A 71,877-nucleotide genomic window follows, 5' to 3' on the forward strand; every position below is an offset into this window, starting at 1 on the left:
TGATGATTAGCTACTATGTAGCCAAACTGTTTATCAAGCTGTCCGGTAAAGCCATAAAGTTTTACATAAAGTTAAGGTAAGGTGTGGGCAGATATTGAGATGGAATTCGCTACGTGGTTTTCCATGGACTATGTAACTAGACATATTTAGTGAAGAAGCCTCAGCGAAAATCACGACTTGATGCAGTAAGGGTCAGAAACACGCCTTTGGATCTTCCAGCTGAATTATGGGGTGGGTAACTGCCCACTTATTCTCTCCATGCTGCGCGGTCTCCAACCACACCAACAACAAAAGGGCCCCTTACAGATGTGCAATGGGCTATAAAGGGCTGAGATATAAAGGAGCCACAGCCTGAACGTAAATAAGACGAGCAGGCCTCGCAACTGTGTGAGGTCATGATGTGTCCTGGATTTGAACTGAGAGTGCTGCGCGCAATGGACGAGGGCTTTTTTAGCTTATTCGCTTCAAGGCTCTCAGGCGCCTCATTCGCATTGCCCTGAATTTCTTAGACTCGTCTTTTCCCGTTGTTGCGTACAAGTTGGGGAGGTTACAAGGGCAAGTAGGGGACAAGTGGGAAGGCTGTTGTTCACGACGTCTTCATGTCTTTCGCTTTCACATGATACGCAAAACTGATCACAATCTGTGCACCTTTTTGCTCTTCCGAAGTAAATACACTATACCATCTTTTCTGGAAATGCAAGATGGTGTAAATCCTCATTTCCAAAATATTACCTTCATTTGCCTCGCATTACGGACGTTTATGTACACCAGAATAAACAAATTACGTTGTTGTAGGTGATTGTCAGTTCCTAATCTGGGTTGTGAACATTTACAAGTAACCATATACTCCGTGGCAAAAATATCCATACACAGAGCCAGCCAGCACACCTGTTAGCTATCACTACAACTATTTCTGAACAACTTGGGATTGAAAGTAGACAAGGAATTTCATTCGATTAGATTAGCGAGCAAAATAGATGAACACAAGGTAAATGGAAACGGCTAAAATTACTGCAAGAATATAACATGAACGTGGTAGCATAATAATCACGTCGGACTGTGGGTAATATGCTAGTCGATACAGGAATACACATCGAAAGCATCATGACCACCGCATCATGTTTCCAATATGACCGTAGTCCCATTGCCACTGTTTCATGCCTCCCCATTACCGCCGTCTCGTGGTCGCCGCCATGGCTTTCGTCTCATGCTTCCGCCATGACAGCCGTCTCGTGGCCGCCGCCATGGCTTTCGTCTCATGTCTCCGCCATGACCGCCGTCTCGTGGCCGTCGCCATGGCTTCCGTCTCATGTCTCCGCCATGACCGCCGTCTCGTGGCCGTCGCCATGGCTTCCGTCTCATGTCTCCGCCATGACAGCCGTCTCGTGGCCGTCGCCGTGGCTTCCGTCTCTTCTGTTTGTATGACATAACTGTGTGGTTTCGTACATCTGTGTTATTCTGTCCAGCACTAATTTATCGCTAAGTTTGTCTTGGCTCCGAGCGTGCTTATGAGCATGCGTGATACGATGTCAATGTTTTTGCATGTATTTGTTGCATGCAAGGGTCTTGTTCCATGAGAGGCATATGTGGCTCTTTGTTCAGAAAAATATGCCTACAATAACTTAAAAATGTCCGTGCAGGCATCAAAAGGACTATAGTGATTTACGAAGGATACTCAGCCTGAACGTAAATGGGACGCGCAGGCCTCATGATTGTGCACAGTCCATGGAGTGTCCTAGAGTTAAACTGAAAGTGTCCGCGCAATGCACGAGGATTTTTCAACTTATGTGCTTGAAGGTTCCCAGGCACCTCTTTCATTTTGAATTGCATTTCTTAGACTCACATTTTCCCTTTTACTCATGCAAGTTGTGGAAGCTACAAGGCGAAGTGGGAGACAAGTGGAAAGACTATTGTTTACGTAGTTCTTTTCCTTTTTTGCCTTTCACCTCTGTGACATTTTGCATTTTACCGTTATCTTTCACTTTTAAGCTGGCTTTTCATCTTTTCACTTCTAAGCATTGGACGTTTTGCTATTTGACTTGGTGATCCTTTGGCTTTTTGCCGTCTGATTTCTAGCCAATCGACTTTTCTCCCTTTTACCGTCATGCCTATTTGACGTTTTGCATTTGACTTTTATCTTTTTGACGATTTGTTAGTTGACTTTGTGTGCTTTGGACTTTTTTACTTTATGCACATAACTTTATTGCAGTTGGCCTTCTGTGCTCCGCCTTCTTGGCTTCCGAATTTGTGTCCGGTTACCCGCCGGCACGGCATCGCGCTAGTACGGTATGCCAGCGATGTGTCATAACTTACTCCGATAGTGGGAGAAAAGTGATCCTTGCTCCTCGATAGGTGTTGCTTGACGCGTGAGCCCTTGACGCCACCATGCGATCGTGGAACTCCGGGTCAGCGGTAGAATTTGCGGCGACAGCTTTACTTGCCGCAGCGCTTGGCACGAGCACTGTTCTCATGAGGGTAGAACCCTCCAACGTCAAACGACTGCTACTGGTCCCAGTGTACGCCAGCCAAGACCTAATAACGGGCGGAAAAGGCGAACCGAACCATTCCCACCTCTAGTAGGTGGTTTGATTTAAGTCATATCGCTCCGTCCTAGGTGTTTTAAAATCGCTCTTCTGATGCTGTAAACAAAATCAATAAACAAAGAAAACCGCGCGTCCCCTAGCCAATACCATGCTTACTCATTCGCCAGTCTCTTGTCATGCTGCGCAACTAGTCCGCCATATTTTCCCGGGAAGCGACCGCAAATCGTTCATCTTCCCCCATACACCCGATATCCATCTGGAAACCATCACAAACGCCGTTAGGCACCCGTCTGGACCCATACGGTCGGCTGCGCGCGCAGTTTGGGACAGGCCATCAGCCAGCTCTCGCAGGGATCGGCCACTCACAAGGCTGGACACAGCCAGCTCTCGCAGGGATCGGCCACTCACAAGGCTGGGCACAGCCAGCTCTCACAGGGATCGGCCACTCACAAGGCTGGACACAGCCAGCTCTCGCAGGGATCGGCCACTCACAAGGCTGGACACAGCCAGCTCTCGCAGGGATCGGCCACTCACAAGGCTGGGCACAGTCAGGTCTCGCAGGGATCGGCCACTCACAAGGCTGGACACAGGCGAATTTGACGTCAAAATTGTGCTTGGTCGGTCGACGTACTGGTTTGGACTGACCCACTTCAGGTCTGCGGTCATTTTCCCAAATTTTTCCAGAATGGGATTTTGTCCCCTCCCATTTTTCACGGCGAATGCATGTTGTTTACGTTTCAACTTTCATTATGTAATTTTTGGGTCATGCTTCGCACCAGATTCCAGTTTGACCACTTCATCCTGTTTTGTCCCCAGTTTTAGAGACGTGGTCACACTTATGTGTACCGGCATTTGTTTGCAATGATTTTGGATGCCCCCTCCCTTACCCCAACTCGCATACTGATAGGCCAGTGCCGAGGGCAGCGCACAATGCCCCCTTTCCCTTCCTGTCGGCCAATCGCGGGAATTACAATTACAACCATATCTATCGCCGGCGGTACTACATTGCACACCCGTCTCCTCGCACTCCTAAACATTGGACCCACTGGGCCGGGGTGCCGTCTGGCGTCGACAGCCCGAATGCGTTTTGAATGCGAATGAAGCCTCTCCGGAGTTACTGCGCCTGGACGCGGATTTTTTGTTGTAAAAACAGGACAATTTAGGCACCAAATGCACTTTGCTGGGCTCCGACTCCGATGATATAAAACAAAAATGTTTAATGAAAAATTTGATGATTCCCTTTAGCTAATGTAGGAAGTGAAGGGAAGAACTTGATACATGAGGTACTCAAAGAAGGAAATTGCCGCAACTACGGCTGTTTTTACACTTGCCCCGAAAAAATATGGCATGCCATCTTGGTTCCTCGAAAAGAAATCCCTTCACGACATGCCCTAGTTCCTGCTATACCCCTATTGCGAAGCTAAATGGATTGATCATAATGAAAAATCTGACTTAATGGGTAAAGAAAGTGCAACTAATTTTATTTGCTAAAACGAATAGGGCAAGCAAGGGAGCTGTTTTCTGTGGTGCCCACCATTCCTGTCAGAATGAGAGGAAGGCCATGCTTTGCGTCAGCAGCTGGGTGCGTCGTAAGCCATAATTCCATAGCGACATGGAGACATGTGATGGGTGTCGGTGAGAGGATCCATTCAGAGGTGTCATGGAGGCTTCCCCCCCCCCCCGCCCCGGCCCAGCTTCCTCGAAGGTTTTTCCAGAATTGCTTTCGAAGAGCGTGGCGTAGCTGCGCCCAACATTATTTTGTTAAGATAATCGAACAGCCGATACTTGGGTGTGCAAATTAGATATACCTTATAGTGTCATTGACCTATAGCAGGTCAAAATTAGGCCTTGGATACCAGCGAAGGAATTTACGGAAGAAAAGGATTCATCTATTCGGCTGCGACAACGGAGTGTTCAAACACAAAGTTGAAACTCACGTAACTTTGAGAACGGTTCTTGGACGATTCGATCACTTTAATTAGTGACGTGTCTGATAACATTGCCGTTGGGTCAGATAGCTTGAAGAACCATTTTTATGACTGGGGAAACTTGCCTTAAGTGGCAGTTTTCACACCTATTGGAATTTCTTGATCACAGGCACATAAATAGGCATCTGATTTTGATTTGATGGTGGGCAGAGTAGGCCGCTGACCTAAAATGGCCGTGATCAACCTTGGCTTTTAGAAACATACTGCCTAACGTAGCTCGTAACGCAGATGTCAAGTTTAAATGTCAAGCTAATTTTCGGGATTTTAGTCGTTTTGATCTCTTGAATGCTCCTGCCCTGACATGGTGAAGTGCTGTCTATGCTTATACAGGAATGTTGTCTGTGTTAAAACGGATTTAATGAGAAGACAGCACTTCTGACACCGATCTGGAGTTTGGACTTTTTACCTTATTTCACCCAAAGGTTATGACCCAAAGTCTTCAAAACTTGACATACACGAGTTCACATAGAACCATAGGTACCCTCTGAACTTTTTATGTCTCACTCTCTGGTTTTTGAAGTCTCTGGTCATCCATTTAACCCCCACCTCCACTCAAACGTGTTGCATTTAATCGGTCACCCGTTCGCCTGTTAAAAACGCCGTGGAGAGCAATTTTTCAGTATAGAGAAAACGAAGACGTGAAACAAATGCACAGGGTATGGGAAAGAACTAACTGCAGCTCTTTATATCACAAACTTTTCGTCCCACGGAGTTCCAGTAAGAAGCCGGGAACCGGCAAATGCCTATTTTTCTTAAACCGATCTCAATGCATGACGGCTATGCTAAGCTGTTTGCGAATTTGCACGCGGTCGCTAATCATCAGTGCACTTTTGCCCGCCAAATTTTTGAAAGAAGGGTATCCAAAACCATTTGATTCCAAAAGAGAAGGGCTGCATTCTATTTATATTTTGTTCTAACACACACAGTGATAGCAATCGACTGTCCGCGCCGAAAACGGTGTCATTCTCGTTCTTGGTACTGGGATTAAGTGTATGTAGCAAAAGTGGGCTGACCTTAATGAACCAGGACGTCACACCGCTGCATTTGCAGAACATAATTTCATACGGATAATGCTACAGTCATTACACTAAAAATGTACCTGTAAGGAAAAAACCGATATGTAACCTCCTCTTGCTCCAACTCTTTGTCTTTTGCGCTTACAAAATGAAGAGATGTTCCTTTTGTGAACTGTATGCTTTCAGGAACAGTGATTGTTCCAGCCGTCAGTTAATTAAGCGTGACGTCACACATTCTCCACGGTCCGGTCAAATGACAAAATGTCGCTGAGTTCTAAATGGGGCATTTTGCGCTTTTTGTTTGTTTGTTTGTTCGTTTGTTTGTTTGTTTCTTTGTTTGTTTTTTACTGCGGCAGCTTCATCGTTTCGTGGGCACTTGCCCTTGTTGTGCTTGAATGCGCATATTAATGTTGCGGTGAAGACCTGCACCATACGCAAAAACATTTGAAAACCGAAACACTGCAAATTTCCACGATGCCCGCGAATTCCGTAGAAATGGGCAATGAGCGGGTAAATCAATACCACTCAAGGCCATTAACAATTCGCCGCTGATGTTTCGATTAACACAGCACTGACGTTTGGCACGTCTGGCATGACATCACTGCGCAAAATGTTTACAGCATAGCGGCAGCTCCCACCCGAAAATAAACCTATTTAAGCATCCATATTGAACAACGCATCTGTCAACGCATACGTGCAAGGCATGGAGTTGGTGCGCACGGCTCCCCTCCAGGGCGGCAAAACTCAATGTTTGTCTGTTATTGAACACCACGCTTTCCATGCAAGACACGCTGCTGCAGTACAGGGTGTATTTTCATGAGCAGCTGGCGCCAAGCATGAACTACACACTCTCCCCGAAGGCTTCCAGCATTGACATGCCATCCGTGAGGCATTGACTACGAAGGAGCTCGAATCAGTCCCGTTTTCAGGCCAGCCTTTAACTGCACAACAACACTAGACTACCATTGTGTTATGTTGATCAACGCGGGACATCAGCTATGTCCGCGCGAAAGATGACTGCTTCGGCCGAACTGCCGCACACCTTTGACGCAGGACAGTGTGCCCCTGAAGGCCACGCGGGGAACAAAACTACGCTTATGTAGTCTGATGCTCTGCATGACTTCATTTCAGATTCCGAGAAGATACCCGTAAGCAGCAATTTTACAAGAATGTGACCATATATACATGCATGTATATATATATATATATATATATATATATATATATATCACATGGTTTCGACAACGTATCACAAAACAGCACTTTCATGTAAGCTGTGGGAAGCGCTCCGCAATCGCGTAACAAGGCCACATGTTAAAAGTCATCAGTCATTGACTGACACCCATGTAAAACGAGACAAATGCAACACAGGAAACCGTTAGGCACTGTACAGTTAACGGCGCCAGATGGCCATCCGCTGGCGCTGGCCGTCGCGGAGGAGGTCCGTGTACCCGATCTCCGCCATGCCGAGGCGGGAGCACATCCAGTCGGAATAGTTTATCAGCCGGTAGCCCTTGACCTGGTCGGTGATCTCGTGCTGCTGCCCTTGCAGCTCGCTGCCCTTGGCCTCGGAGGCCACGCAGTGCTGCCTGTAGTGCAGGCGGCGCGCCACGAGCGCCTCCGTGTGCGCCAGGAACGTGGCGATTGGCACGGCGGCGATCTGCTGGGCCAGCCGCTGCCGAAAGTGGCGGTACAGAATCATGTCCAGCTCCAGGAACTTCTCCAGCGCCGCGCGGTCGGCGCCACTCAGCGGGGTACGCAGCGAGTCGAAGCGCGCGTTCTTGGTGAAGTAGGTGACGTCGTCGATCGACCAGCACATCAGCTGGCGCAGCAGCACCAGCGACTCGTCCATCATCTCGGCTATCATCACCAGGTCGAAGGCCTTGTCCAGGTCGTCGAGCATGGCCTGCACGAGGCGCGGCTCGCTGACGATGGCTGGGTCGTATCCGAGGTCAAACGCCATCTGGTTGCCGCCGAAGCGCCTGTGGCGGGGGCGCGTAGGTCAGCAAGGCTGGCAGTGGCAGGGTAACGTGGCGAACAGCACGCATGTCGAGAGAGGCAACGACGGTCACAATGTGTAGACGAAACAAACAAAGGATAAACAAGGAATGAAATTATACTTAACCACTTGTATTATCTTATACCGTAGATTACGTTGCATTGAGCCTGTAGCCGTGAGTGTCCTTTAACTCAGTATAACGTCAGGGTCGACGCTTCCTGTCATAATAACCGCGTCTCGTCTGTTTTGGGAACGAGCAGTGCCGCAGCTGGAGTTGGGCCAAAGCTCCACGGGCCAAACATGGCAGCTGGACGGGCATGCCAGTGCTATTTTAGTTCCCACTGCCCGCCAGATCCACAGGATAGGGAACGGGGCCCTGACGATCAAAACAGCGAAGCAAGAACGGAACCTCTGTTTACCCCCCTCCGCTTCAGATTCATTTCTGAGCAATTTCCAAGTGCTAGGCTCACCATTGAAAACAAGAACATCCTGTGCTGGGCCTACCCCAATCCCGAACTGCCCTCGTGCCCTCTCACCCTTATGACCTCTCACCCATAGCCGATTCTCCCCAGGGCCTGCTTCCTCTCCAGCGGCAGGGCGATGAATTGTCTCAGCGTCATATTCCAGTGTTGCGCAATCGAGAAGTGGTAGTAGTCGAAGGCCGACTCGAACTGTGCCACGGGATCGCGCAGAATCGTGACCCACGCAGCGTGATCTTGCATCACGCGGCGCGTCTCGGCCACGTGCAGCCGCGTGTGGTGCGCGAACACGTCAAACTTGTCAGAGCGGGGCCAAAGCCAATCCGGAATGAGGCGGCTGTTGAACGGCGTCTGCAGGCACAGAGGTCATCGGTCAGTTGGGTCGCATGAGCCAATAAGGTCACCGGGCAAGATGGCTAGATTGTTCAAGGTGGTCCCAGGTCAGATGGGTCACAGGTGCCACAGATCAGTCAGGAGTCACGGGTCAAATGGGTCACAGGGGATACGGATCAGATGGGTCACAGAGATCCCAGGTTGGATTGGTCACAAGACCCAGGGTCAGTTCGGTCGCGTAGGTGACGGGCCGTTTGACCTGTGATCCGTGATATCCGTGACGCTAGCACGTTCGTAGTAGCTATACAGCTTGTGCAAGCTACAGCTTGTGCCATCACCAATGATGGAACTGTAACATACTGGCTCCTAGGGGTAACAACAACGAAGTCGCACATCTGGGAAGCCAGAGGCAAGGAGTTCGATTCCCTGCGATGTTCGTCCTTCTTGCCAGGATGAGACGCAGGCAAGAGCACGTCGTGAAGCAAAAATCACACATGATGGCTGCTCATGTCAACCACGTCGCTTGTTGAGATTTGCCCCCATGTCCGAGCCTGACTCCCTTACCCACACCGATGCTCGTCCATCGGACTTGGTATCCTTGTTTCTGCATACATTTATTGTCTGCTGAAATTTTGTAGAATGCGCTTGTACTGAGCTCGTTTATTTCGGTTCATCAAATCTATATCAATGTGTGGTATTCTCAGAGCGTGTCAGAAGTCGAATGTTCCGAGGTCCACACTGTTACTCTGCACCGATACAACGATATACCCCCGTGACCTCGTCCCATGTGACTGGAGGGTGGTGTTTAACTCCGCCAGTATTGACAACAAGTGGGTGACACATCCTCAAAATATGCCAGCGGGGCATGACCGACACGCCCTCTTTACCGGCAGAGAGACCCACAATCGACTAGTGCCACCTATTCCCGAAACACCCCGTGCTTTTACCGCTGGCTGAGCCGCGGCTCGGAGATCGGACAGACTGGACTCAGACCCGTGTTACAGCCGAGGCTCAGACCCGTGTTACAGCCGAGGCTCAGACCCGTGTTACAGCCGAGGCTCAGACCCATGTCAGAACCAGGCTCAGTCCCGTGTCACAGCCTGGGCTCAGACCCGTGTCGCGGCTGGGCGCAGACCTGTGTTACAGCTGGGGCTCAGACTTGCGTTACAGCCTAGGCTCAGACCCGTGTTACAGCCGAGGCTCAGACCCATGTCAGAACCAGGCCCAGTGCCGTGTCACAGCCTGGGCTCAGACCCGTGTCACAGCCGGGCTCAGACTTGTGTTATGGCCGGGCTCAGACTCATGTCAGAACCAGGCTCAGACCCGTGTCACAGCCGAGGCTCAGACTCGCGTCAGATCCAGGCACAGACCGTGTCACAGCCGGGGCTCAGACCCGTGTCAGAGCCTAGGTTCAGACCCGTGTTACAGCCGAGGTTCAGACCGATGTCAGAACCAGGCTCAGACCCGTGTCACAGCCGAGGCTCAGACCCGTGTCACGACCGGGGCTCAGACCCGTGTCACGGCCGGGGCTCTGGCATGTGTCAGAGCCGGGCTCAGACCCGTGTCACAACCGGGCTCAGACCCGTGTTATGGCCGGGCTCATACCAGCTCTCAGACCTGCGGCTCAGACCCCAATAATTGCCGAAGTTTTCGAGCGCAGCGACGTTCTTAACCTACTGGTCCGGCCGTCCCCGTATCTGTATGATCGCCTTCCTTACGCAGCCTTTCTGTTCGCCACACTTCGAGCACCATTTGTAAGTGGGCGAAGTTCACTTCTGTGTCAATGAAGAACTGTGCATGAACTGTTTGGATACGTGTTCTAGCCACATTGGGCGTGTTTTTTCGTACATGGTAGACACCTAACGCACACAGCACAAAGTTTCTGCATCATAGAAAAACACAATTGTAGGCTTTATCTTAATGTTCGGTTACGCTTACAACCCTCCAAGGTCTGTGCAATCCTTATCCTTTCTGTTTATTACCAAGACGGTTCAGAAGATTGTTGAAAAACAAGTGTACCTCTAAGCATCGCTTAACCATCTCTTTCGTCCGAAAGTAAACGCTTTTCGATAGCTTCAGTTCACCGAAATTCCCTTCCCTAAGATATCAGACAAAAATGTACCGGCTGTGACTGAGGAAAACTTTCTTTCATTATTGTATTTACTTCAGTAAACACCCTGATGTGGTTGACCGGTCCGAGTAACTTACAGCATGGCAGGCATGGCTGCATCATCATCAGCTAGTCCGAACACTACCTATCAGCATGTAAATGGTGATGTTTACAAACTCATCAAATATCCGACAGGTTTCCGTCCCTCGATAGATTAACCGGGATCTTCTACAGGGCTCGTCTCTGGAATCTCTGCTCTTCCTTGGCCGTGTTTATGATCTCAGCCCGTACAACGACAGTGCTCGCACTGTATGTAACGCCGACGACTCGGAATCTAGCTTCTGGTCAGCAATCGCGATATGTTGAACTATTCATTCAGCCCTAGAAATTATATTTGCTCAACATTGCCACCTATGCTAGGCACCTCCACACCTTAACTGCATTCGGTGAGTACCAACGCAAACATCGAGATGCAGCAATAGTTGAAGTATCTGAAAAAAGGGCTAAGCGTAGTAATCAACCAGAAATGCGACATAATGAGCAATTACAATGCATCCATGAGGCAGTTACGACAGTTGGTGTTGCCAGGGCTGGCACCACCCGTCACGGTTTCTACACGAACTGGCGGAAATAGCCTTGGTGGCAGCCAACAGACCCACAGTTGCCGTTACAAAACTCAGGACAGTTGTCATCCAAGGAAATCCGTAGTTATCAACGATGACGCCCCCACACAATGGCCCGACGGCTATTCCCATTGAGGAGCCCATTTGGTAGACGCTGGCAACTAATGCCTTCGTACCAAGGCTGTCCTCTAGGCCATTTTCAATACTTGAGTCCAAAATGGTCTTAAAGCAAGGAGCTAATGCACCGCCGGAAAAGACCTCCAGGGCTGATAAACCCAGACCCGTTATCCACCAAGCAGGCTTTAAAGATAACAAAGTGGAGGGAGCGATCGTCATGATTCCCAGGCTGGCAAGAAGCAGGCATGGAAACATCACCACAAAAGGGTTCCGCACACGGTCGGCCAGCCAGCCCCAGAAAAAGTTTACGATGGCATACAGCATCGTACTGACGAGATAGAACAAGCCAACGTGCGATGGTGAAACACCGAGCACATCATTGGCGTAAGGAGCGAGGGTAGAATCCACTGTGCTCACATTTCCAGCATATATAAACACGGTCATCAAGCACACCCAGTTGCCCGTCGACCCGGCCAGCAGTCGCAGAGATATCAGCAAATGTGTCTGAGATTCACTGGTGGTCTGCTCGATGGTCGGCATCAGGCGCTGGCTGACGGCCGCCATCAGCAGCATGATGACGCCAAGCGTGTAGAAGGGTGTGCCGAAGCCACCGAGGGCGAACAAGCCACCCCAGATGGCCGGCGTCAAGGCTACGCCGATGGTTAGAGCAGAGTTCAGCAGCGCCACGACCCTGTTCACCTTGTCGGAGAACTGGCTGCTGACGATGGTAAGGCCACAGATGGAAATAGATGTCGAACCCACCGCTCCCACCAGTCTCACCAAGAAGCAAGCCGCCACGAAGGTAAACGTGTCCTTGATATAGCTTAGAGTGCCGAAGGCGATGGTGGAAATGCCAGCTATTGCGATGCCAGAGTTGTAGAGCCAGTTGATGCCCAGGAGGGGCACCAACCGACCAACGAACGGGCTCAAGATCACATTTGCCAGCGCGAAGAAGCCGAATAGGCAACTGATGACCGTTTGAGACACGCCCCTTGAAGCAGCCTCTACAGGAAAGAACGGGATCATGACAGCTACTAGCGACCCGCCCAGGATTTTCACTAAGAGTAGACAGGCAAGCAGTTTCTTCTGAGCAGTGGTCATCGCGCTATCCTTAGATGCGTGGTGGACAGCGCTGCTTTCGTCTTCATCGCCAGGAGGTACGCTCATGTTGTCTTGACACGGCATTGACTTGTAATTGGGATGTTTTTGCGACTCAGATGCTGACCCAGCTTCTTGCGACAGTAACGCGTCGGTCTCCATGCTGTCTGCCTTTCGGTGATAACTCACTGCTACTGCAGACAACGACTCAAAGTCATTGGCGCCGACCAATTCAGCACCGTGAGGCCACTGCTTCCCCGGCCGCCGCCGTCCCGGGTCAGGAGGTGCACCACCTCGCGCCACTCCACTGTGTGTCACCGCCTTGTCCCGCGTCTGCCCATCCAAGCCGCATCACTCCGTGGCGACACTGCGCCGCAGCCACCACTGCGCCGAAATCGCCTTGGTCCGTTCGGCATACCACGAAACCGGACGGCATGCTTTGCCTTGTGAAGCCGCTGGCGGGCCGGGGCCAGTTCATGCACGGTGGCACGGCTGTTCAGGACGCTACCGCTCCGCCGTCGAGCGGCGGATCTTCTGCGGGAATGGTGAGTTGCTGTTACGGTTTCCAAATGATACCAGTCCACTCTACCCTGAGTCGAGCAGCGGAAGTCAGGGGAAAGTCATTTTGGCACGCTCTTCGTTTATGAAACGGGCCAGTCCAGCGCTGTTGTATTGAGGCGCTCATCACGCGGGGCCGGCCGCGCCCGTCGTAGGTTGCTGATAAACACGTGTGCACAGTGTTACATGTGTTTATCTTCGTCACAAGCACACACACACAAGGTGAGTGACTTTGTGTGTGGGTCTGGGTCAGAATAGTTGGGGTTCTTAGGTCCTGACCTTCGGGTCGAATGAAGTCAAACATGGTTAAACTCCAGATTGGTGTTCGAAGTGCCCCAGACCATCTCATGCAACCACCTTGACCCTATATACATGTTTTAAGCAAAAGATCAAGGACACTCATCTAAGGTCAGTGACCTACTTTGATCTTCAGAACTTCGATCTTTTCTCTTTACATGTCTGCTTTTGATATTTTCCGTTTAAAAATTGTCGACGATTACTCTAGGCAGTATGTTCCTAAAAATTTAAATAAAACTGGCCTCAGTCATTTTAGGTCCATTCCATACCTTGACCTATAAAAAGTTCGTGGGAGATGTATAATGCGGTTCCTGTCATCAATAAGTTCAACATTACCACCACAAACTGTTCTATGCCGGGAGCTTTATAGCAAAAAAACGGGTTGGTTTCGACCTTAATCTGGCCTTTATACTTGACTCTAAGTCAATAGAACTCGTTCATCAATTGTTGTGTTGCTTAAGAAACTATCTCAGAAATGCATGGCTTTATCTGACCCTTCGCTGTTGCATCAGATTGAACGGTTCCCTGGAGTTTGTCTTCGCTGAATCAATGACTTTACTTTGACGTGCTGAAGATGAGCGACCTTACAGCATGCATCTCAATTTTTAGGTTACGTGATCCGCTATTTAATTGTCTAAGGCTATGCAGAATTTGGCGGGACTACGCCACACCGCTCGGAAATCATTCCGGAAAAGACACCGGGGGGGGGGGGGGATTGACCCCCCCACTCGAACGCGTGCTAATCTCGATAGCTTTCGTTCCGCACGGCATGTTTATATTTGTTTAGGATGCCAGTAATAGTGTAGGCATACTTTTATTTTGTATTTTCGCTCTTCACATGTTGGGAGGCGCTGGAACAGAAAGCGTCAAAGCGCTTGATGCGACGCCACCGTACTGGACGAGGCGCTGCCTAAAGAGTGTGGGCGGCGTCGTGGACGAGACGAGAGCGTGCGCCGTCCAAATAGGTAGTGGTCACCCTGGAGGTCAGGAGAAGGAACGAATCGTCGTGAAGCTTAGATGTAGCCGAGGCCGTCCCAGTGCTCGGGTCGGTGCCAGTCTGGCAGCAAATTGGTCTGATACGCTTTGAAATGGGCATGGACATGACTTTAATGAATGACTGAAATGAATGGTACGAATTGTTATTTTAGCGCAGTGAGAACTCGTGCAGACGTGCTAATAGTAACGCCAAGACGCTAGAAGGTAAGAGGATGGTATCCAGCCCGTGTGTTTTCCAGGGATGACCGGGGGAGGGGTTGGTATCCAACCCGTGTGTGTGTGTGTGTGTGACAGGGATGGCCGGCGTTATGTGGGCGTCGGCAAACGTGCGTGCTTGGAGTGAATGCGGTGAGGTGCCGAATGCATAAAATCTGTGGGGATGTGATAATGACGAGGGGATCCCAGGGTTCACATCCAGAGGGCCCCTTCTCAGTGTAATTTACTGGTTGCGTGGTATCCCTGCCAATTTTGGCGACGTCGCACGGAATTAGAACGGTTGGGTAAGCTCAACGCATCTGGTTCCGTTTCTACTCCGTCTAGATATGATTACAAACTAAAGGGCGAGGTGGGGTAGTGTGGTTAAGTGCGCACAACTGTGTGCGAAAAGACAGCCGTGCATGGTGCCTGGCCGGTCCTTCTATCCCACCGATTCACCGGCCACCAGTTTCATCCTAGCTCTGTGGCTCACGTGCGTGCGTCGCTTACTGGTGTACCGCAGTCCCAGCTTGTCGAATCGAACGCTTAACATTATCCGGCTCATGGACTGACCAATTGGGTCCTCATACAAATTTCGCCAGTGGGAAGTAGCTTGCACAAAGGCGTCAGCAGGAAGGCACCCTAGCAAGGACGCATAGCGGCAGCCAGCGACGTAACCAAACAGCAGCAGCCGGGCGGCCGTGCATGCACCAAGCCCCATCCCACCCCCGTACATAATATGAAATATCCCCTTAGATCCTGAAGCATTGCGTTCACGCTGGCATAGGATGTATCGCCTATTAATCGTAATGAAATTATTCGGATGCTCCAAAATGCCTTGGCTGGCTACGCTGGCCTGGCGTACCTGTATCAGCGTTAGCGCCCTACTTGTGGCTTCTGACACGGCGAGGGCTTCGCTCACCGTCGCTGCGATTCAAGAACATTTTAAAGGGGATGTTCCACAGTTATAACGGGTTTTGAACTGAAGTAAAGTAACCATATTGAAGACCTTTCAGCGTAGATCACAGTCCTGTCCTTCTTAAGACCTAAGGCCCTCTAGTTTCTGGGATACACGCCCGCGAATTGGTGTTTTTTCTCGGTGAGTATTTGAAGGTCACCTTAGCATTTACGACGTGATAATAACGTCATTCAAATTCTGTCATTTCCTAAGCCATGCGGTGATCGAGGCCTAGAAAAATATATTGGTCGAATCGTCCATAGCTGGCGTTCGCGAGCACGATTTCCAGACATAACGACTGTCAATTGGCTGCCAATCAAGGTCGCGCAACATACGATGGCATAATTAAACAATGACGTATCCAGGAGCATATTTTCTTAGGAGCGAAATGCTGTCGTGTAGAGAAGACTGTTGCGCTTAAAGTGTGCTTGACGTTATAAGTGATTTTGTTTCATCATATCTGATGCCTAGTTCAATATATGCAAAGGTGAAGCATTCCCACTACGTGACAGCAAGATGGTGAGTTGTTACACCCATCAGTGTTTCTTGGTATTTGGAGGCAGCATGGCGCGGTATAATTCAGTTCCCGGAAGCTAAGTTTCAAACTTGTCCAGTTCATATGTCATGTTGTACCCTTTACCTAGCCTGATCGCCACGTCGTTATCAAAGGTGTGGCCGGTGAACGCGTGGCAAACTGGGGCTTCGTGGCGCACCCTTGAACCTGTGTGTGTCAAATAAATTTATGTTTGGTGGTTCTGTGAATGAAAACTGGTCATAAAAGGATTTTCTCGTAATTTCAATTTAGTTAACTCGATGTCACGATCACCTTCAGTGGAAGTTTCACATTCGACGACATTGAGGCAAATGAATATGTGATGGAAATGTCTAATCGTGACTACGGGGATGCTTTTAAGTGAAAAAGACTCGTCTGAATCGGAAATAGCTCAGAAAAGTTTGTGCCGCCGTCCTGGGCCTCTGGGCGAACCGGAGAATGTTGTGTCCCGGTACCCTGAGTCTCTGGGCGAACCGGAGCAAAGTTTGTCCTCCCGCCCTGAGTCTCTGGGCGAACCGGAGCAAAGTTTGTCCTCCCTCCCTGAGTCTCTGGGCGAACCGGAGCAAAGTTTGTCCTCCCGCCCTGAGTCTCTGGGCGAACCGGAGCAAAGTTTGTCCTCCCTCCCTGAGCCTCTGGGCGAACCGGAGCAAAGCTTGTCCTGCCGTCCTGAACCCCTGGGTGAACCGGAGCAAGGTTTGTCCTCCCGTCATGAGCCTCTGGGCGAACCGGAGCAAAGCTTGTCCTGCCGTCCTGAACCTCTGAGTGAACCGGAGCAAAGTTTGTCCTCCCGTCCTGAGCCTCTGGGCGAACCGGATCGAGATCCAGTGCCTGACAAGCCTGATTAGTGGGACCGTCTTTGAGCGATTGAAGCACGTATTTGCTGCTTGGGGAAGTAGTTTTCATATTCGGTCTCTTGGCAGAATTAGCAAGAGCGTTTCACTCATCGCATAACAGTCCGCAAATGAATACGAACCCCAGCAAGCAGCTCCGTCAAGTAGATGCTGCGGTAGAGGCTTCCCCGCTCTCCCTCTCCCTGGCGCTGTCCAGCTACCTCTCAGTGCTGTTGGAGTTGACTGGAAGGTCAACAGCTCTATTTCGGACAGAGGGAAAGCAGAAGTCCGGCTTCTTCCCACTGATGTAGTAAGACGCACTCCCACCGTTGTCACGGCGCACGGAAGCTGTACGGAAACCACAGTGGCTTGATGTGAAGATGCAGTGCAGATTGGAGGAAAGCTTTGCTGCGGATCAGACCGAGGTTGGCGTGCGGATCAGACCGAGGTTGGCGTGCGGATTGGAAAGAGGGATCGCGCACAGATCGGAACGGATTCAAAATGATATGCTGACTGTTCTTACACGGAGTATCTCCAGAGGAGGCTTTCTCGTTGAGCTCCAGGGCGCCCAATGTCGGCACAATATACTCCACTGAATGCTGATCACATTGTTTCAGAGAACACCTTATGCAGTGTTCGTGCGCAGGTTCTAGTTCAGAATTCCTGCACGTAGCCGCGCCGTCACAGCGACCTTGACGCCGTCGCCAGTGCCACCTGACGGCCGTGATTGGAAGCGACATCCGCGGCGGAGACTCCGGTGCGCCGTGGCTGAGGGCTGGAGACCTGGTCACATCCCGGCGCCGCTCCGGTCGGCGGGGCGCCACGTTCGTACATTAACCCGGCATTGACCGTACTCCCAAGCGGCACACTATTGACTGGAGGGGGCAGAGTCGACTCTTACCTAGCTTATCGCAACAACGGTCGGATTCAAAAATTCGAAGTGCACTGGATAGCGCCGTGGCGTGCGGTCATACACCACCCAACAAAATTAAATTTAAGAGCGCATCAAGGTCACGGATCAAGGACAAATTCTTGACACACTCACTTGGGCATCTGGCCGCTCCCAAAGCGTATCCATTTGCAAACGTATATCATGGTATTCAATCATTGCACCTTGATCAAACGTACTATGTAGAAAAGTATCCAATGATACGCGCGCTATGCCAGACCTAGAGCAATGGTCACGCGCCATGCAAATGAGGACTGAAATCTTGGTCTATATCTCTCATTCTGTCCATTCATATCTGTCACATCTGAGCCATCCAAACGCTAACGCGAAGTGAAAAGAGCTTAGCCGCAATTATCGGCATCAGACGCGTGAGCAAGAGCGGCTAGTAGTTCGTAAGCCGCGTAAGGTCAAGGTCAGATGGATACCCTCGAGTGTGGATAGGTGGTTGGATCGATTTTCGCGCTGTTTTCGTCGGTTCAGTCCTGCCAACAGCACAACCTGATATCCTTTAACCCCGCCGCTAGTCACGTGGTCGTCGGTCGGCGTGTGAAACTGATAAACGGCTTCCGCCGCCCCGACACCACGGCGCTCCGGCAGACCAGAGCCCCGCCACCCGGCGCCACGGGGCCGGGCCTACCTGGGCACGGGCAACATGCGCTGCAATGCATTCCAGGCCATAACTCGGTCATTGTTACAGATAACTTCTTGAAGTTTGGTCAAGTCATCCTTCATAGCCGTGTCTAGGACACCTTTCATGATTTTATAATTCTGAGTCTCGGACCAAAGATGGTGAATGCATTGTTTTAAGTAATCCTCTTACGCCAATATTTTGAAGCGCAATAGTGAAAGAGCACAACGACGAGACATAGGAATAACAGCTCACACTTACCGCTGACAGATATTAATTTTTTCTGTCCAGCGGTTTGCCAGGGCACAGCGCCGGCCGGAGAACGCAATGGTCCGGAACAGCCAGCGCTGATGGACTTCGACTAACCCCGACCTCCCCCCCCCCCCCTCCCACCCCTCCCCCTCCCCCCTCCCGCATCAGGGTCGTGGCCGCGAAGACAAAACAACAGGAGGGCGTGAGCCAATCTTTGAGTCAAGAGTGATGCAAAAGTGTTTGTGTTCTTAGTATTCGATCCCTGAAGTTGTGTTCGTTGTCGTTTATGCTAAAAAGATCATTCAAAAATATGTGATATCAGTCTTTTGTGGCGGCACTGCTTTTTTGGTGGCCTGTGATTGGTCCACCGTTCACCATCCCGAGCGCAGTTGCTGATTGCGCTTGTTTCCATCGTGACAACTTTCGCGTGATAATGCATTCGTGTTTGGCCTTTTGGCGTTTCTGGTTTATCACACAACGAAATGCGCATCCCGAATGCGCACCCGGAAGTGTTGTACATCAGCTGCATCCCTAGCTAACAGCGAAGCCCTGTTCATGGTCTTATAACTATTTAGTGCGTTAAATGGTTTAATTAATCAATAGAAATTCCTGTGCCAGCAAGGCACCCAATGCCCGTCATCAGTCGCTATTGTCAGCCCAGTCATGCATGTCTCTCAGCATTTTTGGAAGCGTTGAATAGCCCGATTGTGGCTTTTTTAAACTTTTGGTACAAGCACCTTCTTTCCTGGGAATGGTAACGCCCGTCGTAATTCTTTTTGTTGCGCTATATTGTGCTTCATCTTTGCTCTTCACTATGTGTTGGCACGTAGTTTAATATGTTTACGAAAAAAATGGTATCACAAACACTGAAACCAAATTGAAATGTTGGAACATCGCATTTAGGTACAAAATGATGATCTTGAAAAGTGGATGAGCGGGCTTAATCTTAACTTTACAAGTTAATAAATTTTGGCCGGCCGGTGCAGCAGCACAATAGTTCTGGTAAAACTATCCTGAAAACTACCGTCCCAAGCGACAGAAGACGTCTGGAAAAGCCCGGGCCCGTTAGCTGATTCCGCAGTCCGCTGGTATGGCTGTCCGGCGAGGCGGACGACACGTCACACCTCCTTGCTGGTGGAGCCGGTCGGCCCATGCAGCTATGCTGCTGACCACAATTGCGCCGGCCTCCAGCACGAATATTTCGCTGGCGTTATCGATCGGCTCATTTTGGCAGAAGTAGGCATTCGCGTGGATCTACACATCTTGTGCCGCCCTCTGTGAATGTGTAGATGCAACTGGTACCAGGTGTAGGAGATGGTGGTGTGAGTCTCCATGTGCCAAGAGGCAGCAGGAAATCACAGTCACAATCACAGGCTTCTGCCTGATACAGATCGTTGTGAGTTGTGAGATCATATTCTGACAATAACCCACCTTCAGTATACTAGGGGATAGTGGTAAAGCAACGTTCTCAAAGAAACCTTGACTACAGGTGAGAGCCGCGCTCGGCGATTGCAAAGATAAGGTCTTGTAAAGCGTGTGCTGGCGGGGCCGGGTCGCAAAGCTTCGCTCGCAACGGGACACTTACGTAGCTGACGTAGTAGTTCCGCGGCTTGAACCTTGTCCATGATAACTTCACTCCAGTGTGCTTAAAGGACTGCGCGAGTTCCGCGGAAAATGAAGAAGTTTTTATGTAAATCTAAATGATTTACAGACTGCGTGACACAACATGACTTGAGCTGACAAACAGGACAACCTGGCATTGAGCCGCCTGTCCTCTTGATGGGCAGCACAAACGGCAGTGTGTTGGGGTGATGCTGAGTCGAGACATGGCGTGCAGGTGATTTACCATAGCCATGGTTTGCTGGCGCTGTTTATTATCCATTAGTCGTTATGGTGCATCACCATGTAGAGTTATTGACGCCACAGGATAAACGCGAAGTCGCCGCTGTTCCGAACATCCGATAATATCATCCGTGTCGAGTTAACCCCTAACCGCGCCACCCCCTTACACCGTCACCCGTCACCCATCATCCGTCACTTTCACAGCAACCACTTCCCAGTAGGTGAGGCAAATTATCACCGAGAGTCGGGACACGCCAACAAGTTCGTCAACATGTTTCAAACACAAGACTATCTGGACAAGGACCGACCTAACGACCGGACCACAAACCGCAACACGCAGCAAGGACTTTATTCCGATTCTTCCTGTCTCTCAGCTGATCCACGCTCTGCATCTGTATGCTGACATGTGCCTTAAACTTACGAAAACCGCTTTGACACCAACCAACACCCCAACAGCCGCTGTTGCCAAAGCCAACACGATAATCATGCAAGGAAATCCGTACATATCCACAATGATGCCCCCCGAAAGAGGACCGACTGCTATTCCCAATGAAAAGTCATTTGATACACACTGGCTATCAACGACAGTGTAGACAAGCTGTCCTCTAGACCTCGTTCAATACCGGAGTCCAGCATGATCTTAAAACATGGGGTTATTGCGCCTCCAATAAACATGAGCTCGAGCGTCATGCCTAGACCTGTAACCCACCAGGAAGGGTTCAAACCAAATGACGAAGAAGGAGCCACTAACAAGATTGCGAGGCTGGCGACAAGGAGACATGGTGACATCACCTTGTAACGATTTTGCACACGCTCAGCCAGCGATCCCCAGAAAAAGTTCATACCGGCATATAGCGTAGTGCTGACGATGTAGAAGAGACCAACCTGTGACGACGCAACACCGAGCACATCATTTGCATAGGGAGCGAGGGCAGAATCCACTGTACTTACATCTGCAGCAATTATGAACGCGGTGGCCATGCACACCCAGTTGCCCGTCGATCCCGGCCAGCAGTCGCAGAGAGCTCAGCAAATGTGTCTGAGATTCACTGGTGGTCTTCTCGATGGTCGGCATCAGGCGCTGGTTGACGGCCGCCATCAGCAGCATGATGACGCCAAGCGTGTAGAAGGGGATGCCGAAGCCACCGAGGGCGAACAAGCCGCCCCAGATCGCCGGCGTCAAGGCCATCCCGATCGTTAGAGCAGAGCCCAGCAGAGCCACGACCCTGTTCACCCTGCTGGGGAACTGGCTGCCGATTATGGTGAAGCTGCAGACGGCGGTGGCCGCTGAACCAGCCGCCTCCATCAGCCTCACCAAGAAGCAGGCCGCCACGAAGGCAGATGTGTCCGCGATGTAATTGAGCGTCCCGAAGACGATGGTGGCAAGACCGGAAGCTGCGACGCCAAAGTTGTAGAGCCATTTGATTCCCAATAATGGCGCCAGCCGACCAATGAAAGGACTCATGATCATTTTCGCCAGCGCGAAGGCGGTGAATAGGGAGCTTATGACCGTTTGAGACACACCTCTTGACGCGGCTTCAACAGGGAAGAATGGGATCATGATGGCTACCAGCGAGCCGTTCAGGATCCTCACCATCACCAGGCAGGCCAGTAGTTTCTTCTGAGCAGTTGTCATACGATCGTCCCTTGCCACATGTTGATTAATACTGACTCCGTGGTTGCCGTCAGATGGCGCATCTGTGTCTTCTGCATGTTGGGTAGACTCGTACTCGGTATAGCTGTCAGATCCAGAGGCCGATCCGGTCTTCGGCCCTAATAATGAATCCGTCTCCATCTTGCCTAGCTCTCAATTTCAGGCAGACTTTGCTATCCCGTTGCAAACCATTGCAGGATATAATCAGTGCAGACGAGCGCTCAACGTCGCACACACGGCGCCCGCACTGACGCTTCCTGATGACCTACCGCCAATCCTGGTAACATCACCGCTCCGCCCGACGACCCACGTCCGTCTGGCCGTCGTCTTCTCGCCCGTCTGCGGATTTGGCGAGATAGCCGCACTTTGTCCGATCCGCACTCGCGCTGCGTTTTCAGTGCCCGTAGCAGGATCCTGGAGACCCTGGTGCGCACGAACCATTGGCGGACCTCGGACTACACAAGCATATCTCATTGGACCAATCGGGAAGCTGGTCTGTGCGGTGAGGTTCACCGCCGGAGCTAGGTGCACTCACGCCAAGCGGGTGCTTCATAACCTTGGCAGTCCGGAGTTTGCGCTGGTTCTTGAATGCTTGTGCTTAGGTAGCTTGCAGTACACAAATTTTCAATGCTGACCGCGTTTCGACTCGCAAAATTTAGCATATCTGACTTGGTCTGGCTCATAAATTCAAGAGTGCAAGCAGACCCAAAAAACGCAAACGTAACTTTAAGAATACAAGCCTCACATAACACCACGAAGCATGGCCATGAACACATGATGCGGCAAAGGCGCAGTCCTCGTTGGGGTTGAGCATTAACTGTTTGTTGTCCTGTCACATTTATGATCCAGCATTGTGGAAATCGCTTTGATACCTATCAACAGCCCAACAGATGCCGTCGCAAAAGCTAGCACGGTTGTCATCCAAGGAAAACCGTAGGCATCCACGATAATGCCTCCGGAAATCGGTCCAATCGCTATGCCCATCGAAAACATCATTTGGTACACTCCGGCAACAAAGGACTGTGTACCAAATCCGAACTCGAGCCCGTTCTGGACGCTACAGTCAAGCATGAGCTTAAAACATGGGGTTAATGCACCACCAATAAACATGTCTTCAATGGTCATACCTAGACCTGTTATCCACCAAGCCGGCTCTAAACCCAATAACGGAGAAGGGGCCACCAACAAAATTCCAAAGCTCGCAACAAGGAGGCATGGTGACATCATCTTGTAACGGTTCCGCATTCCCTCAGCCAGCCATCCCCAGAGGAAATTAATGATGGCGTACATCGTAGTGCTAACTAAGTAGTACAAACCAAGCGTTGACGGCGAGACGCCGAGCACATCATTGGCGTATGGAGCGATGGCCGAACTAACGGTGCTCACGTCTGCAGAAAATATCAGTACGGTTGCCATGCAGATCCAGTTTCCGGTGGATCCAATAAACACCCGGAAATTCTTGAAGAAGCTCGTCTGCGGTCCACTGGTGATCTTCTCCATCGTCGGCATCAGGCGCTGGTTGACGGCAGCCATCAGCAGCATGATGGCGCCGAGCGTATAGAAGGGGGTGCCGAAGCCACCGAGCGCGAACAAGCCGCCCCAGATCGCCGGCGTCAACGCCAGCCCGATCGTTAAAGCAGAGCCCAGCAGCGCCACGACCCTGTTCACTTTACCGGGGAACTGGCTGCCAGCGATAGTGTAACCGCATACGGCAATGGCTGCTGAACCAGCCGCCTCTACCAGTCGCACCAAGAAGCAGGCCGCCACGAAGGTAGATGTGTCCGCGATGTAGTTGAGCGTGCCGAAGATGACGGTAGAGACACCCGCAGCTGCTATGCCGAAGTTATAGAGTCGAGTGATGCCGACAACGGGCGCCAACCGACCAATGAACGGGCTCATGATCATCTTTGCCACAGCGAAAACACTGAAGAGGGAACTGATGACCGTCTGCGACACGCCTCTCGAAGCGGCCTCTACGGGGAAGAATGGGATCATGACAGCAATCAGCGAGCCGTTCAACATCCTCACGATCAGCAGGCTGGCCAACAGCTTCTTCTGAGCCGACGTCATGCCTGAGTTGTTTGCCGCACGCTGCATGCCACCTTCACTGGCAGGAGGTCCACTGGTGTTAGCTGGCTCTGAAATGGATTCATAGCCGACATGTCTTTCTGATTCTGAACCTGAACCAGTCCTCCGTGATAGCAATTTGTCGGTCTCCATGACGCCTGCTCGGCGCTGACTCCGTTGAGCACCACCGACCGGCAGCACCGCCGGGCGGCTATCAGAACAGTTTACACGCAGGTCCCAAGGACGTCGTAGAGTTCCACCAGCCTCCTCGCCTCTCAGCACTGCCCGGCGCTAGTCTCAGCCTGACTGCACCCGCGCCTTCCACATCAGGCGCTGGCCACACCCACGTCTGTCGCACCAACTTGATTACACCCACGCCTGCCGCACCAGCGCTGACCGCACCCACGTCTGTCGCGCCAGGTGCTGACCGTACCCACGTCTGCTGCACCAGGCGCTGACTGCGCCCACGTCTGCTGCACCAAGCATTCACTGCGCCCACGTCTGCTGCACCAAGCTCGGACTGTTCCCACGTCTGCTGCACCAGGCGCTGACTACCCCACGTCTGCTACACCAGACGCTGTTTGCACCCACGTCTGGCAGACTGGTCCGTCGTCCGGCTACCTGCAGAGCTGGCGGTGCACTGCAGCCGCCCGGCTCGCGCCCGCACCGTGCACACTCCCAGGCTTCACCTGGGCTGGATAGCTTGCATTCATTACAGCCCGCCGGCCGGCCGGACCGCTGCACGTCACGGCAGAAAACCGGTTTGTTTTTGCTCGGCAGTCGGCGGAGGGTGGCGGCTGTTACGCAGGGCGGCGCAGCGTGCAACCTAAGAATGATGCTTGACACGTGACTGTCGCGACACTCTGGTAAACAACGCCTCAAATTTGTGGTGCTATTTTTCCCTCTCTTGTAAAAGTATATGCAATGGTGTCTTGTGGCCGTATTGTGGCCGTAATGGTCCGTATTGGGGCCATTTTTCCCAAAACATAAACAAAACACTGGGATGTTGCTGAAACAAACTGAACTAAAGCTTACAAGCACACGCATCACAGTGCTGTGTTTGCTTGTTCCCGATCGGGCAGCCTACAGTGTGAAGAGAGCATGCTGGTTTAGGCGCGGCTTTCACTTGTTTGTCCGGCGGGGCGTGTCTTCAATTAGTTTCAGTGCTGCGGGTGGTGAAGCCTTACAAGAGCGTGTTTTTGTGTTGAATGTATTCATGTTTCGGAAACAAAGTGTGCTGGCCAGCACTCTTGCTGCTGACTGGCATTTGTGGCAAACAAGCCTTGTGAATCTTGACTGTCCGTATCATTTCGCACGCGTGCGAAGCATATTACATCCCATTTCACGGCTACACATGGCTGCGCACATTATCAAAAATATACCGTAGCTGAAAAAGTGAAATAGTCCATGAGCATGCATGCGGCAGCTTGAAGATACGCCCGCAAGTCCGTCATCCGCGCATTGTCCCGCGCCGCGGCAAAGCAGACCAGTACCGTGCGATGCATGCCGACGCCATGCTGTGCGACGCCTGCCGACATGATGCAGTGCGATGCATGCCGACACGATGCAGTGCGAGCCTCACCGGTGATCCGACGTAGTTGCCCGTGCTTCCCAGGACGAAGTTGAGCGAGTGCTTTTCGCCGTAGCGCATCAGGATGTTCTGCACAGTGGAGCTGGCGCATTTGTGCGTTTTCAGAAAGAAGATAGAGTCCCGCGGCACGCAGCTGTCGCTGTCGTCCCCAGCCATTTTCGGTCCGTCGTCCCCAGCCATAGACGGGAGTTGCTGGTGGTGCGGAGGCAAGAGTGCCCTGCCGGGGCAGACAAGGGGAGGTAGAGGTCACGTGGTTGAAGCGGCAGCGAGGTGGTGTTACACCCAGTAGGTAGCCCTGGTGGCAGCCCCGGGAGAAGCCAAGCACCACTGACATGAAGTTAGCAGTTTTGACTACAGAATAGCCTACCTTTCTGGCGTGGAAAGCGTCGTCACCTACACTGCCCGTCGTCACCCACACTGCCCGTCGTCACCCCACGCTGCCCGTTGTCACCCACACTGCCCGTCGTCACCCACTCTGCCCGTCGTCACCCACTCTGCCCGTCGTCACCCACTCTGCCCGTCGTCACCCACACTGCCCGTCGTCACCCACTCTGCCCGTCGTCACCCACTCTGCCCGTCGTCACCCACACTGCCCGTCGTCACCCACACTGCCCGTTGTCACCCACACTGCCCTTCGTCACCCACACTGCCCGTCGTCACCCACACTGCCCGTCGTCACCCACACTGCCCGTCGTCACTTACTCTGCCCGTCGCTGACTGGTGTCGAGCAGATGTGTGTCACAGACGTGTCGCGGGCTCTGAGTTAGCTCGGCCGCGAAGCGAAGTACGTGAGCTCAGTGCCCGTGAGCTTGAACGCAGCGCCACGGTCCCATCTTTTACTTGCGGTCCTCTCACGACCGATGCGGTCCGGACCAGGCGCGATAAGCAACGGCGTCAGTGACCGGGGTAATCGGTAAAGGGATGGCAGGTCCCATACGAAAGAAGACCGTAGCCGTGCTGGTCTGACAGCAGGATGGGAACACACCCGGTGGCTGCCAGACGTCGAGCGGCGCCGACGCGGCGGCCTCATGAGCACCCATGCGACACGCGGCACGGCTAACTGTACACCCGTCTGCTTTCGTTCCCTCGTTCGGCTAGCGGCTCGGGCTGTTTACAGGCCTCATCAGTCGGTGGTGTGTGGAGCGTCACCTTGTGTTCCGCCGCAGCGGCCGTGGAAAATTGCAGGGATGGTTGTCACGAGTTACAGTTATGGCGAAGGGCCGACCTGACAGCGTCACTAGCGGACCCAGTCGTCGCTGAACGGCCGACTCGCGCCGGGAAGAAACGCATCGAAAGCGAGAAGGCATGTGGCTGGCCGAAATGTGACCCACGAGTGAAGAGACAAGGAGCACAGGTCGCCCTCGACAAATGCCGTGACGCGGCCCACATCTATCTCGGACAAGACTGAACGGTGGAACAGGTAATTAATTAACAGGTACTTATAAATGCCAGTGCCCAATGCGGAACACATGCAGCATGCATCACAACGTTCCCATTTCAGGATTTACGGACGTTTTCAACATTTTGTCCCAACCCATGGAGTGAAGGGATCTCCGGGATGAGTGCAACTTCAAGCAGCACATATTGCGGGTTACCCGACCCCTCCATCCGATCGTAAAATTTCGGGTCAAAGGCAGAATTTTGCGGCGAACCCTAAACGTGCTACAACACTTCGTGCGGTCCGTCCTGCTCTCTGACGTCACTTGGCGTTTATCGCGTCCGCTGCCACCGACGGCATGCCATCTCAGTCGGGAGTAAGCAGCGAGAGCCTAAAGGGACTCGAACCCACCCGCCACAGGTGGGGAAGTCTGGAGTTGGGTGCTCTAATCGACTGGGCTAACGGCACAGACAGCACATCTATCAAAGAAATTGAAGAAGTACAAGTAAACCGAGATAATATTTTCTTAGCACCAACAATTTCTTCGGTTCGAGTAAGCAATGTCCGCCTCACCAAAAGCGACTTACACCAAGATCCGTAGGATTAAAAGATTATCCCATGACTCATCTTTTGCCTTTACCGTCTCGTTTTCCGAGATGTATTCACCGTGATAAAAAATTGTATGAAACACCAAAAAGAGACATGCCCATTTATCTTTAACACACGTAACTGCCGCCATCATGTGGTATGACAAGATCAATGCCACGGGAGCGCGTGGAAATCTAAAACGGGTCTGTCAGTTTTGTTATGGCTCGCTATTGGTGGCCACAGTCCGCACGAGTGCACTTTTCAGGCCTGCAAGATAGTGATTGTTCATACGTTTGTGCCACAGCTTGCCGATGTGAGTGAAACGGACTGGATCGGCTCAGCGTAGCCTACAGGTCCATTCAATCCAGCGCATTAAACGTCAGTTGGGTTGCAAGACGCGTTTGATGCTGGAGACAGAGACGGAGATTGATCGGAATTCTTCTGACTTTGTGTTGCCTTGAGGTCTTACGTCCGGGTAGCGGGTCAATTTGACACCCTCGAAGATTTTTCAGAATAATTTCTGAACGGCGCAGCGTAGCCACGCTAAACTCTGTCTCGTTCTAGGGCAACTGAATAGCACACATTTTCGTATAAAGAATTAAATGCACCTTTTATGGTCGCTGATCAATAATAGGTCAAAGTCGGGCCATAGATGTCATAGAAAGCCATGTCTAGGAATGGTTCAATATGATGCAGCAATTAAGAGCTAGAAGAAGATTTTTGAGACGTCTCTCAGATTATTCGTAGGCAATAAAAACATTGAATTTAGAATCACGACCAGTTGCATTGACCAAGGGTTAGGTATGAAGGTCAGACCGAGGTCAAATCCAAACTGTTTTATTCCAGAGCTTGTATTATGGGGTAGTTTCAGGTGTCATTTCGAATGGATTGGTACCAGTGACTGCAACAAATATATCCCATGAAATTCATGAAGGTCAGAGTAGGTTACTGACCTGAAATGATCTAAGCGAACATTTTGCCTTTTGATGGACATATCACCTTGCATAAGCCATCACGCTTATAAAAATGACCAAATGAAAGCAATCTCGTACTTTTTGGTCACCTTGACCTTCCAAAGGAAAGAAAGACTCCAGCTTAGGTGCGCCATACCCACACATGCGCCACGACAGTTTCAAGGCACCCCGTTCACAAGCGCAAGACCACGCTCATCTAGTACGCCTTCTGAATAATTAAACCGACACTCCCACCTCATATATGATATCTCAGGTGTGCATCAGTTCTCGGGCGCACCAAATGATGAAACAATTGGAACTGCAACCATGACCTCCTGCTAGATTGCCGGCTTCATCAAAATGCATTGCTATTCAGAACTGCTAGCCCGTCGCGACGCATACGGGCTGTAGGATGGCATCTGACAGATCATGTCAGAAACGCTTCCAGATCCTCCACTTTGGCACACGATTTTGGGTCTGCATTAAAATTACACTGAGATGCAATGCTATGATAACGTGCAAGAAAGAGTCCTCAAACTTTGCAGGAACCTCTGTCTGAAACATCAGGAACTCAATACCGGATATGCTATGGGGCATCTCCGTAAAATCAAGTCATGCTTACAGTTACCCACTGGCTTAAGCTTCGGGTTGGAGTTTAGGGCACTGTGATATGCCAAGCGGTCTTATCAGCTTGTTTGTGTCGTTGGCCTTGTTTTTTCATATCTGCCGCATGGAGATCATCTTTGGTCAGCAGGGTCATCGTTCAATAACCGGGAAGACCATTGAGCCGCCTGCCAGTGACGGGAGTTGATCTAATTGAGCAGCGAATGGGGAACGCCACCATGGACTGTGAACGGAGCTGTCTGTGAGCACGGGCACCTCAGGGTGTTGGCGTGTGATCGGACCGAGGGTGGTTACCATTTAGCGCGGACGGCTGCTGGCCACGTCGTCAGTTATAAGGCGCGTTCAAACATGGTGCCACCGGCTGGCCCAGTGCCGGGGGTGAACACTACTACATATGTGAGAAATCTGGAGATGTTGCGGAAATGACAGGTTGCGCTTGGGCCAAACGCTGATCCCATTTACGTTCATTTTAAACACTCGGAATTTAGGAAGTAAACAGCAGGGATTGAAAGTTGCAAGAGCAGAGTTCACCGTATTTATGGGACACCACTCTACAGAAGGTAGGGCTTTATGGCGCGTATGATACACAGACAGACATGGCTTTCAATATAAACGGCGTTGATCTTACGCTGCTGTATTGAATGATATCGATAAGTCCGACTCGGAAAGCGATTGATGACCAGATGTAGGTACTGACACCAAGTCTCGAGCGTTGCCTGTCAGATTGGAGGCCGAATGTTGAAATATTTTGACTATCCATAAGCAGCTTGTTTACGTATTGTGTCAAACATTCCGGGATATGCCCAGGAGCAGCTCCAGGGTTCAGTGTTCGGTAGGACCATATAGTACAAGGTAATGCCTCCGGATTGTCTGTAGTGATTTACGCTTACTGGAGCGAACGGTTCTCATGGTGATCAGAACAGTTGCGAGAGGAGTATCGTTATTGCGATATATCAAAAGCAACATCGAAGACAGTGACAGGGTTTGAAAAGAACAGTTACCGAAGAGTGTTAAGCGATTACGGTTAACTAACGTATATGTATTAGCTTGTTTTACTGAATTTGAATGCAGAGATTCGCGCATTACTCAAAAGTCATACATCATGGACACCTTCGTTGACAACGGCGTTTCCAGGCATTGTAAAGGGCGGAGCAGGGAAGCAGCCTTAAAACTTCGCACTTCGGTGGTGTAAGCGGATAACGTAGAGAACATACATGTGCACATATCAAATTGTAGGGAAGGAAAGAACCATCTGTGTGCACATGTTTCTGCGGGGATGAGAGCAAGTGAACTAAAATTATTTGGAATATTGAGGCCTAAAACGGAGCAATAAATTTTACCACTAATTTCTGCAAAGTAAGCAGCATCTAAAACTGTGTATCAGAAGCGCGTTCAGGAACGGCAAAAGACAGGTGGGATTGCAGAACCCGGATGCTGTGACCACTAACGGCGGGCATTCAGCTGTCGGCGACGGTCTCAGGCTTCTGTCTTCCCTCCCCATCCCCTCCTTTGAAAAACTGGACTCGCTTATGGACTTGCCCACAAACGTTGTATAGACGCCATGATTCATTAACAGCGCAAAACATCGTTGTGGCCTACAATAATATATACTACTCTCTCGGTCTCCCGCCTTCATGAACTCAGTGGGAACTTGGCTCCGTCTATCCCAAACATTTTGCTACCACACTTTTTTCCGATCACAGAGCAGAGCGCCATTGCATGTGCTTCACATACACTCAAACCCTTATTGCATCTCATGTGCACCCCCTTCAATCTGCAAGATTCAAATATTGCCACGGCCTACGATTGGTAAATTCATCGATCTGCGGTGCTTACATAGAATTGGGTTGATAAACGTACCAGCTGTGTCGGGCCCAACTTATCCTTGCGGTTTTTTGACAACGGCTTTTGTTTTTGGCCCCTTTCCCTTTTTCCCTCCTCCTCTTGAATATTCTCGAGATTTTCTTCTTGAAAACGTACACCACTGCCGGGGTAATCAAACGCTATTTGGCTTTCATGATCGGCTAAGTAGCTCTCGCCGTACTTGAACGCGTCGGTTCTCTTTCCCCCTCCCCTCCTCTATCACGCCTATGACCGGGGTTGGCCGAGAGCTCGTCTGGAATCGATTAACACGCGCCCGTCTAGGGATGATATTGACGTTATAGGGGTCATATTGACTTCCCCCCCCCCCCCCGAAGGTTGAACTGGAATGGTTTACGAACGGCGCAGGTGTAGCCACGCCAAATTGTGCACAACTGAAGACAATTAAATAACGCATGGTATAGTACCAACAATTTAGGTGCACCTTGTAAGGTCGCTGACCTACGGCAGGTCAACGTCCCGCCATGGATTCAGCGAAGTCAATTTCTATGGAATTGTTCAATGTGATACAACAACGGAGTGTTACACGAAGCCATACATCTCTGAGATACTTTCTTAGGTAGCGCAACAATTCAATGAACAAATTCCATTCGCCTAGGGTCAGGTATGAAACTCAGACCAAGATCAAAACCAACCTGTTTTATTACCCTAAGACTTCCTGTATGGGGTATTTCCTGGTGCTCATTTTGAATCTATTGAAAACAAGAACCGCGTAATACACCCTTCATGGACTTCAAGACCGTAATAGATAGATCACCGACCTAAAATGACCCAGGCCAACATTTTAGGAACATACTGCTTAGCGTACTATTTCTCTCTTGTTCAAATGCAAAACTCAAAGCTATCTTGTATGATTTTGGTCACCATGACCTTCAAAGGGTCAAAATAGGTCACCAACTTTTAATAAGCATGTGGCCATTTGCATTGAACAGCTATCTAGGTCCTGGGGGCACTTTGGAGGCCAGCCTGTAGTTTGACATTGTTTCACCTTATTCGACCCGAAGGTTATGACCTAGGAACCTCAAACTTTGACTTTAGGGAGTCCACGTACAGGCCATTAGCACCCTATTGATTTGGTGTCTCTAGCTCTCTTAGTTCCCAAGATCTCAGCCGGGTCCGATTGCCCCCCAGCTCCCCCGATGGGAAGGTATCCAACCAACTGCCCGGGCGCGTGTTAAGCGGGTTCCGTTCATCCGGCTGACACCCGTTGGTATGGCCTCACGCTGGGGCTGTGACCCCCCCCCCCCCTGCCTCCCGGCCACAGTCGCTGTGGGGGGGGGGGGCCGTAGCTTCGCAGTGCTTTGGTGTGCTGTGTCATGTTCCGCGCCACTGAGGTGTTGCGGTATAAGTCACGCAGCATCCGCGTCGCTTTCTGTTCTGGACACGCGCCAGCTGTGGTGGCCCGCCGCAGGCGCGACTCAGACAGCTGACAAGTGCGGTGTGCGGTGTGCGGTATGAAAAGCGCGGTTAGTATCAGCGCGTCAATGCGCTGAAGGGAGTGTAGCGCTGTCTTGGCAGGCCTCGCTGGGGCCGCATCAACCGTTGGTCGGGGCCATGGTGAGGGCATGATGGGGTCAGTGATGGAGGTCAGTGATGGGGCAGTAATGGGGTCGATGATCGATTCGATGATGGGGGACATGGTGGAGGCGATGATGGGTCACCGTTAGTGGTAATGATAGGGAGGAAATGTGAAGGGAGTGGTGGGGTGAAATGAGCTATGAGAAACGTCGAGCAGGAAAGACATGTGAAAGTTACAATCATGCAGCCTAAACGCGGCGTAACGATAATAAAAATCAATGAAAATATTACGCTTTACCTCTCGTACGCTATTTTCTACACAAGCATCGTGATTGCTTTTGAGTGGCGGACAATTGCCGAAAATTCACTTCCGAATACGTGAACTGTGACCACAGCCAAAGCCTTAGTTGCCTTAACTGGCATTAGTCCAGTGAGAAAATTCTAATAATGCCTGTGCTAAGGGAGCAAAAGTTTAACATTGTTCCTTTCCCACTTCCGCCAGTCTTCCACTCGGGTAATTCCAGTCCATCTTTTTCATCGACTAGTAACTTAAGCAGCAAAATAGAACAGATGTAGCAACGGCCATGTCAGATTTTCCCAAACCAGACGCCGTCTTGGTATTGTTCAAGTGACAGATGCCCGCTTCAGCTGCTCTGCCGCACCGACTTGTCTTAGCATCGTTACCTCTGCCAGCAGCAGGGTGTCGCACCGACTTGTCTTAGCATGTTACCCATACCAGCAACAGGCTGCCGCATCGACTCGTCTTAGCATGTTACCCCTGCCAGCAACAGGCTGCCGCATCGACCCGTCTTAGCATGGTTACCCATACCAGTAAGCCAGCACCAGGCTGCCGCACCGACTTACCTTAGCATTGTCACCCCTGTTGGCAACGGGCTCATAACAAACGTTTCTACAGAGACATATACAGAGGCATCTACAGAGGCATGCTGAAAATGATGATCACATAAATCCAAATCGCGCCTTTTTACGGAAAATTTGTGATGGAACATTGCACACCGTCAGCGTTTAGGACATGTCTATCGAGAAATACTCATGAACTTTTCCGCTTGTCGCGGTAACACGGGTCTCTGACCAGTCTGCGAAAACGGTCAGCACGTGTGCATACGTCCTCTCTACCCCCTCCCTGGAGATACCCCTGCTCAATAGACCAGTGTCCTCCCTGCGCTGGCGCTTGGCCGTGCCCCTGCCAACCTGTGAGCGTGGCTGGTCCGCTGGTTGGTGGCGAGCAGCAGCAGAAGAACCAGCAAGCCAGCGACCAGCAGACCCACGGTCGCGGCACGTCTCATCAGCACCGCAGCCATGCGTCCCTGCAACGACCCACGTGCAGGGAGTCAGGCCGCGAGCGGTCAACACGCCCAAGTGGGGCCGGACGCTGCGGACAACGTGGACCCCGCACCGGGGACCCCAGCCTGTCCCGGCTCGGTTCCAGCCCGGCACACGGATGGCTCCGTGTCCGCCGGCGCCGACCTGCCGGGCACGGAGCCAGCTGGCGACGACAGTGCTGACCGCACCAGACCGAAGCGACACCGATGACAGACCTGACCGCACCAGACAGGCGCCGGTGACAGACCTGACCGCACCAGACCGAAGCCGATGACAGACCTGACCGCGCCAGACCGAAGTAGCGCCGATGACAGACCTAACCGCGCCAGACGGAAGTGGCGCCAATGACAATCCTGATGTCATCAGATCGATTGGTTCGAACGAGTCATGCTTACAGGAGGTGCTCGGTCATTCGACAGGCAGCAGGGGTCCGTGATCGCTTTCACGTACCTGAGAATGCGCTCTACAGATTATATGGTTCGCCCAGTGATCTGATGCGTCATGTGGCGTGCGAGCGCTCCTGCGTGGACCCTCCTGGCGCTAATTCTATGGGCCGGAGGAAGACCGGAGTCCGCTCCGGCGCCGCCAGACCCCAACTCTGCGTGGGCTGTCATGGCGCCGGCTCTCGGGGCCGGAGGAAGACCGGAGTCCTCTCCGGCGCCGCCCGGCCCCAGCTCTGCGTGGACCCTCCTGGTGCTAGTTCTATGGGCCGGAGGAGGACCGGAGTCCGCTCCGGCGCCGCCCGGCCCCAGCTCTGCGTGGGTTGTCATCGCGCCGGCTCTCGGGGCGGGAGGAAGACTGAAGGCCTCTCCGGCGCCGCCCGGCCCCAGCTCTGCGTGGGCTTTCATGGCGCTGGCTCTAGGGGCCGGAGGAAGACCGGAGTCCTCTCCGGCGCCGCCCGGCCCCAGCTCTGACCCCATCACCCGGCGAGGCTGACCGCGAGGACTAGGCCCGCCGCCGTTACCAGCCGGGCGCTGCAGAGGACTCAACGGGTTGGGCGTACCCGCGGGTACGCACATGGAAGGGGCGTACCACGTACACGAAATGGACTGGGTGCACATTTTGGGAAAATTACAGGCATGGGTGCGGCTATGCGCAAGACGCTTGTGAAATATGAGGTAGATGTGCTTCAATAAATACCAGCAGAATGATATGGCTTTCGTTTTGTCAGTGATACTTGGCCCCATTTACACAGCCTCTATAGTGCTACTTGTATTCAATCATCAACAAAAAAGAGTAGCTTTGGCTGCATACCTCTCTCAAAGTCTTCCATAAGCTATAATTATTTTCCATGCGCAGTACCGTACACTGGGAACGACAACGAACGTGCGGGAAACCGGAGCGGTAGCAAGGCTGGACAAGGACCCTAGGCCGGTAATCGCGGAGACGGCAGACGGCGGACGGCGGACCGGCACACTCCCGAGCGAGGCCGGCAATCGCGGAGACGGGAGACGGCAGACGGCAGACCGGCACACTCCCGAGCGAGGCCGGTCATCGCGGAGACGGGAGACGGCAGACGGCGGACCGGCACACTCCCGAGCGAGGCCGGCAATCGCGGAGACGGGAGACGGCAGACGGCAGACCGGCACACTCCCGAACGAGGCCGGCAATCGCGGAGACGGGAGACGACAGACGGCAGACCGGCACACTCCCGAGCGAGGCCGGCAATCGCGGAGACGGGAGACGGCAGACGGCAGACCGGCACACTCCCGAGCGAGGCCGGCAATCGCGGAGACGGGAGACGGCAGACGGCAGACCGGCACACTCCCGAGCGAGGCCGGCAATCGCGGAGACGGGAGACGACAGACGGCAGACCGGCACACTCCCGAACGAGGCCGGCAATCGCGGAGACGGGAGACGACAGACGGCAGACCGGCACACTCCCGAGCGAGGCCGGCAATCGCGGAGACGGGAGACGGCAGACGGCAGACCGGCACACTCCCGAGCGAGGCCGGCAATCGCGGAGACGGGAGACGGCAGACGGCAGACCGGTACACTCCCGGGACAGCGAAGGACGTACAAGTCCCAGCAGAGATAACAGTCAAACGCGATGCCTTTATTTTTTACTTCGGCGCAGGTGGCCAGAAATTTGTCGTGGGATTGCACTGTGAAGGGGCTAAGGGTACGCATATCTCGCTTGCTGTCTAGAGAGGAAAGTTTAAACTGCCTTTCCTTCATCTTTAAGTCTTCAAATCAAAATAAGCATTGAGTGACACTGGGCTTGAGTCCATGCCGTCGATCTGTTGCGGTAAAGGCGGATTGTCCCCAGCGACGAGAGCCCGAGTTCCGTTGAGGTGCTAAGCTGCAAAAAGCCGGCCGCCCGTAGGCTAAGGTTGTTGACAAAAAGAAGGAATAGCAGAAGTTTAGGGGATGAGCCCTCCCTGGCTATTAGATCGGCGAGCAAAGATACCAGTGCCAGAGAGGCAAACACTTTGCATATGACTAAGATAATTTTCAGACCGAGTAGTGCTAATGTACTGAAGATGCCAAGTTGTAAGGAGCTTGAAATGACTGGTGAACGTCAACAAAATTGCTCAAGCAAATTAGACAAAGCCAATAAATATTTCCCTCATCCACCGTAGAGAGCGGCCCGTCCGACATGTCGGGCACAGCTGTCTCGGTGAAGTGCAGGTGTCGGGAATCGAGTGCGGATGAGAATGAAATGAATACGTGATGAGATGAGATGAGAATGAGATGGTATTGGTGAAGCTGACGCTGCACCAGCACGTTCACCTCCTTGGAGGTAGCACGAAGGATGGAGATTGGACGGAATATGATATGATCGTCGTGGTCACCAGATCTGGAGATTGTATGCACCAATATATATCTCCACGAGCTAAAGACGTCCCGGCGAATGATGCATGCGTTTGCATTGTGAATACGTTGAACATTTGGTGTTAGAGGACTACTCGATCGCTCTGATGCAAAAGCAATGACTGTCACATGCAGTTGAGTTACATATGCTAAAAATGGTGTGGTGTAGATGCATGAGACTGCATGGTTGTAACATCAAAGCAAATGTATCTCCAAACACCACCATTACAACGGTGTTTTATTATAGGGCATCTTCAAATCACATTCTCTCTTGTTCAGCGGCAGCGACGGCGGCCTGGATCCGCGCACGCACGTATGGCGCACTGCATACGCGCAAAACAAGGTGGGGTCGGCAGAGCTTAGCAGGCACGTACTAGCTTTTGATGGCTTCATATTAGTCAGAAGCATCCTGGCCTCATAGCGAGGCGGCGGCAATATTCCTGTGCATGTCGCCCTAGTGACGACGGGGTTCATGCACCGCCCAGCGCTGGTTCGTGGCAGCTCAATCTTGCGCTTCGTCTGTCATCCAGCCAGGTCGACTGTCGTCGACCGGGTCGATCCGTGTGATCCGTGTGATCTGTGCGATTCGTGTGACCCGTGTGATCCGTGCGATCCGTGTGATCTCTGCACAGTGATCTTCTCAGGATGGCTCTCGGGGAGGCTCTCGGCATCCGCAAAAATTTGTTTTTATGAAGAAGTCGATTGGCACATACGGTGCTTCCATGTGGATATGGCAATGCTCCTCCTGTTTTCATGTGGATATGGCCACGCTCCTCCCGCGTTTTGCGTAATTGTGGCGAGGATGAGGGGCGGCAGAATCGTGCTGCGTTTTTCTGGAATGATTGATTCGTATGTGGGTGAGCCATGGCCATGACCAGGAGTTACGATCATTTTGGATCGCCACACCAATGCAGATCATTGAGATTGATGGTTGATAAACGCCCCGAAACAACAATAGAACTGACCTGTTGAAGAAAGAACTCCCGTAATTTTGACGCCGGTATTGCCGTCTAGCGTTAGCGTGGTAGTTGAACAGGAATGTCGACAGATGGCGTGCAGTTCAAATGCTCCAGACCGGGTGGACCCGTCCTTGCAACTGCGCAGAAGGCTTGCGTGCTGTGATTGGTAAGTGCTGTACGGGCGTAACTGACAAACGAGCGGTCACCAAACGTGGTGCCGGCGATATGATTCTTGGCTTCATATAAGTGTGTTCGTAAAGGTCGCATAGGACCTTATATCCTACCGTTGTGGTCCTGCATCGATCTTCAACGACGCACCATCTACCGGCAGCGCGTCGAACCATCATGAACTGCTAGGTAGTAGTCTCAGCATCCGACTGGTAGAAAGTTTGTAATAGTTCGTCCAGTGCCGGTAGTACCAGTAGTTGGCTTGGTACATTGCAGTTGTTTCCCCTTCTTCACTTTCCGCTCTCTCCTTACTCGATGATGGCCAACGCTGAAAATCCGTGCCCCCAGCTGTTCTAAGTTTCGCTCCAACTCCCAGACTGGCGCATGTAGCGCAAATTTCGCAGCGCATCCCAAAACAGCGGATAGATCATTTGTATGATTCAGACTTGGCCAAATGTCATGTTTATCCGACACACCCACGTCCCACCCCTTGGCATGCTTTACCATTTCCCGCACGTTTTGAAAGGTGCTATATTGTGCTTGCAGCCGAGACATGCGGAACCAAATATGCCTGTATCATTACCGTTATGAATTGCTTCAAATAATTTGAATTATATGCATTTATATATATATATATATATATATATATATATATACGTATTTATAGATGTATGTATATATATATATATATATATATATATATATATATATATATCTATATATATGAAGCTATCCTGAGAACCTCATTTCACACAGGCATGGGAGGTGCTACTTGCATAACCGTAACTTAAATTTTTAATAGCTTTTCTTCTTCTTTTTTTAAATGTCTTCCGAATGAATTGCATGAGTGGTCTCGGGTTCAGAGTGCCTGCTAAGCACGGCTTAATGTGTGTGCCCCGAGCCCGCCATCCAAGTCGTGCCGTCCAGTTCTGCGGATAATTTTGCCGCCGCTCTTTTGCCAGACCAGAACACGAAGCGCTTTGCTCGCCGTACAATGCTGCGACACAGCCGCACTGGACCTGGGATGGCCCTTGTTGGCCGGTTGCCAGGGGACCTCTGCATTTCAGTCGGGTCAGACAATGCGCCCCGGTCTGGGACTCGTGCCCCATGCAGCAGTATTATCAGTCCAGTATAGTTTCCTAAGATTTCGCCCTGATCACGGTTCTGTGCCCTATGATCATTCAGCAGTAATTTCTCTAAGACTTATGAACGAGGTCAATGACTTCATCCGGCTTTCCCCGACGACGCTGTGCGTCGCCTGGAACCTTGGACGTGGTTAACGGTACAAGCGGGCCTAATTCTTTTGTTAGCCGTCACGGCACGCGCCAATGGTCCCGCGCCATGTCTGAGGCTAACCTGGCACGGCTCCGTCCGTTCGGCGGGTGACCAGTCGGACAGAACGGACGGGGCGTCCGCTCGGCGGAGGACCAGCCTGACGCGGCTCCGTCCGTTCGGCGGAGCACCAGTCTGACACGGCTCCGTCCGTTCGGCGGGGGACCAGTCTGACACGGCTCCGTCCGTTCGGCGGAGGACCTGTCTGAAACGGCTCCGTCCGTTCGGCGGAGCACCAGTCTGACACGGCTTCGTCCGTTCGGCGGAGCATCAGTCTGACACGGCTCCGTCCGTTCGGCGGAGCACCAGTCTGACACGGCTCCGTCCGTTCGGCGGAGCACCAGCCTGACACTGCTCCGTCCGTTCGGCGGAGCACCAGTATGACACGGCTCCGTCCGTTCGGCGGGTGACCAGTCTGACACGGCTCCGTCCGTTCGGCGGGGGACCAGTCTGACACGGCTCCGTCCGTTCGGCGGATGACCAGCCAGCTAACCTTGAGCGGTTTTGGTTGACCGGCAGCCAGCGTCAGCTGACCGGAGAGGGCTACCGGCGGAACAGCAAGGGCGCAAGGCACCCGCGAGAAGCGCTGCTGGATAAGCAGGCCTGTCAGCTGGCTGCCAGAGCATCAGTTGAACATGAGGGGCGTCAGCTGCTTGGCAGCGGCGTCACAGGGCCAGCAGAGGTCATCCAGCAGGCTGGCAAGCGTACTGAATTTTGGGCGCGGGGGCCAGCTGGCCAGGAAGCGGACGTCAGGGTATTGGCAGGGGTGTCGGTGGCTTGGAGTGCCAGGAATAGCCCCAGAGCCTCAATCAGTGGTAAAAGTGTCTCAACAATTAGTCTTGACGTCTTTACGCGCAGCCTCATGGTCTCAATGAGCAGGTTCAACGTTTTAACGAGCAGTCCTACTTTTCGCTCTCTCCGCTTTTCGCTTTCCCTGCGGTCATTATCGAGGACGGCTGGAAAACGCGGCATCCTGGGGATGGACAGTCGCCTACTTTCTCTAGCGCGGGCCCAGTGTGGCGTGACCGAGTCACATAGGTTGTTCTTGACAAGAACCGATCCAGGGGCCAAACGCGCAGCACGCCTTTTACGTGTGAACTGGTTTTTGGATGTGTGGTTCGGTTTGCGTGGATTGGCAGTTGCGGACTGGATTGTTCGCGTCCATGTGGATTGAACTCGTGCAGCGTGTTTGTTGAACGTTGGATGCTCTTTTATTATATGTTGTCCGACCGGACATTAAATAGGAGATGATCATCGATGATGGTGCATGTCGCACACCGCAAATGATTTGACGTAGAGCATTTCAACTGGAGCGTATGCTAATTTTGTGCTGCTTTTTTAGGACTTTCGCTCACTTTGTCGTATAAACACGCCTGGCTTTAGCTTTCACGAGGGCGAAAATAACAGGAACACGCCACATGAATCGCCATGATGGCTGAACATCCAGCAGACGGATCGTCTAACACGCACGTGCACGACCCTTGTCTCGTTCGCCAAAATATCAAAAATCGTATTTCCGTCATGCATCATCATTACATTCGTTGCATTCATGTCCGGCGCCAACACGTCACACCAAGAGGCATCTCCGCTGAATAGTCAGAAGAGGACGTCTTGAGGGCGGACGTGCAGCACACACTGACACGTGGGCGCAAATCTCCGCTGCAGTTCATGCGCCCTTGAACCGACCGTACGTAACACCTGTCTGACGTCATGACGTGGGACAATGTGTGTCCGCTGTGCATTACTGTCGTATTGGCCATGGTTAAATGACGAATATGACACGACCGCGAACAAATTGCTGAACTACGCCGGAAGAGTCATGGGTAAGAAGGTCCTCATGCCGAGCCCGTCGTAGGCTCATGCATTCCACGTTTGTTATGTATCATCCATGCCTTGGTTATTCAGTCACTAACGACAGGAGTGCATCGAAGCCAATACGAATCACCATTTTCCGAGTGCGGTACTACGCCGCGAGTGCAACACAACGGCGTAGAATGGTCTGGATATTTTAGGGCTCTGTCGGTGCAGCTACTCGGGTGATGCCCGCCTTAGCGGGAGCTGTGGGACGTGAACACGGGACGCAGGTGGCTCCAAGGACACTGGGGAGAGCTGTTCAGACGCCACTGATTCTGCCGATGGCACCGAGGCCTGCCACCGGTGAACTTCGACGCCATTGCGGTAAGTCTTCCACAGCCGGCGGGGCCTGCGACAGAGCCCTTCCTCAACGAGGCAGGGCTCTGCCACTCTGCCTCAACAGAGCCCTGCCACTAACGACAGAGCCCTGCCTCAACTCTGTCGTTAGTGGGAATCTTTTCTTTGAACTCTTGGATTTCGCAGACTCGTGATCCTCTCCCACGCGCACCAGTTTGAAACCTCCAGAACAATACTACGTTTGTCTGGTGACGTCCGTGTTTACAGAGTGCATGCGAATTGTTAGTTTGCAAACTTTCTAGGCCGCCCAACTGCCCGAGTGTTTTTGAAATCCCTGACCTATCTCTACGATCAGAGACATTGCCTACTGGTGGCATAGTTTGGAAAAGCCGATCTTGCATTTTCTGATAGGACCATTCCGTGAAGAAACTGGTTGATTACTGGTTTCTCCATGTACAATTTTTCAATAACACCAGGCCCCCGATGCTGGTGCTTTTAAGGCAATGAATGAGATTCAGTAGCCACGGCCACGTATTGATGAAAACGCCAGCCGAAACCAGGATTTGATTCCTCGTTTTCATGAAGGGGAAGTGGGAACCGGAAACAAACGTTGAGAACCAGACACACGTCCGCTGTCAACCGACTAGATGGGGGCGTTTTTGCATCGAAATGATGACGCGCCTTTGGACCATGAAGCACTCGGCTTTGTTGCCGGCTTTGTCGCATGCCGCTGTTGTCACTCAGGCCGCGGTCTAGCAGGTCCAACGTGGACAGCTCCACCCACTTCGGTGCCACTCAGCTGACTTCGGAAAGTCAGCCAAGCTGGGCTCCTGATACCCGCCTAAAAAGGGTTGAATGTCGTCGGGGTCTTAGAGGTGATCTTGAGAAACTGTCATGGGTTTTCTGCAGATCAATTGCCGGGTATCGTCCGCCGCCTGACAGAGCTACGTCTGGATAAACAGGCTTCAGGTTAGCCTGCGGATTACCCGGAGGCTGGTGACCAGCTACATGCCCAACTCCGGTGACGCAACGGAGAGAAGATGGCAGCTGCGGCGGCACCGCGACGTACAAAACAGCTTTGCTATCATGTGCGAAGCTCGAAGTGCGCGGTGAGATCTTCGCCGCCCCGCCGGCTGTGGAAGACTTACCGCAATGGCGTCGAAGTTCACCGGTGGCAGGCCTCGGTGCCATCGGCAGAATCAGTGGCGTCTGAACAGCTCTCCCCAGTGTCCTTGGAGCCACCTGCGTCCCGTGTTCACGTCCCACAGCTCCCGCTAAGGCGGGCATCACCCGAGTAGCTGCACCGACAGAGCCCTAAAATATCCAGACCATTCTACGCCGTTGTGTTGCACTCGCGGCGTAGTACCGCACTCGGAAAATGGTGATTCGTATTGGCTTCGATGCACTCCCTGTTGTTAGTGACTGTATAACCAAGGCATGGATGATATATAGCAAAGGTGCGATGCATGAATTCACGGCAGGTTAGGCACTCACTCCTCACGGCACTCCTGTTGTTAGTGACTGAATAACCAAGGCATGGATGATATATAGCAAAGGTGCGATGCATGAATTCACGGCAGGTTAGGCATAAGGGTCTTTGTGGTGTGCCAAGGTGTTTACGGCGTGCATCAGCGATTTGTTCGCGGTCGTGTCATATTCGTCATTTAACCATGGCCAATACGAGAGTAATGCACAGCGGACACACATTGGCCTAGGTCATGACGTCAGACAGGTGTTACGTATTGTCGGTTCAAGGGCGAATCAACTGCAGCGGTTGTTCGCGCCCACGTGTCACGTGTGTGATGCACGTCCGCCCTCAAGGCGTCCTCTTCTGACTATTCAGCGGAGATGCCTCTTGGTGTGACGTGCTGACGCCGAACATGAATGTAACGAATGTAATGATGATGCATGACAGTAATGCGATTTGTGATGTTTTGGCGAATCAGACCAATGTCGTGCACGTACGTGTTAGACGATCTGGCTACTGGATGTTCAGCCATCATGGCGATTCATGTGGCGTGTTCTTGATATGCCCTCCTTTGTGGGGCCCTTGTTATAGCTAAAGCCCAGTAGAACTCTATGGCATAAGGAGCGAACGTCTTCCAAAAGCACCAAATCATTGAGATAGGCTGCAATGGACATAATTCATGCTAAATTATTTGCTCTGTGCGACATTCATCATCAATTACTATCATATAGTTAACGCGCGCTCAGGGTAAGTGAATTAACTTGGCTCCTTCTCCCAAAGTTTCTTCAGAATGATTTGCCGCGCCAAATTCTGCGTACTGTACGCAAATGCCCACCGGATGTTTTGGGGTTTAAACGGAGATGTACCTAGTAAGGCCGCTGACCCATGACAGGTCAAAGTCAGGCCGTGGCCGCCGGCGAAGGTCATTTCTGGAACCGTTCAAATCTGATCGGATACGTTATATTCCGCGAAGCCGTACATTTCTGAGATAGTTTTTTTAGATAATTAAACAATTGAAGTTGGAACTATGAAAAATTTCACTGAACCTAGGTCAGTATCAAGGTCATACCTAGGTCAAGAACGGTCCGCTTTTAGCTTGCATAGCTTTGGGGTAGTGATAGTTTTTCATGCTCATTTCGAATTTCTCGGCAACAGGGACGGCAACAGATATCCTCTTCGACATATTAAGCTTCATATGTGACTTGCCTAAAATCAGCCGGATGGACCACTGGTTTTAGAAACATGCCGTAATGATGAATTGTGGACGGTTGTTGCAACGAAAAGCTAGAACAATCCTTTAGGTTTTTGGTCGCTGTGATCTTCCTAATATCAACCAAGACCACTGACCTAAAATTAGCACTAATGACATTCTGCTCAGAACAGGTATGTAGGTTCCAGGCGGTTACATGATGAGGTCCGATGGCATTTTGGACATCAACCTGGAGCTTGACCTTGTTTGACCCTACTTTACTCAAGGTTATGATCTCGGAACCTAAAACTTTGACAAAAAAAGAGATCACGTATGCGCCTACGTACCTTGTGCATTTGGGGTTTCTAGCTTTCTTAGTTTGGAGATGTTAAGATGCCAAATTAACCCCCAGCTGAGCACGTAGTATTCAATTGGCCACCCGGGCGCGTGTTTAAGGGAATGCTCCCCGTTGCAAGGCATAGAAGCAAGCATTAGACATGATGTAATAAGCTCACTCATAACTATGGGTATAGTGTAAATAAGTGGAAAAGATAGCTCTAGACAGCACAGCTGCTCTGTTAAGTATATATGCGTCTTAATACGCCATTGTTTGATTATGCCATCGGACCTTACACAACACTGCTTGGGAGCCAATGGCCGGCCGTTACATATGTAAATCATGCTCACGAGCGCCAGGTACGAACGAACTGGCAATTATATTTATTGGCCTTGATCACCGCATGGCAAATGGAATAAAAAATAAAATGCAAATTTGAGCACAGTGGAGATTACGGTACCGGTACCACAGCGCTTCCCGAAACATGAAAATGAACACGATTATTTTCTCTAGATGAGATCAGTGTGGATAAGAAACGGCACAAAGTGTAGCATGCGGGAGCGGACATACGGAGCCATACACGCCTCCGATAATCAAGATTCACCTCAGCAAAGCAGGATCTGCACCAGCGCATGACGCTCCTCTGCTCCAACTTTGACGACGCCACTCCCCTCCGACCTTTCTTTCACTTCACTCACGCGCACCACCCGCACCGCTACCCAGCGCACTCCTCAGAGCACCACTCCTGGTGGAGCTCAGTTCACCACCTCGTGTAGCACCCTGGGCCGACCACGCCGTGCGCAGCTCCCGTGCTCGGCCCCACTGGTGACGCGCGATCCCTGCTGTAGTCTCAGGCAGCCTGCGACGTACTGACAGCGGCGGAGGCGGCGGCGGCGGGGGAGGAGCCCGCGGCGGCGGTGGGCGAAGAGGAGGGAGAGGAGGAGGAGGAGGAGGAGGAGGAGGAGGAGGAGGAGGAGGAGGAGGAGGAGGAGGAGGAGGAGGAGAAGCCGGCGGCGGTCTACCCACTATGCTTGGTAGACGCTGACCACGAGTCCCGAGACAGAGCTCTTTGCTTGACGGAGCTTGGCTCTCGCTGCTGCAGCGGAGGGTGCCCGGGGCGTGGTGTTTAGGCGAATGCGCAAAATGGCGTCTCCGACTGTGGACGCATATCTGCTTCTGTGAGGCTGGCTTGCTACGGGAGACAATCGCAGGGGCGGCGTTGCTTGGGCAGTCGTCGCAGAATAGCGCGGCTGTAGTGTGCGTTGACCCCGGTTGGGAGGACTCTTGTCTCTTCATCGCACGGTGCGGGCTCGGGACTGACCACCCGGCTGAGAATGACTGCTCGTCTAGCAGTGACTACCCGGCTAAGAATGACTGCCCGTCTAGTAGTGACTACCCGGCTATCAGTTTTCATCCTCCGCTTTCATCCTGCCCGTCATGATCCTTCACCGTCCCCATCTCCGGAATCTACAGAGAATTTTTGACACTACATGACCTTAGCTGTTAAATCCCTTGATAAACCCCAATAGAAGAAAAGCATTGTCCAAAGCATGTCCACTTTATCTTTGCAAACAAAGCTGATAAATAGCGTATGACTCCTCAGATGACTGACCTTGAAACGGAAGCAGACGTCACATCAAGGTCAATGGTGTTGAAACGGCCCGGAAAGTGGGAGGACAACTTCCTTAAAGCCAATCCCCGCCAGTGATTAGGATAGCGTTGAAGATGAATTTGTACCAAAGGGAAGAGTGCAATAATCGTCCCTTCAGAAATGCAAAAAGGCACCTTTATGCGCATAGGGACGGAGGTAATTTTGAATGGTTTCCCTACATTTCCGAGGGAAAATATAAACTATCAGGTTTAAAAAGGAAATGACCATTTTCATCTGTTTTGGTTGGGAACTGTCAAATTCATCGATCAGTTTCAACACAGGACGACCCAACCCTTGTTTTAACATAACTTAAAACGTAAAGTCATGAACAGCAGACTGAGTGTCACTAGAAGCGTAAGCTCATAACGCAGGACGGATAACGCTGCAGTTGTACGCTTCTACCCCGCGTATACTCATAACGCAGAACGGACGACGCTGCAGTTGTACGCTTCTACCCCGCGTATACTCATAACGCAGAACGGACGACGCTGCAGTGATACGTTTCTACCCCGCGTATACTCATAACGCAGGACGGACGATGCTGCAGTGGTACGCTTCTACACTGCACTTTAGTGAGATCCTACGCTTTCGGTCATTCTGCCAAAGAGTTCGCTTGCTTGGAATGATTTATCTCGTTCAGTATGCTAGATCCAGAGGACGGAATCCCGTCATCATATTGCAGGATAAAATCAGGTATTAATGACAGTTGTTGGGTTGTATGCCGTATGGTGTAGCAGGTAACTCCGCCCTCGCCAAAGTTTGTTGTTACAGGCGTAGTCATGTGGAAAATATGAATCAATCGCATTCTAGACAGGTTAGAATAGCCGTGTAAACTGCATGCCCTGTGATATAATAGCCGTGTAAACTTCATGCCCAAATGCTTGTCTCCCACTCGTATTTCCGTCACCGGCATTGTTTACATATGAATAATGTCGGTGCTTACATAGGACTACACGCGCCTCGACAGTGTTAGTGGCGATGTGACTCAGTCCCTGTCAAAAACAAGCAAACCGCTGGATCGGATTGCTAATCATCACTCATGAACACACAATCTTGTTGGTTTCTGCAAGCCAGCCTGTTACCTACATATAATTTCACAGCCGCTGTTGGAATGGCCACATTATTCTCTCATGTATTTCAACGTAGCAAATGTGGACGGCTAACTCCCAAACTACCGCCCATCAAAGAGCCTAAATCCGTCTCCCGCAGTTTTCATGCATCAGGTCATCATAGTGCGATAAGTAAAGCAACCTATATCTCACTGCAGTCATCGGTTTGGTGCAGTAATGGGACAGCGGCTGCCACATGCGACACAACACACCGTCAGTTATCCTGCGGGGTCCCCCAACAAAAGTCCGTTCATATTCCTCGGGACAATATAAGGAGCTCAAACCGACTGCATGTCGCGCCAACTGTGGGAAGAGGTCACGACCTCTCATGACGTCAGTTCAAACAGCTCAAAATGAAGCGCAAGGTCAGCGGGGAAGACCGGCGTGCCCCCGCCCCCCCCCCCCGCATGACGGGGCTGACCACCGCCGGAGCCCCTGTCCGTCACACGTCAGCCCACAGCGGGTGCAGTGGTGAAAAAGCAGCGATTTATCAATGGCCGTAATGATGCGAAAGACCTCACGCAAGTCATAACGACACTTGCGGGACGACAGTGCCACCGTGTCATCCGCCGTGAGTCGTCTTTTCCTAAATGGAGTGCAAAGGCGTAGGAGCAAAGGGCCCGTTTGTGCCATGTCACCCCCACTTTCCGGCAATGCTGGACAACCCATGTCAATGTATGGAAAGAGAAGGCCTCAACATGGATTTTGGCACGACAACTTTCCGACTTAAGCCTTGACTTATAATGTAAGATGCAGTATGCAAGACAATAATTTCATTATCACCATCATCATCATCATATTGTATATATATATATATATATATATATATATATATATATATATATATATATATTGGCACCAGCAGGAGGAGACTCATCCCAGATCGTTATGCGGGCTGTGATAAACCGGCAGGTGGCCTTCGCACGCGAGCGCGCCAGCCGCCGACCCAGTCGAGGCACATTTAGTGCGGCGAGCGCCGCATGACGCGCCGAAAGTGTCACAGCTGCGCCAGATATGGGCCATGGTTGTTCGGGCATTCCCAACGGTATTGATCATTTCATGGTCCGAAGATGTACCGTTGGCGTGCGCCATGACAAATGTGCCGGGGTGTCAGCCAGGCCGTGCCAGTCAGACCGTGGGGACGTGTTGACTTCCCAATGGTCCTGCTCCTCCCTCACTCTCCCTTCCCCGCCCCTCCCCAGAGAGAGGTTCGGCCCACCCAGACCAGGGATAGCAGCCCTCAGGCGCCACGCACTGGTGTCACGGGCACCACACTGGTGTCACGGGCACCACACTGGTGTCACGGGCACCACACTGGTGTCACGGGCACCACACTGGTGTCACGGGCACCACACTGGTGTCACGGGCACCACACTGGTGTCACGGGCACCACACTGGTGTCACGGGCACCACACTGGTGTCACGGGCACCACACTGGTGTCACGGGCACCACACTGGTGTCACGAGCACCACACTCTGAGGCCGAGCCGACCCGTATTCCACGGGGAAAAGTCGGGGAACAAAATCTCTATTTACAATACTGATACGAAGCTCCTAATTGTACATGCCACATGACGCATGGCTTTAGTGGTCCAACACCAGGCTAGAAACGCACGGTTTAAGCCTGCACGGGTCACTGAAGCAGTCGCGTCACTTTGAGCTTGAACATACTACCAGATCCAGTTTAGATCTCTTTGTCAGCATACACACCATAGATACTCCTACATCTATGGTAATCACGCTCATGTGCTTGCATATTATTTTGTACGGCCAACGCATTTGGCCGTTTCCAGACCTTGCCAGGGTAAGGCCCATGCTATGCAGTGTCTGTTGCCTGAACCCTGACCCTTACCATCCGATCGGAATTTCAGGCCAGGGGTAGAATTTGCTGCCGAAAGTTGAACGTGCCGCATTGCTCGGCACGGTCTGTACTGCCCTATGACGTCACCTGACCATTAGCGTGGCCGCTGTCGCTGTCAGTATGTCAGTCCCGTCAAGGACAAATAGAGGGCACAGAAGCGACTAGAACCCACCCACGCCGTCATGGCTGGGTGCACCGGAATGCAGGCGCTCTACCTAACCTGATGGGACGGGCAACCATTAACGGTGAGAATTCGCCAGCAAATCACACAAATGTGGTTGGACTAGGACTTTTTGGACCGGTGATCGCGGTGTCTCGCCCGGCCACCCGCTCACCCGAGACCGCAGCTTTGCAGCTGCAGAGGTACAAACCCTCGGCCACCCAGAGGGGTTGTACTACCGTGCTGCCGCCGCGTGGAACCAGCTGCCTCCGGTCGCCGCTGAGTGTCCGACACTGCCCGCGTTTCGCGCGTCGTTACGAGCACTGAGGGCCTGAAAAGCTGTTCACTCTGCGCTTATTGACATTGGCTTTAAACGAACTCCACTCGCTAACAATTGTCGATTGCAATGTGTGTATGTACACGTGGATTGCTCCCACGACTGCTGTCGCTATTTTATCCTGATTCTTGCCTGCCTTACTTTGTAACCTTTTGTTTTATATTTTGCACATAATTACGTTGATCCTGAAAAGCAGTACTGCACGGATGGGCCAAAGATTCACTACAATGCAACTTGTCATGTAAATTCCGGGCTGCGCATTTGACCTTGGGCGGGGGCCAGCTGTGAATGGGTCAAAGATTCACTACCAGACAACTTGTCATGTACATTACCGGCTGAACATTTGACCTTGGGCGGGTGCTAGCTGTGGATGGGTCAAAGATTCACTACAAGACAACTTGTCATGTAAATTACCGGCCGAACATTTGACCTTGGTCGGGTGCCAGCTGTACTCAAGCGTGCAGTTGGCCAGTGATCATGGTTTCTAGCTCAGATGTGGACGGCCGCGCCTAGGGGGGATGAACTCAGCCGCATGACTTCTGTGAAAATGAGACCCTGCCTCGTCGGAGCTTCGGTGAGAGGATGCGGACACACGTACCGATAGAGGTGCACGCATATGATTTGCAGAAAAAAAGTTCGTAACCCTTAAGTTCGTCAGGATAAAGTACGTACGGAATGAGCTTCGTAACATCAAAATTCGTAATGTCAAGGTTCGTGGAGGATAAAGCTCGCGTGGTGATCGTTTCATCGGGAATTAATTTGTAACGAAACTGTCCGCACGCATATGTCTGTACGCAAATGTTTGTCGGGTATAATATTTGTATGACATCATCAAATAAAATTGGGTGGCAGGGAACATTTATGTTTACTTGTAATAGCTCCCAATATGGTCTTGCGAAGCGGTGGTAGCATCAGGCCCTGACTCGCCAGATTCCTCTAATTATATGCGGCTGCCACTAGTCTCCCCATTGGTGAGAAGTCTGATACCATGCACTAATTTGGTGAAATGTCAATTTATCATCGCATGTAATAGCCCCCGGGGCTCCCATCGCCCGCATGTCGACAGCTCCCTGGTGTCTCCCATCCGCGCGCGCCGGCATCGGGCAACTCCTGTCCACCTGTCGTGAGATGCCTGCTCACATGTCGTGAATTGCCTGCTTACATGTCGTGAAACTCCTGCTCACCTGTCGTCAGTTGCCTGCTCACCTGTTGTGAGGTACCTGCTGACCTGCCGTGAGCTACCCGCTGACCTGTCATGAGCTATCTGGTGACCTGTCGCGAGCTACCTGCTGACCTGTCATGAGCTACCTGCTGACCTGTCGTGAACTACCTGCTGACCTGTCGTGAACTACCTGCTGACCTGTCGTGAGCTACCTGCTGACCTGCCGTGAGCTACCCGCTGACCTGTCACGAGCTACCTGTTGACCTGTCGTGAGCTACCTGCTGACCTGTCGTGAGCTGCCTGCTGACCTGTCGTGAGCTGCCTCCTCACCTGTCGTCAGTTCGCTCGGGTCCGCGCATGCGCCGCCTCCCACGCCGAGCGTCATCGCGGAACACTGTTGCATCGCCCCCTGTAACCGCACCGCTACACCTGCCTGTCTGGCCGCGCTCACCAGGCGTGCACCGTCCAGAGGAGCGGGGTGTCCCGGGAGGGGCGGCTCCAGCGTGTGACCCCGGGGGGGGGGGGAGGGGAGAGATAACGCCTAGCTCTGGACCATGCGCGAGGGGCCTGTATCCCTGGGCGGTACTCCAGCCTGTCCTTGCTGGATTGAGTCGCCCGGAGACCACTCAGCCTGAGAACCAAGCGTGCCGACCGGACAGCGGTGGTCAGTGAACACGGCGGCATCCTGTGGTACGTGGTGCATGGTAGGCATAACATGGTGTATGGTGTAGCATGGTATGGCATGGCAGCACGGCGTGGTGCGTGGTTTGGTAAGATGTAACATAGTAGCACGGTATCGTGTATGGTTTGGTACGACGTGACATGGCAGCACGGTATGGTGTATGATAACGATAATTTAGCCTGTCCTGCTTTGTTCAGTTTTCTGTTGTCCACTCCACCGGTATCCTCCCACACCTGTGTGAAATTCTTTTCCAGTCGTGCTGGATACGAGGTCCAGGATGAGCGCACGGCTTGGCCCGACTGGCATGCACAGGTCAGTTGCCAACTGGCAGACGAGGGTCAACCCATGTCCCAGGCGGCCGTACCGCATCGTTGTGCGCCACGTGGAACGCCTTACGCCACGCGGAATACGCCATTACGCCATTACGCCACGTGGAACATTCTGCAGTCGTGTCTGGTGAAAAGGGAACGCAATGCTATCTGTTGAGCTGGATGGGGCAGCTCGTTTTTTTTCGTTTTCGTTTTTTGCTTAGGGCACACTTAACAAGATTGGCTTTGCAAAACTCTGAACCTAATGGCATTTGCTCCAGAGAGTATGTCAAGTCCAACTGCAGTCGTGTCCATGGTGGTGTGCTCTCATGCCACCATTCGCTGCGTAATGCTGCATCCGCTCGCCAAATATGAAGCAAAAGCATCGATTCGTTTCTTTAAAACGGATGTTGATTCATCCTTGGTCGATCACGTGCTTTGTCTTACCTTTCCCAGTCACATTTTTAGTCATCTTAAAGACATGCAATTCCATGCCTTATATCGAACATAACCTTATTTCCGCGCCTTTTCAGGCATGTGTTAGATTAAAAGTAGATTATGGGCGCCATATGACCAACGTAGTCGGTGCTCCCCAAAGCCCCGACAATCATCATCATCTTACCTTTCCCATATGGTCTCGTCTGTCGTATGGTTGTCCCACATCGCCCCGTCTCCCATATGGTTGTCTCTGGGATTTATCTTATCAGTGCTTGCGCTGCCCCGATGTGGGTCCTACAGCTTACTTCTGGGCTTTGCCCAAGAGTGTTGAGCCTTGAACCTAAGACCTTCAAATTTGTATTAACCGAGCTGAAATAGTTTGCAATTATTCTCTTTTTTCATCAATCTGAATTTTGTGAATTGAAGAAACTATGAGCAGATGTAAGTCACTACAAATAAAAGACCATCATCAGTAACATAGATAAAATTACAACCAAAACCAAAACATAACTCAATGTACTAAAGAAGATGAGTCCTCCAGCAAATAAATTGGCTGAAGGCTTTCAAAAGCTATGCTCGAGGATAGCGTACTTAAGCGATGCAGGGAGCTTAAGGACCCTCTGTTCAGAATATCACAAAAATCGAGGAGAGGCTTTTACTGCCCTGGCTAATAAAGCCAATCACAGCCATTAAAAAGCGTTACAGCGCCATGTGGCTGTTATGGAGCTTCGTTGTAAGATATGTCCTGAATTATCGGCTAGACATAGGCGTTCATTTTTCTAGCCCGGTAGTAACGAGTCCCACAAATCAATAAAAGCCATAACTTGGCAAGGGAGCCAAAATTCTACGCCTTGAACACTGTAGCTTGATTGATTTTGTTCAGTCGATGCATAGCAGCACAGCTTGTACCACTTCAAAACTAAACTGTGCACGGAACACCTATACAGAACGGTCCTACCTCGAGCCATAAGCCCTTTCCTTCACTTTGGATTGAGGGGTACGCCTGTTGCCAACCAAACGCTGTCGCCAATGGTTTTGTTCACGTAGCGTCCAATTCATTGCGCGCCGAGGTTGTTCGCTGCATCCCTTTTTGTTCTGCGACTTCCTCATGCCGAAATGCCTATTGTTCAGCGCACGCTAAGCATCATGTATGAGGCATATGCGTTTGTGTTTGAGTGTGCCAAATACGCACCACATGGCATCACAGTGTCTGGGATCCATTCGATGCTTCTTCGCTGTTCAGCTCCCCCCTCCCCACCGCCCCCTCCCACCCCAACTTATTTTGTGAAACTACACCCCTAGGCTGTGCACGTTTGTTTTGTATGAGTCTTTTAGCAGCCCCCATGTGTCATTTTGTCTCTATAGTTTTCGCTGTTATTCACCATTATCGGCCGTGATGGGCCAGACAGAGCGCATTTTATGTCAACTCCAAGCACTTAATTTGAGGGGATCCGGTGGTGGTAATCTGACCGGAGCCGCATACTTGAGAGTACTTTAAGTTTGACTGTTCGCAACTCGCTCACCTCGCTCGGCATCGTTGCCTTCTGATCTTCGAGCTGAGTTCAAGAGTTCTTACGACTACCCTGCCACTCCGTCGCACACCCCCGGCGGCGTATGTTGGTGGCGTTTGGTTTTTCGATGACCTAGCAGCCCAGCACGAACAATGCTCTCATTTGGTAGTTTTACAACAGGCTTCTCCACGAGTGGTGTTCTCATATCTACAGGAATATATATGCGTCGTGGATCAAAGCTGCACTTCGGTGCTACAAAAAAAGAAAAGGTGTAGTCCTGTGGCAAAACGTTGGCAGCGTAATATGGGCACAAAGGTTATTAGAACGATTACCCTTATCATCTTCTGATAATGCCGCATTGGCACTGCTCAGCGCTGTCATTAAACGTAACTGGTCCTGAGATTTAACCGGCGCATGCTTTTGAAATAAATCCCAAAGTTGGGACACTCCCATTACGTGTGGAATCCAAGTTCTTTTAAAAGATGCATTTCAAAAGTAAGGTCCGCTGAGCTGTTGTGAAAAATCTACGTGACGTGGTGCGTGCTTCTGTTTTTCCGTGCTAAGCATCAAATTTGTTGTCCTCGCACAGCGGAATATTTCAGAGCTGCATGTTCCGTTCATTGAAAGGCGCTGGGCTGTTTTGGAGCTCTATTTTGCCCCACTTCCCGGGTTTGTTTTCATTTTGACGCCTGGTTTGCAAATGGCGAGTGTCGCTCGCAAACAGTAGCGTTCGGCCATAAGATTTATGAGACTGCAGAAGAAGACATGGAAAATTCCCCAGGAGCTTTTAAAATTCATTGTAACAGCACCATTTCCTTGTCAAGTAACTGATCAGTAATACGATACATCTGATATAAGGTAAATTTTAGTGGAGCGAATTAAGAAGAACTATTTACAATGCTTATATACATTATATGCAAGTGGACTGTATTTTTTATGAATTTTCAGTCGCGGACCTTGCTCACAGAATCGAAAAATTGAAACGTAAAATGGACACCAGATGCTAGCCAGTGTTGACAGTTGACATTTCCCCCCCCCCCGCACACATGTAACGAAATGGCACACATTTCCCATACTTTACCGAGCAAATTACAAGAAATCATGGGCGATAAAATGCAGCGGCTTTGTACGGATAAAGACTGCATTATCCTCCAGGATGAAATAGTTCTTTTTCGTAGGGGTTTTAGCTTGCGTATGTGCATTGACCCACACATTTCGCGATGGAGAGGTCATTGTGTTTTTTTTTAATTTCATGGCCAAGGGGTCCTCATTACGCCTAGTCGCACAGCTTTGGTGAGCAGTACGAAAATGATCACAGGTGGCAGTCTCATGAGTTTTAACTTGTGTTGTTTTCTCTTTGCATATAGGAAGTGCTCGCTTAACCGTAGCAAAGTTGGTCTTTTTGAAACGCCGACACGCAATACACTTTCACCCCTTCGCTCACATACCTCGCGTGTTATAATATTCGCAACACCAGACGTCAGACACTTACCTTTCAAAGCCGACATGCATGTGTTACAAATTTGCTTACTGGGTGGACATACAGGTTGTGAGAAAATCGAACGAACTAGATCGCGTTTCAAAATATTCTGTTTTTCATGCTATACGAGCATTGCGATTTGACTTTGCCCTAACGAATTGCATCTTTATACACAAGACTTCATCCACATCAGGTAGCCGTGTTTTTGTTGATGTTGATTATGATGTTCCCGTCGCTGTTTGCTTTACTGACGTTGTTAGGCAGTCGTTGTGTGGCTTCTCAATAAATGCGACGCAAAGCTGCTTGGCGTAGCCGCTTCCCCTCGAACAGGTTTTGTACGTTTTGACCTGAGCGGTCATTTGCAGAGTCACCTGAAGGCAGGCTCACGTCGAAACTCTGAAAGGATGACGGTCAATTTTCGACATAGGGGGTCTGATATGTGATGGATGATGATTTCGCAATGATTAAGTTTGATGAAGAGTTCTGTTGAAAATTTGAAGTTTGGATTCCCAGCCACGTGTGTATCTAGGACTGTAAGCTCTCCTTATGTATGTGTGTCTTCTAAGGCAAACTGGATGTTGTTATGGACAGAATTATGGTATCTGATGAAATCCAGCAGCTCATCGTGAGAGTGAGTCCAGACCCCTCAGAAATCGTTGATGCATCTGGCGTAAAAATCAGGTATTTTGCTAACGTTGCTAATGGCAGCTTATTCAAATTTGCGCCTAAAGTCCTCGTAACGGGGGGTGTCACTTTGTTGCCCATGACAACGCCGAGTTGTTGTTTGTGGTAGTCATTGTCAAAGCTGAAGTCGGTATTTTGGGGACAGTGTGTAAAAGCCCTGTGATGTCTGCGGGTGTGGGACCACAAATATCAACATGGTAATGGTGTTGACAAATAAGGTCGGTGACCGCCGATACGGCCGCCACCAGCGGGATGCCGTCAAATAGGTAGACAGCGTCAATGCTGAAGACCGGTGTTCCGTGGAAATTATTGGCGAGGGAACTGATCTGCGAGTCTTCTCAGACGTTCTGTATTTCTGAGATGAGCCGGGGTGTAGGTGAGAGGTTTATTTAAGGTCCAATCCAAGGGCTAGTGTTTTTTCAGTCGAACCACCATAAGCAGAGAACGCCAGAGGGTTCTTTATGCTTCAGGGTTCTTTAATAGCCCATAGGTGTTTTTGAGTTGGTGGGTAGAAGGCGCGTCAAAAATTAATCGGCAACCTTGTTTTTGCGGAATGTTAAAAATATGCCTAATTTTCGCTTCAATCATTGCCGTTGGGTTGCTTGGCAGTTTTTGTAGCCGTTCTCGCGCTGCAGTGTATTCCTTACTTTGTCAACGTACCTTGTTTTATCCAAAATACCAAGCTTTTGCAGTTATCACTCAGTTTTACAATATGTCCTCGTTCATTTTTAACAACGTAAAAGCTTTTCATTCTTCTTTCGTAGTACGGTCATCATATGACTCTCAGTCAACATTGCACAAGGCACGATGACGTAATCAAAAACGACGTATCGAGAAGCATAGTTACTTAACAGAGAAATTGTGTTGTTTACAGCACCCTTTTCCGATTAAAAGTATATTCATGGTTATGAGTGAACTTGTTTCATCATACCTGATGCTTGCTTCAATACTTTCAAATGTGAAGCACCCCCTTTAGCCCATGCACCAAGAGGCCGTGAATGCAGCAATGCATTGTAAACTCGTAGACTCACCACCTCCAAAAGAAAATTATGCACAAGCATCCTCCAAAAAGATGATGTACGCCATATTGTGAGGCCACACGTGCATAATATTGGCACACGCAGTTCCCAAAAGTACCAGCGTCTCAGGCCTGCTGTAGCGGAACCATCCTGAGCAGCCTCTCCCGCCTGCCACCGCCAACCACCGTCCAGGGAAGACACGCGGTCGGATCAGTCTCCACCACGACAACGCCCCGCCTCATCGCGCCGCTGCTGGGACTGACATTCTGTCTGACAGCGGCGTTGGCTGCTAAAGCATCCTCAGTTGTCCTCGGACCTTGCCCCAGCTGAATTCTGGCCGTTTTGTCAAATGAAGGATCACATGTGCGAGCGAGCTGTCACCCGCTGCGGTAGGCATTGGGGTTGGCAGCATTGCAGTATGGCAAACATACTGCCATACGGAGCCTTGGTAAAGCTATGAACCATGAACCACCTGGTGCGCCTCTACCAGCACTGCTTTGAAAAACAGGGAGGACACAGACAGAACTGACCCATTGATGATGAGTGTATGTTAATAGATGCGCTATTTCCAGCCAGAGGGACCTCCAACCAGCCACCTCTCCAACCAAACCGTTTTTGGAGTGCACTGGTAAGCAGCCCTCCAGTTTTGGATGTTATCTCTTGCCGAAGCAGATGTCAAAATTGAGCGGCATGTTTTTTTCACAGAGAGCGATGATGAAGGATCTATTTGTTTGCGCAAGGCATTACGATAAGTCGATAGATGTCCCGGGATCAAGATCACAGAAACTGGTTAACTTTCGCCGACGACGGCGGGATATCTGACAGCCCTTTCCCTGAGCTGTTTGCTTGCGTAAGTTGGTGACCGGTGGAGTCATCAGGCTGAGCGTTCAGTAGCTGATACCTGTATCCCTCCGATTTAACAAATGTGTGACTTTGACACGGAACACAGCGGTCAGTTATGATAGCGTATTGGTCCACACTGTGGGTGGGGAAGACGAAGCATATCAGTGTTAGCATTTGCATATTATATATATATATATATATATATATATATATATATATATATATATATATACGTACGCATGCAAATTTAGCTGTTGAGTGTACATTGCGACTCAGCACTATACTGTAATCTGAGTTCTCTGCTCGTGAAGAGAAATATGCAGGGTTCAAGAGAGTCAAAAAACATTACAGTTTTTAGCAAGACTTAAGCAGGGCTCAAGACTGGCCAATCTGGACAGGAAAACCAAATCATTCAGTCAGTTCACACATCCTGTTCATTTATTTCTCTCACAGGCAGCACCTGACCCATGAGCAGGTTTGCAGACGAACAAGCGTGCAAAACCGGCGCACCGCGGATATTGTGTATGCTAACTTTGGCGTGGTTTTGGGGCTTGCTTACGTTAACAACGCTTAACAGCTATAGAGCCAAAGAAAAATAGACACCTCCTTTTATTTGCATCCGTTCATTTATCTACCCACTTTATCTATTTGAAGATGGAAACAATGGCCCAGTATGCACCAATCCACGTTGCCAATGCATTATATCACATGTTGTCACGTCGAAGGAACGGCCGCGGGGCGACTCACGCTGAGAGCCAACTTGACAGGTGGTGTAGACACACACGCGCACACACACACACACATACGCGCACACGCGCACACGCACACACGCGCACACATACACACGCACACACACACGCACACACACACGCACACACGCACACGCATATATATATGTATGTATCGAAAGATTGCTCACATTTCTCACGCGACCACGGGCCGGCTCACGCTCCCGATACTTCCGTCCGGCCCTTGAGCCAACCCCTCCACGACGCGACCATCCGGGGCCAGACACAGGCTCAGCGTCAGACACGGGTGGTAGCAGCACCGCGAGCCCCGGGGGCATGCCGAGTCGTTACCGCACGCGCGCAAGGTCGAAAGGTCGGCAGGTCGCGGCGGGCAGGCTTCGCTCGAGATCAGAGGGCACCGCCGCTCGACGTCTCCTGCCCGCAAACATGGCAAAGCCCGGTCAAGGTTGAAAGGGAGGAACATCCAAACCTGCGAGCCTCAACTTTGGTTGGCGGAAATGAGATGTTTATTCAATACGTTGCTAGTCACACAGCACTCAAGTGACAAGGCATGTTACAAGATGCAATTGAGCGAGATGAGGCACATAGTCGCAGAACGGTGGAAGCTGCAGCGACATTTACGACAACGTTGCTGCTAAAGAAAGTTGCGGCATTCAGTACTTATACAGGTCGTCCAGGTTCGCAGTCACCATAACAACATATTGGCAAGAGCCATGTCCGCAACTGATCGACTGCCCCAGCAGCGATTAGGCTTATTTGCGAACGTCACTTTTAACGCCCGCATATGGCGGTCACTCGTACACCTTCCGAATGCCGAAGAACACCCCGCCCATCTGGTTGAATGAGAGGGCAGGCTCGAAGTCCGCACCTTTAGGCAGCACGAAGCGCGAGAGCTGCTCCGATGGTGTCGCTCTGGGCGCACCTGGCTGGACCGGCCGGCTGGAAATGGATCGGCCTTCCGTTCCTCCAGGGTTAACACGAACGGGCCCGCGGTCAGATGCGATGATAGGACGCCCTCGGGACCTGGTATTCGCGCGACCCAGACTGCTGCGGACGGCTTGGCCACCTAGCGAGCGAGGTGAGAAGCTGGCAAAGCGTTCTGCATCGCTAGATGGCCATACCCAAGAACCAGGCTTGGCAGCGACTGCAGCGGCGACCGCTGCCATGGTCAGCAGTGTCAGAAGGTGCTGGAAAAGAAAATACTCCAGGTTATCCGAGCCCTTCGAATTCGTGCACATTCAAGGACGTATACGTTTGGTAGCCCCTGACAGCACACGCCACTCCATAAACACGCGCTCGGGTGGGGGGTCAAATTGACCCCCGAAAGTTTTTCCCGAACGGTTTCCAAACGGCGCGGTGTAGCCGCGCCAAATTTTGCATACCTGTAGACAATTGAATAGCGGATTTGTTTGTAAACAAAATTCAGATGTACCTCGTACGGCTGCTGACCGATGGCAAGTCACACTTGCCATTGGTGTAGATGGCAAGTCAGAAGATGGTTTCAGTGAAGGCAATTTCTAGGGAACCGTTTAATCTGATGCAGCAACGGAGTGCTAGACGAAGCCACACATCTCGGAGATGCTTTCTTAGGCAATACAACAATTGAATGAGCAAATTAAAGTGCCCTAAGGTCAGGTATTAAGGCTAAAACCAACCCGTTTTATTACCCTAGGGCTTGCTGTATGGCATAGTTTCTGGTGCTCATTTCGAATTTATTGATAACAGGAACCACATTCTGCGTCTTCCATGGACTTCTTAGGCGTCAAAATAGGTCACTGACCTAAAATGACGCGGGTCAACAATTTTTTTTAAGGAACAGTACTGCCTAGCGTAGTCTTAGTCGCTTATTCAAATGTAAACCACAGAGCAGTCTTGTATTGTTTTGGTCACCATGGCCTTGAAATGGTCAAACAAGGTCACCAACCTGAATGAGCTTGCGACCTTTTGCTTATAAACAGTAATCTGGGTTCTGGGGGCACTTTGGGGACCAGCCTGGAATTTGACCTTGTTTGACCTGATTTGACCCAAAGGTCATGACCTACGAAACATCAAACTTTGACCTAAGTGAGTTGATGTACAGTTCAACACATCCTGTAAATTTGGTGTTTCTAGCCTTCTTAGTTCCTAAGATATCAGGGGGGTCAAATTGACCCCCCACTCGAGCGAAAGGTGTCCAGCCCGGGCGCGTCTTAACAAATTTATGGCATGTATTAACATGTGCGTGACCTAATGTGGATAGTTCAACATTAAAGAAAGGTAGATGTGGAAAATAAGAGGGTCAAGAGTACGCAGTGTTGGCTTAGGACGCGTAAGACACTCTCAGAGCCTGCGGCACGCTACATTTCAGCGTAATCAGCGCACCTTTGCAATTGTGGCCATTTCCTTCCTTACTCCCCACCCCTTACCCCATTACGAAATCCTGCGTCCTTCCCTGAGCAAGTCCGTTTGTTGTGACTTCGCCAAGCAGAAGCGACAGGCTACCAGGATCAGGTATCGCTGACTCAAAACCAACGAGTGTAGAAATTCATCCAGCACGTAGCAATATGGCCCAAAGTATACTTCATACGTCGGCATAACACCCATAACAGACGTGACCCACAGTGTAATAGCCCACCGCACGTGTCCGCGGTCCGTAACCCACAGTGCATCAGCCTGCCGTGCGCGTCCGCCGTCCGTGACCTACAGTGTATTAGCTCGCCGCGCATGTCCGCGGTCTGTGCCCTACAGTGTGTCAGCCCGCCGCGCGTGTCCGCGGTCTTTCCACATCGGTACGCGATCTGGCGGTAGCGTACTCAGGGGGGCGTCACTCCTCCCGTGGGAAGAGCCGAGTCATCGGACGCTCTGGTCAGTGACCGCTGAGAACGCGACGCGTTATCAGCCGATGGCACGGCGGAGCGCACGAGAAGCAGGTGACGTCAGCGCTCGGCCCGAGCGGACGGCAAGGTCGCTTCCCTGAACCGAGTGCCTCCCACCGCCGTCGGCCGCGCAGCAGGACCTTCCGGTCGCCCGAGACTTGTTTGGCAGCGTTCATGGTCGCTTCCCAGTCCGGTGTCATGGGCTGGTCGAACTGGGCCCCGGAAGACAGGGCTGGAATAGTGATGGGGTGCCCACGCCGTACGATTGTGGCAGCAGCCTCGACGCGGTTTCCAGCGGAGGATGGTATGGCCTTTTGTATTCCCTGTGGGTTCTACGAGTTCCCGGTTCAGCTCGTCGGACCTCTCTCTCTCTCTCTCTCTCTCTCTCTCTCTCTCTCTCTCTCTCTCTCTCTCTCTCTCTCTCTCTCTCTCTCTCTATCATCTCTCTCTCTCTCTCTCCTCTCTCTCTTCTCTCTCTCCTCTCTCTCTCTCTCTCTCTATCTCTCTCTCTCTCTCTCTCTCTCTCTCTCTCTCTCTCTCTCTCTCTCTCTCTCTCTCTCTCTCTCTCTCTCCTCTCTCCTCTCTCTCTCTCTCTCTCTCTCTCTCTCTCTCTCTCTCTCTCTCTCTCTTCCTCTCTCTCTCTCTCTCTCTCCTCTCTCTCTCTCTCTCTCTCTTCTCTCTCTCTCTCTCTCTCTCTCTCTCTCTCTCTCTCTCTCTCTCCTCTCTCTCTCTCTCCTCTCTCTCTCTCTCTCTCTCTCTCTCTCTCTCTCTCTCTCTCTCTCTCTCTCTCTCTCTCTCTCTCTCTCTCTCTCTCCTCTCTCTCTTCTCTCTCCTCTCTCCTCTCTCTTGTCGCATGAAGCAGGGACACTGCGGTTCCATTAACCTGTCTGCCCTACAGGAAACTCTAAGGTCAGCAACCTTGCCTCGCACGTGCGGATCAACTGGCAGTGAAAGCCACAAACGAACGTCAACAGAGGGTCGCCGAATCGCAAATCCCAAACCGGAAGGAGGGTCGGGAGGGGATGTTGTACCTGGTGTTTACCACCGGCAGGTTACTTCCGTCTGAGCTGAAAGATGGAACTGATGGCGGGAATGTGGCGAACGTTCCTCAGGGAAAGGCCGAATGTTAAGGCTCTAATGTTCCAACCATTACAACCGTTTTGCTGCGAAACCGCTCCACATCTAATGTGGAGTGCTTGTCTCGGAAAGGTGCCGTGACACTTGCAGCATCTCCCCTGATTACGTCCCTAATTGGTGTCGTTGCTTTATGCCTATTCACATGTGTTTGGCCAACTTCCGTTGTTTGCCGCATACCTTTCTGTACGGCAATGGTTTAGTGTAATATCTGGTATATTTTCGAGCAAACATATGTCATGTCCGCATTGACCTCACTGCGATGTTTTTTTGCATTTGAAATAAAAAACACTCCCTAGCGAGAAAGCTATCCTGAGTTTCGCTTCAAATTTCAGGAGTCGACGGATGGTATAATCACCAAAAAACACACAACGTATGAAATGTGCGACCCTTCAGCATGCGTGCACATAGAAAAGTCATTTTTAGTACTTCAGACGGGCAAGAGTCGATGCTTGAGGAGGAAGTTGCCTTGAGGTCATTTACGCCACGGAGCAGGAAGGTAATTACCTTAACGCTAACCTTCCTACCAGTTATTAATCGATCATCTTTAAGCAGAAAAACGAAAGCATCACCATGATAATTGCCGGTCGCTTTTGGTAACGTAATTAAGTAAGACTGGTTCATTTTCCTGATGCAAGCAGGGAGACCCATCTTATCATGTCATATCAGCCGGCTCAAAGTAAGGAAAAGGCGACAAGCGCATTACAGTATGCAACAAGCCACATACTACCATACAGGTAATCAGAAAGGCAAATAGATGGACGGGCTCTTGGAAATGCTTTGGAGACAAAATGCCAGCATTGTTGCGCCGACAACTACATGTCGCCGAGATAAATCATGCCGTTTCCATCCCCACTGAAGGCATGTCTCAAGCATATGGCTGCAGGCAGATGAGCGCAGATGCGCGTAGACCTGGACGTGTTCATTCTCCTTGACAAAAGCAGCGGAATGGCGCGGCCGGTTGGCCCGAGTCATAGCTACACGACGAGGCAGCTTGGTCTGTCCGGCCTGACCGGGCCCTAAGGGAGACGTGACGTTGGAGTAGCATCATTGAACGGAAACACAACGAGCCCAAGACACAGCATAAACGGAACCACACTGCCACTGTCCGCTTAAAAGGAGCTCACATCATGCTGCGCAAATACAAAGACAGTGGACGGTGCAGCTGTGCAGGTGCGCTGCACGGAAAGCGTCACCCATCGACCTTGGTCCTCAAGTCAGTACCAAAAACATGCCAGTGTCCTGCACAGAGAGCGTCACCCATTGGTCTCGGTTCTCAAGTCAGTGCCAAAAACATGCCAGTGTCCTGCACAGAGAGTGTCACCCATTGGTCTCGGTTCTCAAGTCAGTACCGAGGACATGCCATTGTCCTGCACAGAGAGCGTCACCCATTAGTCTCGGTTCTCAAGTCAGTACCGAGGACATGCCAGTGCGGTCCTGAGAGCCTCAGTTTGCTTTATTGACAGAGCTGTCCGCACCGTAGTGATCTTGCCAATGATGTGAAGCCCTGAGCCTTGCACGTCGAGATAGCGGGGTTTCCAGACCCCACCAGCTCTTACTTTTCCGCAGCCGTCGGGCTTAAGCATGCAGAATCAAAGCAGCTACGCCACACGTCCTGTTGCTTTGGCATTGGCCAGGACCACCTACGTCACGAAATGTCTAACCTGCAGGGTTAGCAATCTTGGACGGTTTGCTTCTGTACACGACATGTCTCTGCAAATGATTCCGTATCCGCTGCACGTGCGGTTGTGTAAAGCGTGTCCAAGCACATCTGCGGCCTGGACGTGACATGTGAGCAGGATTATTTCCACTTCGAACGGTCACAACCGGAGGATCCCAAAACGATCTGCGCTTGGAAATCGCCTTCGCGTGCCGCAGTATTTAACCGGCACGTGTCTCCAGCCAAATTGGGCGTTGTTGTGCAGCCTGCTGCCCTCCCACTCGTCTCCGCTTGGGTATTGTCGGCCCAAGATCCCAGGAATCCTCGGCGCCGTCAATGCGATCAGTTAATTGCAGCTTTAGCAAAGTTATGGCAGAACAGGGTGCATCGCCAGACCAGCGGATGTTTTTGGTCAGCTGATGGAGGTGACAGCTGAGCTTTTTTCGCTGGAAAACCCGAAACCTGTCATTGTGCTCGTCACGAGAGTAGTTGGCATTCCGAGAATGAAGTAAGCCTGTGCTGTTTGTGTACATGGATTGACTACTAGCGCCAACAAGGAGATTTCTTCCCGGATTCCACTCACATTCTTCCCACAGCTGGGAAGGGGGCTCCAGCCTCAGACCTCCCCCCCCTCCCCCCCCCCCGAACTGAATAGCCATACCACTGTTCGGCATTAAGAATTCAGAGTTCATGTGCCGAGTTATCGACTTTTAACATATCGAGAGCTACTTGGCGTTTTAAGATGTGTTTATGGTGACGGGTGCGTCATTATAAGCACTCAGTAGTGACTCGTAGACTTCCTGCCGGCTTTTGCTCCTATAGACTTTTTGTCTCTCGACTTTTCTATTTGGATTTATCCCTGTCTACCTTAGCTTTGTCCAATGCGACTTTTATCCTTGTCAACACATTCTCGTTCGACTTTTTCGTCCGACTTTTTCCATTTTAAGTCTCCCCGTTCATCTTTCTGTTCGGACACCGTTGCCGGCTGCTGACAGCCCCTCAGCTGCCACCTGTTGGAGGCTTCACGCACAAGTGACGTCCAACATCTTCCCACGCGTATTTGCTGTTGCATGCGTAGCCGCACAAAACACTTAAGCTGGCCTGTCATTTTGCCTTGATTACTCTGCCGCGAGCCGTTATATGCCTAAGGCTGACTGTGCCGCCGAAATATAGAAGTGGTATGTGGATGCTTGAATATGGGGTCTTCACGCGATGCAGTAATCGCTCTATTTCTTGGGCTTGCATATTGTACATGTTGGATCTACGACGGGCATGTCGTCATCAGTTGGGATGGCACACAAGGATAACGGCATCTCCCTTGACGCGAAATGGCTTTCAGACTAAATCAAAGCTGTTCGGACTTTCCCCTACGGTTAAATGGAGTGTTCCACGTTTATATCGAGGTTTGAACTGAATTAGCCACCTTGAAGACCTTTCGGTGATGTTCACAACAGTGTCCTTAAGACCTAAACCCCTATAATTCCTGGGCTCAACGTCCCGCAAAAATGGGGAGAGCTATATTGGGGAGAGTATTTCAAGGTTACCTTGACACTCATGGCGTCGTGAAAACGTCGTCCAAATCTTGTCATTCTATAAGCCATGCAACGATCAAGGTAAAAAAATGCGATTGTCGAGACGCTCATATTTGGCCTTCGTGAGCGCGATTTCCAAATAGAGCGGTCACCAACTGGCTCTCAATCAAGGCTGTGCAAGGTACCATGACGTTATCAAATGGCATGCATTTAGGACAATATGTGCTAAGCGGAGAATTGTGCAATCTAGAGCAGTCTTTTCCGCTTAAAAAGTTTACCAATAGATATAAACGCGCTTGTTTTATCATGTCTGATGCTTCCCTCAGTATCGTCAAATAAGAAAAAATTCCGTTTAAGAGGTCACGCAGTTTAAAAACGAGTCATCTTTTATTTCCGGTCTTTATTAGTCAACCATCGTTATAGCTAAGCCGCGGGTGTGTATTTGCAAACATAGATTTCGATATAAGATTGCTTTGTTCAGTAAGTCAGGCCACGTACAGTTGGGTGTAGCGTAATCGTTTTCCAACGTTTCTTGGTTAAAACGTTGCCAAATCCCGCCTTTTTGGTAGAATCAATCAAATCAAACCAACAGTCCGCTGTCTGCAGTCTGCAAACAGCTGTCTCAAGACAGCAAACGGTAAGCCTAGCGCGCAGACTGCTGGGCGATCAAAAATCGCTGAAGCTGCGGCTGCCTGCCAAAGCTGCGTAGAGCAGAAATACATGAGGCTGCGGTGCTGTGCATCGATATGTGTGCTGGCACTAGCACATGACAGCATGGAGAGTGTGCCGAATGCTGCTCAACCGTCGGCCGTCGTCGCCTTGTAACTACACTTCATCAGCAGGGTTCTAGTGCCCGATGGTGCCAACACTGAAATGCTGAGCTGAACTAAATATTTTCTGTCGGATTCTGAGCGGGAGGACGCGTCTGCAATTTCGCGGGTAGGTATGTTAAAGAACGAAAGATTGTTGTGACTAGCGTCACCGCAGACACTTAAAACAGGGATATATAAATATTTCAAATAGATACTGCAATACTGAGGGATTAAAACCTCTACAATTAAGCAACTCAACAGTGGATTTTTGTTAAATAGCGCCAAACACGCAGTGCTCATGCATGCATGTCAAATTCTTCGGTCACCAAAAATGAAAATACCAGAAGAAATAATGAACCATGTACGATTAGTGTCAGGATTATATTTTTAGACAAAAGAACAAAGGATGGCCCTGTATTTCAAAATCACCCGTAGAGTCCACTTAATTTTCCACTTCGGTGGAAGTAAGGCAGCATGGGCAGCAGCAGCACGCCACTACTTTGCACCTTGTGCACTTCCAGCTAAGGACCTTAACATGAGAGTTAGGATGGGCATGGGTGTCGGATTACTGAACCGTCTCAGGGCCAAGAGTGACACGCCGCCAGTGACCATGAAAGTGGATAAGTGGGCCCCCGAATGAAGATACCTGTTATGATACGATGTCAGATCATGGCTTATTGTCTGCCTTAAATAGGCTTGCAAAGCAGAGTTTTTATGCGCAGTAATTAAAGTTTGTTATACCAGGATAGCAAACTTCAACCGCTGCCAGCAATTTTCAGAGAATTCCACGGGAGATCATCAAGACATGCTCAATATGACTCCGATGACTTCGATTTCTACCAAATTGTGTTCATAGGCATATCTGGATCCAATATCAAATCCTCGTGATTTTTAGATTTCAGGTTACAGGTCGCAAGTTGTAGGCCACCAAATGTTAGTGGTGACCCGGAAAGTTGTACCAGAAACTTGTCAACATTTGTGCAATGGTCACTAAGACCAGCAAATAATTTGAAAGTGGGTAATATGTTGCGTCCATCACAAATTCTTACAACTTCTGATCCTTTCTTATCCCATTTACCGTATCACTTCTTAAGCCCATTATCGTTCCTAAAAGCTTTATTTGGAAATTCGCCACCAGAACCTGCCCAGCGCAGTGACCTTGTCATGACACACAGCTTCCTTTGTAACTCCCACCCTGTGATGCGTCACCGAGGTGAACCGCGAGTTCATGCCATGACCTGTGAGTATCTACGTGCGTGTGGCCATTATCATAGCCCATATGGATATCATGTGGAAGGCCATCGCCCCAATCAGCATCTTGGTAATACCGTGGAGTATGAGGAGGTCATGTGATTCACGTGTCAGCCAGTGACCTGACCTTAAAGAGTGGTTTAAGATAGAAAGTTATGTCTAGTTAACATAGACTTCATTATAACGGCATCCTTTGGCTTGAAACTATGAGCACAAAATCGGAGTATTTCAAGATGACAAATGCACAGCCGACCACATAAGTTTGTCACCAACAGCTGTGTGCTTTGCGACGTGTTTTAGCAATGTGGATTATTGTTGTATTGCTCTGTTACATGATTACAAATGGGGGCCTTCACAGGTTGTGTAAGCCAATAGGTACCATCAATGAATGCGTAATGGGTTGGATTGCGTATATGACATGTTCGATAGACAACGAAATAGCACACAATGTTATTGTTTATACATTTTTAGTTACACCTGACTCCATCCACCTGTCTTTGCAATTATCAACAGCACGCTTCGGTGTAAGTTTTCATAAGACGTTCCACAATCTGTCACGGTAGTATTGCGAAAATGCAAACGGGTGGAAAGAGGTGGGTACAACTGGCTTTCGGTGGGTGGCGGGTTGGTTTGGGCACAGACCCATGGATAGCGAGTGGACTGGGTATAGTAAATATTATGCGTTGAATCCTTTAATGATAGCATTAGATTTTGCTGTTGGCTCTGCTGTGCCAATGGGGTGATTGTATATATAGTTTTGCAGCACACACATCTTATAGCAGCATAAATGGACTCACGAAATACAATGCATTACGGATAATACACGAGCGCAAGAAGTATTCGCGTGTATTGGGCAAAAAATTTAACGTGGAATCTTCGCCAGCGCCTGTGGCTTGAAAGCACCCAGTCATTGGCGGCGGTCTCACACACCGAGCACGTGGTGACTTGTTTAGCTACCGAGGTAACTAGCATGCTGTTGCGGTAGGTTCCTTCACTGTCAGCACGCGGCAAAACGTTTACATATCCTACACGAGCCGCGCACTGCGAGGACATAAGTCCGATCCTTCTGCTATCTCCAATAGCCTTGAAGGCAGATCAGAACCCTCTATTCGTATTGGGGTTTTTGTCACAGGGCTCGAAGATGGCGCCTCACGGCGCATGGTATTGGGCTTTGCATCGGCCCCTGAAAGCAAGCACGTTATGTCGCTTTCTGGAAAGGCCCACCGATGCCATCGGGTGCATTTTTTCCACGTGAGGTAGCAAAAGAAATGCCGCTTGCACTGAGTCCCAAAAGCTATCCGATGATGAAAATTGTTTGCAAAGTTAAAACCATCTTATCAACTGCCCTGAGCATGCAGCATGCAGCAGAGCAGAGCATGCAGCATGCAGCAGAGCAGAGCATGCAGAGCACCTGACCGAAAGCAGCGCAGTTTCTGTGGACCTCCATGCACGTTTGATACGCGCGGCATCGAAGCATGTTGGGATGTTTTCACTTCTGCTGCGTTGTGTGCTAGGGGGTCGGACATCCCACAAACGTTCTGGCGGCAAGTCTCTCGTGCAAGGTACGCTCTTTGTCAGGGAAACCATTGGATTGTGTCCGGTATGACGAACGTAACATATCCCGCAAAATTAACCGATCAGTACTGCCTCATGGTCGGGAACAGGACTGTGCAGCAGCATGTACAGCTGGGCATGTGCTTCAGCCGCATAGTGATGACGCGCCAGCCGTGTTATCGCCTTACTGAGCTCGTCTTGAGGAAGAACATCACCTAAAGCGCACCAGTCAACCGTGATACAACCCTTACGCCCAAATAGTTTGTAGAAATATATATATATATATATATATATATATATATATATATATATATATAATAGAAACATTTACAGAAATAGTATAGCATGTGTAGACATATCCTCGTATCTCGTGTACATTATCCAGACCATTGTCCGTTTGGCTTTTGTCCAGATACAGCTATTTCCTCGCTCCTTCCTCCCTCAGACACTCCCTGCACACACGCGAATGCGGTTTCGTTTTCTCATAAGGCAGACATCTCACCATCAGATAGTACACATGGAGCCGCTACTTGCACGAGCTGCGGTCTGGAGCTTAGTGGCCCCGTGAAGCAAGCAAACAACACCACTATTAGCCAGCACTCCTGCCGGGACAGGTTCACATGGCCACTTTTTGTAGAGATCCGGTACGATTGCATTGTCTGTCTTTCGAAGCAGAGATGTCAACGTCTCCAGACATATCCATTCCCCGCAACTAAACTGGCTGGCCGTAATATGAGCGATCTCCGTACCTAGTTCTGGCGCCTTTGTAACTTTATTATTTGCAGGTGTGCAGCCAGTACAGCCATTTTCCAGAGTTAGCGTGGCGCCAAAGCTATTGCTGACCGTGGTGCTATGGCACCGGAAGCTGTTACTGTCTCTCTTCTCAGTTCTTGTTGGCCTACTTTATGACGCACTTGTCATTTTATTCTCAATAGGGCCTTTAAAATGACACTCATATGGACTACTTACTACGCCTCACCAACGAACACCGACCAACATCAGGTCACTGACCGATACGTGACCTGCGTGACCTCATCCACACTTTGAAATATCCAGAAGGCATTTGGTGGGTGACGAGCTTTTATGTGATACCCGTATCGGCTATTTGTCATGCCATAAGCACTGAAGGTCAATACCATGACCCATGCTTATGGGGGCGGAAATGTACCACCCCTGTGTAGGCCAATACTATGGCCTCACTATTGACTTCGGTGACACATCGCAGAGTCAGAGTTATAAAGAAAATTGGATTTGATATTTAGGTAATGCACTGGACATTCTTCCGCGACAAACTAACAATTTTCAAAATATTTGGACCACTCATGAATGTGAAAAATTTTCCGAGGTCACGGTGTCAAACAATTGGTGCAAAGCGTGTTTCTATGTTAACTGGATGCAGTAGGTCATCTGCTCTCAAATGATGCGCAGTTGTGGTTAAATCTGGGCGGTCATTACGTAGAAGATAAATATGTGCTGATTCAACCTTTGAGCTTATCCCGAAAAGTTCAAGACATCATCACGCAATCTAACAAATAGTTTGGGTCGTAATCGTAATCGGTCATAATCGTAAACGATCTATCGATTACGTTATCACAAAATCGTTCACGACCGGTTGCGAAATCGGTCGCAATCGTAAAACAAAAAATCGTTATCTATATTTGTGATATAGATGAGCAAGTCTGCCAAAATTCGTCAAAATCGGAACGGTCACGGAGGACGATTATAAGTATTCCTTAGTAATATGTCCAAGAATAGCCCTATCCCTAGTGATGACAAGAACAGTTTGAAATCTCCATCAATGAGATTTAACGAATTCTTGCTTGATGGCATCGTCTAATCTACATGTCTGGCATATCGTGGGATGTTAAGCGTCAGTCGCCTCTGGGCTCATAATACCTGGAGACCAGGGGCTCCATGTTTATCTGCTACTATTAGGGTGTTATTCGCACCGCGTGACTCAAGTTTCATATAGTTGACCTACCATCGCCGCACGAAAGCGGCGCAAAACCTAACCGTCCCCTTTGAAACTTTCTTTTGTGTCGAAATGCGTCGGAGATGAACAACTCAAACATTGCACAGAAGTCCTCGCGGAACTGCTGGTATCCAAGCACAATGAAGTCAAGCAAACTGCACCTCAAAAGATGTTTTTTTAATCTACTTGATGGTGTGCCCAAGCCATGAATGGGAATTAAGGCATCGCGACTGACAACACTTTCTGACATCCACATACCTGCGGAATGAACTTTACTACTATTAGATGTCCCTACCGTACAGTTCTCGGGTAGCGTGAATACCTCGACAAAAGTCTGTGGCCACAGTAAACAAGCGAAAACTGGCGATAAGTATGTTGTTTTCAACAGCATTGTTAATCAGTTTCTAGATCACTTTTGGTACGTATGATTGCGGGACTCCTCGCGTGTCATACAAGGAGTAGACCATTCTCATCAACATGAATGACGTTTAAAAATTTTACCGGTGCATTCGAACAACAGCATTTCTTACATGCCCGATAACACTTGCGACGACAGTCCCATTACCTGCATTTGTCCTGCTGTTGCTTGTCCGAAGTCACGTCGGCCACCGACAGTTTACACGGGCCAGAGGGACCGGAGTCGATGCCGCACAGATGATGAGCAGCCGCTGGGCCAGCCGAGGACGTCCGCCGCCGAGAGCCGCGCAGCCTCTCCTGCTGTCAGCCGAGCCTT

The 71,877-nt window shown here is 50.7% G+C and overlaps 2 protein-coding genes and 1 long non-coding RNA gene across 4 annotated transcripts; all 3 read right to left on the reverse strand.

The window, feature by feature from the left end:
- Positions 1 to 6,810: 6,810 nt before the first annotated feature.
- On the reverse strand, positions 6,811 to 45,213 carry LOC119114248 (galactosylceramide sulfotransferase). Of its 2 annotated transcripts, XM_037238443.1 has the most exons (5): positions 44,985 to 45,213; positions 33,831 to 33,946; positions 25,668 to 25,893; positions 8,099 to 8,376; positions 6,811 to 7,529 (listed from the first exon to the last, which is right to left on the reverse strand). In XM_037238443.1, exons 1-5 carry the CDS (start codon positions 45,012 to 45,014, stop codon positions 6,941 to 6,943), a joined length of 1,239 nt encoding a protein of 412 aa, XP_037094338.1. In that variant the 5' UTR covers positions 45,015 to 45,213; the 3' UTR covers positions 6,811 to 6,940. The 2 variants fall into 2 exon arrangements, with proteins under 2 accessions (XP_037094338.1, XP_037094339.1); XM_037238444.1 differs by lacking the exon at positions 33,831 to 33,946.
- Positions 22,384 to 24,401, reverse strand: LOC119114247 (MFS-type transporter SLC18B1). Its single transcript, XM_037238442.1, has one exon. The coding sequence runs from the start codon at positions 24,236 to 24,238 to the stop codon at positions 22,832 to 22,834; it is 1,407 nt and encodes a 468-aa protein (XP_037094337.1). The 5' UTR covers positions 24,239 to 24,401; the 3' UTR covers positions 22,384 to 22,831.
- Positions 45,214 to 58,036: 12,823 nt separating the features above from the next.
- On the reverse strand, positions 58,037 to 71,860 carry LOC119113909 (uncharacterized). The gene is made up of 3 exons (XR_005095983.1): positions 71,710 to 71,860; positions 59,243 to 59,561; positions 58,037 to 58,788 (listed from the first exon to the last, which is right to left on the reverse strand). It is a non-coding gene; the product is annotated as an uncharacterized LOC119113909 (long non-coding RNA).
- Between the last annotated feature and the right edge of the window lie 17 nt (positions 71,861 to 71,877).

Source organism: Pollicipes pollicipes, unplaced genomic scaffold (assembly GCF_011947565.3).
Source record: "Pollicipes pollicipes isolate AB1234 unplaced genomic scaffold, Ppol_2.1 Scaffold_7262;HRSCAF=8765_pilon_pilon_pilon, whole genome shotgun sequence".
In the NCBI taxonomy this organism is placed as follows: domain Eukaryota; kingdom Metazoa; phylum Arthropoda; class Thecostraca; order Pollicipedomorpha; family Pollicipedidae; genus Pollicipes; species Pollicipes pollicipes.

Excerpts from the sequence above, each read along its gene's own strand:
- LOC119114247 (XM_037238442.1), bottom strand. The coding sequence starts at position 24,238 with ATGGAGACCGACAAATTGCTATCACGGAGGACTGGTTCAGGTTCAGAA.
- LOC119114248 (XM_037238443.1), bottom strand. The coding sequence starts at position 45,014 with ATGCGCTGGTGCAGATCCTGCTTTGCTGAG. Across the intron at positions 33,947-44,984 it reads GCAGATCCTGCTTTGCTGAG|GGACGCATGGCTGCGGTGCT; the intron begins GTGAATCTTGAT and ends GGGTCGTTGCAG. Across the intron at positions 7,530-8,098 it reads CTGGGGAGAATCGGCTATGG|GCGCTTCGGCGGCAACCAGA; the intron begins GTGAGAGGTCAT and ends CCCCCGCCACAG.